The sequence below is a fragment of the Lathyrus oleraceus genome, chromosome 7, assembly GCF_024323335.1.
Source record: "Lathyrus oleraceus cultivar Zhongwan6 chromosome 7, CAAS_Psat_ZW6_1.0, whole genome shotgun sequence".
NCBI classification, from domain to species: domain Eukaryota; kingdom Viridiplantae; phylum Streptophyta; class Magnoliopsida; order Fabales; family Fabaceae; genus Lathyrus; species Lathyrus oleraceus.
In genome coordinates this window covers 236,119,755-236,191,843 of record NC_066585.1, presented here as the reverse complement: position 1 = coordinate 236,191,843, position 72,089 = coordinate 236,119,755, and the positions used below count along the sequence as shown (strand labels likewise).

At 38.6% G+C, this 72,089-nt stretch overlaps 1 protein-coding gene across 1 annotated transcript; it reads right to left on the bottom strand.

Moving 5' to 3' along the window:
• Nucleotides 1-38,108: 38,108 nt before the first annotated feature.
• Nucleotides 38,109-38,832, bottom strand: LOC127105843 (phosphatidylinositol/phosphatidylcholine transfer protein SFH8). The gene is made up of 3 exons (XM_051043053.1): nt 38,734-38,832; nt 38,499-38,612; nt 38,109-38,264 (listed from the first exon to the last, which is right to left on the bottom strand). The coding sequence occupies exons 1-3, from the start codon at nt 38,830-38,832 to the stop codon at nt 38,124-38,126; spliced, it is 354 nt and encodes a 117-aa protein (XP_050899010.1). The 3' UTR covers nt 38,109-38,123.
• Between the last annotated feature and the right edge of the window lie 33,257 nt (nt 38,833-72,089).

Below are 72,089 nucleotides of genomic sequence, written 5' to 3'. Positions count from 1 at the left end.
AACAAAAGAAGGATTTCAAAATTCATCATAAGGCTAGAATGATATTGCTTAATGTTATCTCTTATACTGAGTATGAGAATATAACTAACAAAGATTTTGCTAAGTCTATTTTTGATTCCTTGAGAATGACTAATGAAGGGAATGCTCAAGTTAAGGAGACAAAGGTTTTGGCCTTAATCCATAAATATGAATCATTCAAAATGGAAGACGATGAAACCGTTAAGACTATGATGTCAATATTTCAGATGCTTATCGCAGGGCTCAAGGTTCTAGACAAATGGTATTCTATGGCTGACCATGTCAAGAAAATCATCAAAAGTCTCCCCAAAAAATGGAGACATGTGGTAACTTCCTTAAAGTTGGAAAAAGACTTGAACAATATTAGTTTTGAAGAACTTGTTAGTTCTTTGAGAAGCCATGAGATAGAACTCAAAGAAGATGAACCTCAAAAGCGAAGTAAATCTGTTGCTTTGAAGTCTAAGCCTAAGAAGACAAGGGCTTATCAAGCTAAGGAAGAATCAGAAGATTTGGATGAAGACTCAGAAGATGATGATGAGTTGTCTTTGATTTCCAAGAGGGTCAACAAACTCTAGAGGCATAAGCAAAATGGACAAGGGAAGTTCCGAGGAGGTAGAAGGACTGTTGTTCATTTTGATTCTTCATTTGGACCAAATAAGCAAGGTTCTGGTAAATAGGTTATCTTCTTAGAGTGCAAGGAGCCAGAACACTATAATAATGAGTGTCTTAAGCTTAAGAAGGACAAAAAGCCCAAGAAAAAAGTTTTCTAAAGGAAAGAAGGGGCTTATGGCTACATGGGATGACTCAGAATTAGAAGAAGAAGATTTTGATGAGGAACATGCCAATGTTGCATTGTTGGAAACTATAACTGACTTTGAAGGTTCTGAAGAACTAGAAGACAAACTGTTGTCGGGGTTAGAATTAGAGTCTATTTCTGAAGAGGTGTTTTCTAAACTATATCGGTCTGATTTAGAGTCATGTCTTCCTGAAATACTGGAAAAGTATCAAAGTCTTCAAAGTAGGTACAAGAACCTTAAACAAGTCCAAGTAGTTTCTTTTGAAACTCGTGGTGATCTTGAGAAGGATTTCTCAACTAAATATGCTTGAATTAGTCAGAGGCTTACCCAACCTGAAGTTTTCTTCAGATGCTCTTTGTGAATCATGTCAAAACGGAATGTTTTCTAAAACTTCTTTCAAAGCAAAAACTGTTGTTTCTACCTCTATATCATTAGAACTTCTACACATTGATTTGTTTGGGCCAGTGAAAACTGCCTCTATCAGTGGTAAGAAGTATATATTGGTCATCGTTGATGACTATAGTCGTTGGACATGGGTAAAGTCCTTGAAACACAAGGATGAGTCACATTCTGTGTTCTCTACCTTCTACTCACAAGTGCAAACAGCGATGGATTTCAAAATAGTCAGAGTCAGAAGTGATCATGGTGGTGATTTGAAAATAAGAATTTTGAAAATCTTTTTGATATAAATGGTATTTCCCATGATTTCTCCTGTCCTATAACTCCACAGCAAAATGGGGTTGTAGAAAGGAATAATAGGATTTTACAAGAAATGGCTCGCACCATGATGCAAGAAACTGATATGGCTAAGCATTTATGGGCAGAAGCAGTTAACACAACATGTTATATTAGAACAATATTTTTATTAGAACTATTATGGGGAAGACACCTTATGAATTGTGGAAGAGAAAGCCCAACATTTCTTATTTCCATCCTTTTGGTTGTGACAGTTTTATGTTGAACACTAAAGAGAATCTTGGCAAGTTTGACTCTATGGCACAAAAGTTATTATTGTTAGGATATTATGAACACTCAAAATGCTATCGAGTATTTAACACTGAGACACGAATTGTCAAGGAATCAATTCATGTTATATTCAATGATAAGCTTGACCCTGAAAAGTCAACGTTCATTGAGAAATTTGCAGATATGAAGTTCAATTTTTCATAATCCAAGGATAAAAATTCTGGAGATAAAGACTCAGAAGGCAAAGCTAAGGATGTTGAAGCAAAAGATTCGGAAGCGACTCAACTAGAAGTTGTCGTTGGTCCTACTCATCAGAAGAAGAGTAAATCAAGAACTTCTCATTCCGAAGAATTGATTATGGGAGATAAAGATGCATCAGTCAGAACTCGACCTATATTCAAACCTTCTAAAGAATGTATTATGGGTTTGTAATCTTTGATAGAGCCCATATTGATGAAGCACTTCTGGATAATGAATGGATTCTGGCTATACAAGAGGAACTAAATCAGTTCACCGGAAATGATGTTTGGGATCTTGTTCAGAAACCAAAGGGTTTCCATGTCATTAGAACTAGATGAGTGTTCAAAAGCAAGCTCAATGATAAAGGTGAAGTCGTCAGAAACAAGGCTCGACTGGTAGCACAAGGTTATAGTCAGCAAGAAGGTATAGACTATACAAAAACCTTTGCACCAATTTCCAGGTTAGAGTCTATTTGTTATTTAGTTTCCTTTGCAGTAAATCATAACATCATTTTGCATCAGATGGATGTTAAGAGTGGATTCTTAAATGGCTATATTTCTGAAGAAGTGTATGTGCACCAATCCCCTGTTTTTGAAAGTTCTCAAAACCCATATTTTATTTTCAAACTAAAAAAGTCATTATATGGTCTGAAACAAGCTCCCAGAGCTTGGTATGAAAGACTAAGTAACTTCCTTTTGGAAATGATTTTACTAGAGGGAAAGTAGACACAACGCTCTTTTGCAAAACCTGTAAGAATGATGTTCTGGTTGTGCAAATTTATGTTAATGATATTATATTTGGTTCTTCTAATACTTTATTGGACAAAAAGTTTGCTAAGTTAATGCAGGCAGAATTTGAAATGAGTCTGATGGGAGAACTTAGGTTCTTTCTAGGGATTCAGATAGATCAACATTCAGAAGGAACGTACATCCATCAAAGAAAGTATACAAGAGAACTTATGAATAAGTTTAACTTGTTAGAATGCAAGCTAGCAAAAACTCTAATGCATGCTACATGAATTCTGAAAAAGGAAGAGGTAAGTAGTAAGGTAGATCAGAAGCTATTCAAAGGTATGAGAGGCTCTCTCCTTTATCTAACTTCTTTTAGACTTGATATTTTATGCAGTGTCTATTTGTGTGCTCACTTCCAATCAGATCCTAGGGAGATTCACTTAACTGTTGTTAAGAGAATCTTTAGGTATCTGAAAGGTACTATTAATCTTGGTTTGTTTTTATAAAAAATCAAGTGAATACAAGTTAGTAGGTTATTGTGACGCTAAATATGCTAGACACACAATAGAGAGAGAAAGTACTTTTGGAAGTTGTCAATTTATGGGAGACAATATGATATCATGGTCTAGTAAAAGGCAATCAAAAATTGTGCTTTCAACAAAAATTCTGAGTATATCGCAGCTTCTGGATGCAGCACTCAGATACTTTGGATGAAGAGTCAGTTGGAAGATTATCATATTTTTGAGAGTAACATTCCTATTCTTTGTGATAATACTTCTGTTATTTGTTTATCCAAGAATCATATCTTGCATTCTAGGGATGAACATATTGAAATTAAACATCATTTTTTACGCGAGTATGTTCAGAAGGGTATTTTTCATTTAAAATTTATTGAAACAGACCATCAATGGGCTAATATCTTTACCAAACCCCTTGTTGAGGATAAATTCGTTTTCATTCTAAAAATTTTATTTCTGGACTCTTGTCCAGAATGAAAAGATGTTTTTCATAACGTTAAGCTTCCAAAACTCTTGGTTAGGTTCTAAGGATTTATTGTTGTTGTTTGATTCAGAGACATGAGCTTTCGGAGGTGGGGAAGTTTCATGAATCAAAAAGGTTCTTATCAGAAGCAATCTTATCAATTTATCTTCTTGATTCTGAACAGTTATTGCATTTAATGATTATCATTTTGTTTTATATCATGTGGTTCTTAGTGGTGACAGTTGTCCCACTTTCTGAGCATGCGTGATGTTGGGGTGACACATTGGGTTTCTTTTTCTTGGGATTAGATTAAAACTTTTACCCTTCCCTCTATGACGGCATATCTTTTGTTTTTCATTATTACTAAAATTTCTAAATAAACCCACTTCACTCACATTTCACATTACACTCACATTACTCTTACACTTTTTCTCTTTCAAACCTCCAAACTCTCTCTGCAACTGTTCATCATTCTTCAACATTCGCCAATGGCTGATCTTCAACAACAACAATCTTCTCTTCACTCTATCGCTGAAGAAATTAACCCAGTTATGGAAGGTATTCCTGAAATAACTTTCAACACTCATGTTGATGAACTGATGGTTCTTTGTGAAACCATAGTCAACTTCAAAAACCTAAAGGATAACAATTTTGATTTTTCTGAGACTTTAGATTTCTAAGGATAGAATGCATTCTTCAAAATAATTATTGATCCAATATATTCAGTTCTTGTGAAGAAATTATAGATTCACGTTGTTGCTACAAAGGACACAATCACTTCCTTCGCCGTGAACAGGAAGATTGTGGTTATGGAGAAATCTATTGCAGATTTAATTTCTCACAACGGTTATGGGAAAAGGGTATATAATGTCAAGACTAATGCAAGGAGAGAGGCCATGATAGCATCAGTAATCTTCAAGGAAGGAACAAAGTTCTATGATGGAAAAGGTCCAAGCGCCAAAGACTTAATTGATAAGTTGAGGGTATGGTTCCAGATCATCCTGGGCTGCATTCATCACATACCTAATACCAACTCTTCTGACTATATCAACACTATTCAGAAGTATATGCTACTTTTATGGAGAAAGGCTTCAAGCCGACGCTTCTAGCAATCTTGTTTAAGTTTCTCGTGGATATAATAAGAGAAATTAGAATTGGAAGTTCTTCCAACAAGGGAAAGGTCATCTCAAATGGAAGATTAATTTTAGACATTCTGGTGGAGAATGGTCTGGTTGAAGACCTTCTGATTAGTGGATTAACTATTGAGTTAGTCAAGGATGCCGGAAAAGTATTATGGGGGAAAAGTATTAAAAGCATGGGTCTTATCTCCAAGATTGTTAGGCCAGATTACCTTCCTACCAAGGAAGATATCTGCGGAACAAGAATTCATTTTGATAATTTCCCAATATTCACTAAGATTGATCCTCTAGATGCTCTGGCATACTACCTTGAGAGTTGTGTTAAGGAAGGAATTGACCCTTTGGTTGACCCATTCAACCTTCCAGAAACTTTCCCAGATGCATATGGGAAGAGCAAGAAAGACGCTCGACAAGAGGGATCTTATGGACCATAGAAGAAGAATAAGAAGGTAGCTATGTTTTTGGATGAAGATGAGGTGACCCTCAGTGAGCTCCCAAAAGTAATGATTCTGAAGGATACTTCTGGTGTTGTCTAACATTCATCCAAGGCTTCAGACGCACTTATCCCTGGTGAGTCTTCTACGGCCATAACATTTTTCGCTTCTGATTCTAATGTTTCTAAAAGTGTCTTACCAACACAACCATCCCCATATCATAACATCATCACTATTCCACAACCACCTCCCACAAATTTAACTCTTTTAGAACCTATTACATAAACTCCTATAGTTTCTGAAACTCAGTTACAACAACAACAACAACAACAATAGATTCCATAAACACCGCCTCATCCATAATTTTTATCATCACCCATTCCACCACCATTTATTGATGTTTCTTCTCCCCAACCAAATAATCCAATTGAGCCACCCAGAATATCTCCTTTTGAGAGATTCCAGTGACCAAGAGTATGGGGGTACTCCCCAAGGCTTGTTCAAAATTGAACCAAAACACATTGTGTCTGATTCTGATGCTGAACAATTTCCTGACCCTCCCTCTCTTATTGTTCCTAATATCTGTGACCCTGGTCCTAACCCCAACATCATTGATTTTTCTATCAGATATCCTAGCCAACCAAAACCTAAAGTGTTGATTCTAAGTGTTGGCAGCAATTTTGGTAAAACAAAGAATGTTCACAAGATGTTATGTGTGATGTCTTAACATGAGATATCCTATGTACCTGCTGAAGTTCAAGAACATGTTCATACAAGATTGTTTCAGAATGCCACATACAATTCCATGGCTTCTGATATTGGATGTACCTGATGGAGCTTAAATGAAATACATATTCATGCAAGATTGTTTCATATGACATACACAAGGTCATGGCATCTGATATGGTTGTATCTGCTGGAAGTTATAAAATGAATTATTGGATTATGCAGGATTTTTCCAGGATGTCAGACCCGATGTCATGACATCCTGTACACAGAACATTCAGTGTGAATGTCTGATGTTTTGTGATTGTACAATTAATGGTAATCTTTGTATGATTGAAGATCTGATTAGCTGGCGCATTCAATCATGGATTACAACCAGATTTACTTATTTTCCAAGGAGATCTAACCAACTGTTATAAAAAGATTTGATTGGAAAATAGATTTAGGGTTTTCAAGATGTCCAAGCCCAGCTGAATGCTTCTATAAAAAGGGACTTAGAAAACCCGTTTGAACACACAACCAATACTGAGCGGAATATAGAGAGAGAGCTAGGGTTTGTGTCTGTTTAGTCGTGAGACTTGTATGTCATTCAAGTCATCCATTGATGATTGAATTGGACTGATTTGTGGTTGTAATTTGTCACTCTAAAGCTGTTAAGCAAGAGTGTGTGTCTTCTTGATCAAAGTTGTGAAGCAAGATAAAGAGTGTGTCTTCTTGATTGAAACTGTGAAGTAAAATCAAGAGTGTGGAATTGAAAAGTATTTTCTTTTCTCAAGGGATTGTTGTTTAAAATCACTGGTGTGTGATTGTAGGGAAGTGAGTGGGTTCTCATATCTAAGAGTGCTTAGGTAGAAATTGCATGGGTAGAGATTAGGTGAGAAAGACTATAACTTGTTGAAGTGTACGGAGAGTCTTTGAACTAATTCTATTTTAGTGAATTTCCTTCCTGGCTTGGTAGCCCCCAGACGTAGGTGAGTTGCACCGAACTGGGTTAACAATTGCTTGTGTTATTTGCTTTACCATTCTATATCTTTATCCATTGTGTGTTAACAGATATTAGTGTCGTGACATTACATTCGATATTTTATATCTGATACCAGAATTTCATAAAGAACCTAATGTTGGTAATATTCTGAAGAAATTTGAATCAGATTAGCAAAGGTTCCTTCATGCTGCTATGTAGATTAATGTTATTTCCACTAATCCAACAGAAAGTGATGTGGCCTGGGAAGCTTATAGGAGATGGGTTCACTCCAAAATTTCTAAGCTGAAGAAGTTTGGATACAAATTTTCTGAAAGGAACTTCTGTTTAAGGTTTGTACATGCAATGGAAGCCTTACAGTTACAACATACTCCATTATGTCTTCCTGCTCCTGAAATTGAGGAAGAAACAAAGGAGGCTGAGGAAGCTTTTGGACGTACAAATGTTATCATGCAAGAAACTTCTTCTCAGCTGGACCAAGGCAAGCAAGTTGCTTCTGAAGAATAACAGTTAGACTGTGAGCTAGAACAATACATTGTTGCTTATGAGAATCAGAATGCTGTTGGAACTTCTTCTAGAATGATTCCTGAAGTGATTATGAAGACTCTCACTGAGATGAAAGAAGAAAGTGCTTTGGTCAGACAATACTTTGATAGGCAAGATCTTCTGTTCAAGATTTTTTCTCTCCAGAATTTCGCCTCCTCCTCCGTTACAGAATCCTAACCCCTTAGTTTTCAAAATAGTTTATGCACTTTTGTGTTTTTTATTTTGTCTAAGTGATTTTTTTTGTTTTTTTTTGTTGCAAACTTTTGTACTTTTGTACTTCTAGCAATATCAATGAAATCTTTTCATTTCCTTTTTCTACTTATGTCTTTTTAATGTATGACAAAGGGGGGATAAACATAATTGATTTTGATATACCTATGTTCGTGAATCAGAACCCAAATATTTCCAAACGTTTCTGCTAACAACTACTTCGAAGAATATTTTGTTAATTGTTTTTCAGGGAAAGTCAAGAACATTTGAAGATCTTGAAGTTTTTCAGATCAGAAATCAAGTCACCATTTTCTGAAGAAATGGTTTACTCTCTGAGTCTTAAGTGTTAACTTCATCGTTTAAGAAAGACTTCCAACCAGACATAACCAGACATCAAGTACTGAGGAATTGTGAATTCTATGTTAATCAGAATTGATTCAACCAGGTCTTAAGGTCTTAAACAGGTTCTGAAGCTCTTTAAGAAGGGTTCATAACCAGGATCTAAAGCTCTTTCAAAGAGAACAAGGCTCAGAAGTTCCTTCAAAAGATTTCAACCAAGCTTTTGAAGTGAAGTTCATCAGAATGATGACTTTGACAACCAGCATTCTGGATAAGTTCAAGCAACTTCTGATGAAAAGTCAGATTCTGATAGAAGATCATTCTGGTTCTGCAAAAAGGTTAATCAGGAAAGTGTTCTTTTTTTCAGATTTTATCTTTCTAGGATTGTACATCTCAGGGGGAACTTTATGCTTCTTTGCGATGTATCATTTTATGATTACCTTGTATAAAACTATTCATCAAAATACATGGTTTTGTCATCATCAAAAAGGGGGAGATTGTTAGAACAAGACTTGGTTCTACATCTATACCTTTGAGTTTTGATGATAACAATGTAGTGTTTGTGTGAGACCAATTTTGGTACTTTAGTGGTTTGTTATTGTGTGGCTTTAACAACCAGTTATGATTCTGAGTTTATGACGTGCAACGACATCCGTTTCTCAACATTTGTTCCGAATTCCTCTTCTGCATTAAATCACTCATGAGAAGTTCTAAGAGATTCTATGTTATTGCTAAAATATTCTTTTTGCTTCTGCACTGATTCACTTTTAAGAAATTTTGAAACGCACCATATTTCTACTGCAATGTTCTTTCTTCTTCTGCGCTGGTTCACTCCTGAGAAGTTCTGGAAAGAGGCTATGCTATTGCTGCAATGTTCTTTCCACTTCTGCTTCTGGATGTGACTCTGGTTATCAAGCTTCTGAAGAATAACAAGATTCTGAAGTTGTGTTACTTAGTTGAAGACTCTGAAGATTTCAAGCCAGATGCTGACGTGATCAAGGTGCTGATTGAAGATTATGAAGATTCTAATTTCAGCTTTGTGTTTCTTATTTTCATGCTTCATCAACTGTTTGTTAGAAGCCAATCAATTTGAAGATAAGATCAAAAGATACGCGATCAAATAATACAGGGTATGAATCAAAAATATTCTTTCCACTACCTGAAAACATAGGCGAAGGACAATACAATTCTTCAAACTTGTCACAAATCCATTGCTGGGCAGCTTCTCTTTTGGTATTCCCAAAATTCCCTCCAATGTCCCTTTCTTATGCTATATAAGTAGAACTTGGAGAAATGTTGTTGCTACAACAATTTTTACAAGACTATTTTCTACATGAAAAAGCTCTCAAAATTGTGCATTCTTTTCTTTAAGTGTTTGTATTTCATTTGTGTAAAATCTACTTGTGTAGAAGCAACTTGTAACACAAAAACCTTATTAAAACTATTTGTTTGTATTTCCTTAAGGAGACTAGGTTTTAGTCGGATCCTTGAGAAGACAAAGAAAATTATTATGTGTGATTTTTCTGTAATCTATTTGGTTATAATGGATTAAGACCTTGTGTATAAGGAGAAATCACCTTGGCGGGTGGACTGGAGCAACTTTGATTTCAAGCGAACCAGGATAAAAATCCTTGTGTCTTTCTCTCATTGCTCTTGTTGTTGTGTGGAGTTTTTGAGTTGGTAAAAATATTTTTTTTAAAAACCCAATTCACCCCCCCCCCCCTTTCTTGTGTTTTTCACACCTTCAATCTTGTCGCGCCTCAATCTGTTATCTCTATCAGCCATAATGTATGTAAGTAAACCATACAACTGTCACACAATTACTAAGCAAGAAAAGAAAAAAAATACAAACTGATAAAATACGGAGATGCATCTTCGATTTTTAGGAATCCAAATGTTAAAAAAATACGAAGATTGCAACTTTCATTTTTATCAATGAAGCTAATGAAGACCACCAAGACCCCAAAAACAATGCATTAATCATTACTTTTAAGTATGAAACACATTTCTCATAATGTACCAACTATCAAACATGCATAAACTATGTATTTCAATACCTAATTATCAATTTCTACAAATTTATAGAAAAACTCAAAAAAGTTTAGAATAATAAAAAACTTATAAGAAGTGAGGAATCTTTGAAGTTTGTGTAGTTGAATGAGCTTTATGATGTCTTCAAGTGATGATTGAATAAGCTTTGATGTTTCTTGATTAATTTTGAGACAACGTAATTTTGAGAGAGTTTTAGAGAAAAAATTATTTTTTAAACAAGTGAGGAAGAAGAAGGGTTCTGGTACGTTATGTACTAGCAGTACCCAGAGAAGCAACTTCATAAGCATTACAGAGATGCATCTCCATAATGTTTATTAAGATACTTATCCATAGTTTTTTTCACATTAATTCATACTTCTATTGGCTTAGGGTGCACCCGGAGATGTATCTCCAAAATTTGGGTGCATTTTTGTATTTTCAAGTGGTGCCCTAGTAATACATAGGGTACATTAAGAAATTCCCTTAAATAATAACTGTTATGGGGCATTTGTTCGGCCAAAGATGGAACGTTCAAAAACAATGGTATGGAAAGATGTCCAGAATAAATAGGACTCATCTAAGGATAGGTGATTCTGACCTACAACACATCTCTCACACAATTGAATTTGATCCAACGACAATCCGCATGAGAGGCCGTATCCCATGAGGGAAGTTTTAGCCGTCCATACTAAATAAAGTCCAACACACGTCATTTGGGGTATTTTTTCATTCATACATTCATACTTCTTTATCACTCATTCATTCACTTGAACGTTAGAAATCTAACCTTGTTAACCCACTATTGCTCTGTCGTACCAGAAGCTCAATCCACCGTGCCAGAACTCCGCTACATTCTATTTCTATCAATTTGTTCTTCCAGTTTGGAACAGTGGCGCTATATATGGGAATCGACTTTTGATTCTTGCAAATTTCCACGAAGAACTACCATATCTTCACCATGATTCTCGATCATCGATCTCTTTAATTCTGGGTCCTTCTTCTTCATCTCTTGCACGAGTGGGTACATTATCTAATCTAGTAAGTGATAGTACGACGGAAGTCTCCACATCAGTCTCTTTTTCTCTTAGCATACCATTCGCCTTTGTTAACTCCTCCAGATATCGATCTCGTTCAATAATAAGAGCAATGATATGTTACCTGAGCACATCTTTCTTTTCCGAAAGATGCTTAGGAAGAAATATATCTCCTTTTCTAGCAGCACCAAATGCTAAGTTAGGCACACCATGTGGGCTTGGTAGGCCATTTCCCCCATTTCCTATTGATGAATATCCTCTGCCTTTCTAGGGAGATATGTGTATCTAAAGGGAAATGATGATTAAAATATGTTGCAGAACACAAATATTTTCCTTAAGTTGAACATTATTAATAAACATAATCAACAATAGGATGGTTCCTTTTGTGGTAGTTAATCATTAATGTAGAATCTAGAGAATGATCACGGGCTTGGGATGAACAACATCACCTATATTAGTCCACACGATAGGAAAAGCAAATAAAAGAAAAGAAAATATTTTTCGTATTTTTTTTTTTAAATCTTGCACCTCCTGCCTCGGGGTCTTGGCTCCGCCTCTAGTTCTGTTTATAAAACTGCTTATATGGTTTGCAAACTGAACAATCCAATTTAAACACATCGTATGTTATGGTGTATTGTATTTCATTTAAGTATATCATACCTTACAATGTTCTATATTGAACTTAAGTAAACCGTACCTTAGGGTGTTACATATTACACTTAAGTATATTATACTTTACGGTGTACCCCGTTTCTCTAACTAACACTGGTGCATTTCATATGTGCTTAAATCAAATAAGCTTAATTTATTTATCTTATGCCATTAATCTCTTCTGATGTGTGTGTCCATATAGGTTCTCGCGATGTTGACAATTATACTAAATCACACATTTAATATAATAAATAGTGAGCAACATCTAGCAATAAATTATTGCTACACAAATCACGAAAATGTCATGTAATCCAACAAAAAAAATTGTGATAATTTTCATATGTATTATTACCCTTTTACCCTTATATATATATATATATATATATATATATATATATATATATATATATATATATATATATATATATATATATATATATATATATATATAACATAAGAAATAGACTGTGTCACCCTTCTCCAATTTAATATTGGGCTCTTGGTTATTTATTCAGTTTCGCATGATGGGAAATATTCATCTAAGTTTCTCATGTCCCTCAGCATGATTTATGGAGTACCTATTAACCATCTTTATAGTCATCCTTTTACATATAATGTTTGATCAATAATAAAGTACTCGACTTCATATCAAGGGTCCATAGTGGTTTCAGGTCGAAAGACGTTTATACACTACTATCACATTGAGAATAACTTATGAAAATTTCATAATATTCTATGTAGTATGCTCATGGTTATTCAATCCAATATAAATATTAAATCGAATATAAATATTACTCATAATATACATACCTATGCGAATAATTGATAACTCTCTATCCATGATTTGTAAGATGTGATCATATGTCTATCCACATAATTGTCTCAATGCTTTAATGTTATTCCACTTCACAATTAAGATTGACTATGGATATTTTAAGAATAATGTGATTATGTTTAATAAGATCTCATTATTAAGTCCCACTTTTGGGTGGGAATAGGCCAGGTTAACTAACAGGGCACAAGGCATAGCCTAAACAGGCTCAGGCAATGCCAAACTTTTCTTTTTTTAAATAGAAAAGGCATAAGCATTTTTATAACCATATTTAGTTTAAAAGGATAGGCCTCAGGCCATAAAAAAACCTTTTAGGCCTATCAAGGCAGACTATTTAAATAAATATGAATACTTTTAAATATTATTGTACTGTATATTGTACTTTTAAAATACAAAAATAAAACTTTGTTATCTTGAAGAAACTATTAAAATAGGCTGAAGTAAGTAAATACAAACAAACTTCCAGTAAAATTGATTTTTTAGTTTTTAAGTCTATATAAATATTAATGGAATTGCTTATTTACATATGTTCAAATAAAATAAGATTTTAAGTAGGCTAACAGGCCAGTCAACCATTTAAAAATGCCAAAATTAGGCCTAAAAATAAGCCTATGACAAACTACATGCCATGCTTAGGCTTTGATATTTTTAGCAGGTCATGTTTAGGCTTCATCAAACGGACTACCTATTATTTGGACTTTATTACTTTGGAAAAAAAACATAATAAAGAAATATCTTATTATTATTAATAGATAATTCGATATAAGTACCAAAATCTAATAAAAATATTTACCTCTAGGGATTACACCAATATAATCTTCTTTAGACAACAAAACACTATAACTTCCTAGTCGACCGAGGACCAATGTCAACCAGAATTTTAGGAGATGGGGTTGCTAAAATCAAAGTTGAACCTCCACCAGAACCGGTCCATCCATGGTCTGTCTAGCTCTCTGAGGCCTTCTTTTGGATGGTCCATGAGTGAGAGTCATCTTAACAAAAGTACTTGTGGAAGGAATTCCTCCAACCACATGCATAAAACACCCTCAGCCGCGAGCTGGCCAGAAGAACCACAAACCTCCGTTAGAACCAAGATTGGAATGTCGAGAGAGAATGGGTCGATAGAGGATCCCACAATTGGAAATCCCATAGTGATCGTAATACTAATGACTCTCGCAAGTGAAGAGATAACCCTATAAGTCCTCTTTATTTGCAGTATCATTTTGTGGCATTTCGTGTTCTCTACAAGTCAGAAAATAAGCAAGTTGAGAGAATAGTCATCAAGAAAGTATTAAAGTCAAGAATAAAATTTATACATCACTCACCAAATGTGATGTGTCTATCGTGTTTAGTAGCAGATTCTACCAACAAACTCCTTTTTATTAACTATTTATTTTGTTTCTGTGACGATGCCCTTGATGGAGTAACACTGCCAACAAAACCCATATCCTCAAAGAAGGATGTCAAATTCCTAATTAAGTAGGTCTCTTCTTTGGACAAGTCATATGGACTTTAGACATAATATTCAGCATCCTCCAGCAAATGGCTCTGACACCAAAACTTGGAGAATTGATCCGAACATTGAAAAGGCAACTCAAGTTCTATGTCACATATGTTAGCATGAGCCACTTTGGTAAGAGGTTAATTAGATGATACTGGACCTTAAAGTTCTCCACACTATCATAATATACCTCAAACATATTTCTATTCTGACTTATAAAAATCATACCTTGACCCTGCACCGAATCAGAAAAATTATGTTGGGCTTTAAAAAGATGAAAAAAGTGACAAAGTCAGCACACTTCTCTTGTATTTGCACTAATACCAGAAGACTTTGACGTAATCTCAACTATCTGGGTGGAGTTGTGAAGGATCAATTTCGAGATGATTTATAACACCCACCTCGAAGTCATTAAAAGGGAGGCGCAAACCATTCAAGGAAAACAAACATTCGTGAAGGTAAAATCACCTTCCTAATGCAAATAAGGACCCATTTTGGGTGAAGGAATGATCCAAACCACCCTTACCGATGAAGGAAAAAATAATGTCTAATCTATCTTGATCCACCCATTCGTCTGAGTTACCTCCTTGCATGTTTTGGTCTCAGAGGAGAGAGTTGTCCATTTTAAAGAGGGTTACCAACATATAAAAAATATACAACTGGCAGTAGAAACATAGGATCAATGTAAATTTAAGCTTCACATCCCTGTTGAAAGTCATCTATTGTGGGGGATTTTCCAAAACACAAGATAGGAGATACCAAAGCCCTCAACCTATTTTCAAAGTAGACATTTCTACCCAACGTTCCACCATTGATGTAGATTTTAACCTTTAAAACCTTCAATAAGTTTGTTCTCCATAAAACTCAATAACACATACAAATATAGAAAAAAAATAAAGATTTTTGAAGTGTTACCTTGAAGTAGACGAACTAACTGATTCACATATTGTATGCTCCAATAGAGGGAGGGCACAAATGTATATGAATGATGGACAACCATAAGGTGTTGACAAATATGAAAGAAATAAAAAACATAATAAAAGAGTTCTCAAGACTCACGAAAGATGAAAAAGGGATATTGAAACCTCACAACCCCTCATATATACTATTGAAATCTATAGTGGTAGACATTAGTCTTGGGTGAGAATATGTACGATAAACAGTCTATAGGCGGGGGGGGGGGGGGGGGGGGGGGGGGGGGGGGGGGGGGGGGGGATAGACCTCCCAAATAAAATTTCTTTGAAAAATAGTTTCAAATTTTCTATTAGAGTTTGTAAAACAAAAGTGATTTTGGGTGGCGGAATCAAATTTTACCTTAAAGGAGATTATGCTTATTGATTGAAGTTGTTATATGTCAACTCAAATTGTTCAAGGTCAAATAAGGCTGATAAAAAATTATGACCAAAATGTACAAACTAACAATGTACTGATCAATTGTTAAATTACATGAGAACTGTAATTTAACAACAATTATACACAATGAAATCTACAACCACATTTTCAGGTTAAATCGTCAACAAGATCAAATTGAATTACCAATTCTAATAAAACCTACACCTTTACGATTAATCGCTACCAATAGAAATCGTAATGGCATGCAATTTCTATAAAAAATAAAAAATAAACTAATCATGCAATTAACTATAAAATTAAAATGAGAGAGAGAGGTTTGGCATGTATGTCCTCACTTTATGCTTAATTCACTCTCCAATGGTTTCCCATTTAAAATTAGTTGGTCTTCGAATATGATTTGTAACAAAATTACTAGAGTTCATACAATTACAATGTCCAAACTATTTTTCTTTCTGGATCATTGATTTGTACACAATCTACGAATTGAACTCTATGCGAAATCATTATTCGAATTCGCATCTTGAATCTTCCAGCCCCATCAACCTGCTCCTTAGTATTTGCGGAAATCTTTACTCGACTCCACTAGTATCTTTAGTGTTGGTTTGTCAGAAGATTGAGAAGAACTACTACCCTGTTTGTAAGCTTCTACAAAGCACTACCAAGGTCAACTTGGAGAGAATAACCTCCTTATTTTCCATCGAAATTATCAGAACCAATCACAACATCACACACCCTTCCAAACATCTTAAATCTTAGAAAAATATTCAAAGAAACGTTAAATTAAAAAAAGACTCTCCTCAATCACGAATCTTTAAAGATAAGATTTAGATCCATGCAACAATGGAATAAGAATGAGGTAGAAGATGATAGAGATCGTTTGCAAGTGTTCATAAAAGTTCCAAAACTCTTTTGAAAAATGAAAGAACAAGTGGTTTGTAGGATTTTTCTAACAATGGAAGTATGTGTTTTCTAACATTATGAAATATTTGAGTGAGAAAATGATTTATAGTTGCTGGAGATAAAACACAAAAGATAGTGAAAAATCATGCTTGATTCGAGTCATGAGCACTTGTGTGATTTGAGTCAAGTGGGAAAGTAGTTTGGAACAAGATCTCCACTTATGAGAAACCCATGTTTGCAATAATTTGAGGAAAGAAAATGATGTGATTTGAGTCACGTATGGCTTGATTCGAGTCAAGGACAAGCTATAATTCGACTCAAACAAGACAGGGGTATGCCAACATTTCATGATTCAACTCATGAACAATTTGTTATTCGAGTCACATGGTTCATGATTTGATTCATTCACAAACTGTGATTCAACTCACAGACTCACAAAATTTATTGATTTCCCTATGTTTGCTTTGATTCGACTCAGAGGGTGTGCGATTTAAATCACATGCCTAAAATATCAAATTTGTTTTGCAATTTGAAGATGTTTTGAGATTTTACTGATGTCTTAACTTGAATCAATCTCAAATATGGTTCTTGATCAAAAAACTCGACTAATTGAACTAAATCATAACTATCATATTGAAACACAAATAATTTGAATTATGCATGCTAAAACATGAATCTGAAACTTGATCCAATGAATGTGCAATTGAAGAGGACAATAAATTACATCAAAATAAAACCAAAAATAAAGCTTAAAAGACAAGCAACAAAACCATATAGCAGAGACATGCAAGTTTCCCCATTAATGTAGTAGAGACATGCAACTCCAGTCTCTCCCTTTTTTATACTTGGCAAGCTTTCACTTGTAATTCATTCGACTTCAAGCAAAAGAAAAACATATTAGTATTTTCCTTCAATTGCTTCTTCTCCCCCTGAAACATTGCACAATACACAACATCATAAAACAGATATAACTCACATTACAACTTCTCCCCGTTTGACAAGATAAAAAATAGATAGATGTGAATGAGCCTAAACGCAAACAAAACCAGTAACACAAATGATATTCCGGGGAAACTCATGAGCTAAAAATAGCTATGAAGAATGTACAACAACAAAGACCGAATACATAGTACAAAGATTAAATGCTAAATGCAAAAAAATAAGCAAATAAACATGTAACTATATAACAAAAATACGACATTTGATCAAAACTTATATATATGGAAGATTTAAATAATGCATGACCAACATAATAATGCTCAAATGCACTTAATTAACAACACACATTTAAAAATACATTTAATGCAATATATGAACAATCATACAACAACTTAAGAATGAATGAATTAAGGAATGTAAAAAGTAAAGTGTGATAAACGATTTCCTTCAATTGCTTGTGATTCCCTTGAAACGTTGCACAATACACAACATCATAAAACACATAAAACTGAAGGTGAGAAAAACAGAAGAAGAGAGGTTGAATTGTGTTAGCTTTCTTTTTCTTATATGAAAATATCTTATCAGATCATGAATACAAGGTCTAGAATATGAGTCAGAGTAAAGTTTTTAGCAGCGAAATAAAGTAGTTCAGAGGTAGAAAGGAAAGCAAGAGAGACACAAGCAATTATCCTAGTTCCTCCATAAATCAAGAGTAGTCCAGTCCCCTTTCACTTCTAAGGAATTTTCACTATAACCAAAACTAATTACATTTTCTCAAGCACAAAGAAAGAGACTTCAAATTCTTAAACATACAAGTAAGATACTTTTATGCTAAAGAATACAAGCAAGAGACTTACAATGCTAAAGCACGCAGGAAAAAGACTTCCAATGCTCAAGCACGCAAACAAGAGACTTCAAATGCTCAAGCATTTGGAAAGAACTTCTTAAACTCTAACTTATAGTTAAGAGATTGTGAAAAACTACACTTGATATACAATCAGAGGTGTAGACAACATACAACACAGAAAGACTCTTAGAGACTTAAGAATTTCTATAATATACAAGTGTTAAGAAATTCTAAGTTCAACATGTGCTTTTTGTTTGAAAGAGTAACAACTCTTTAATATCAATAGCTTGTTATTTTTCTTAAAGTCTTCAGCTCCTTATATAGAGATAAAGAAAAGAGTCATTAAAGAGTTTGCACAAGAGATTCTTTGAGATGTTTGATTCAAATACGTTAATATGTTTCTTGATATGGTTAATACCGTCGAAATCTCATTTGAATTCCCTTTGATACAAAAGGAACTATATGTTACATCTTTGTTGTCTTCTGCAAAGTTTTGCTTAAGTCTTCATGTGATCAAAAGAAGACAAAATATCCTTAGAGTCTGATAGAGACCTATCAGAATCTCCTCGATTCTTGCATTAACGAGATCTTTAGAGTCTGAATCTCCAAAAGCTAACGCTTTAGAGTCTGGACCTTTAGAGCCAGGATCTTCAAAGGCTGACGTTATTCAAAGGCTGAAGTCATTCAGAGTCTGTTCCTTAGCTTTTGATCTTCCAGAATCCAGATCTTTAGCTTCTCTTTAAATGTCCATTCTCAGTACTAGTTCTAGGTTTTCTTCATAAATTTTAGTCTATGGTCACGCGCACTTGAACATTTGTTAGTATATTTGATTGTTCTTTAAATACTTTGTTATCATAAAAACTTTAGAAATATGGTACAAACTTATTTTGTTCTAAAAATCTCCCCCTTTTTGATGATGACAAACACAAGTATTTAAGAACAATGGTTGTTAATTTAATTAACAAGTTGAATTCAGGGTGTGATGTTTGTAAGCCCCCCTGAGTCTAATAGTCCACAAGGTGAGGTTCATAAGGTCCCCCTAAGTTCTATCCAAGTTAATTAATTTTTATCATTAAACTACAAAAAATTAATCTTTAGAATTTAAGCAAAAATAGTTCTTAACTATCAAATTCAGGCGCTTAAATAGTTATATATTTACTCCCTATTTTTATCATCAACAAAAAGAATAAAGAATAAGGAAGCAGAAAAAGATACTGAAGAAAAAATAATTTTAAACCAAACAAAAAAGTTATCATATTGCATAAAAAATTTCAAGGAAGTTCGAAATAAAGGACAACAAGTGGTACTAAGCCTAAAGTCTAGGGTAGTTTCTTCAAAATCTCCAAGATGGATTTGATGTCAGACCCTATAGAATTTTGATTGGAAATCATAAATTGTAGTTGAGTATCCATATTGTCTTACTTATCTGCTACTGCAACTAGTTTCTCCTATAATTCATTCTGCCTCTAACTGGTAGAAGCAAAAGTCTCAAAAGTGAAGGACTTCAGGTTTTACAGAAATGAGTCCATAGAGGTTATGAAAGAATCTCACTTAGCAGCATAATGAACTGGGTCAGATGCAATGAGTGTATCTGCAACCAATTCATGTATCCTATCATAGAAAATAGTTCTAAACTCTTCCATGTGGGTTTGGATATTTGGTGGAGGGTTTAGATTGAAGGTTTGAGGAAGGGGTGAAGGGATATGTGAGGTTATTTCTTATGAGAAGGAAACTAGTATTGTGCTAGAATCTGACACATTATCTCCATATGATGGTTGATGTTAAGTTTGTGTTTCTAGTACAGTTTTGTCTAGTACGACTTCTGGTTGAGGCGATTTTGGTTCAGAGATTTCTTGTTGAGGATGGGGTTCATATTGAGTTTCAACTTCTGATTGTTTTTGAACAAGGTTTGGTTGAGGTTCATAGTCAAATTTGAATTGGTCTTCTGATTATGGGTCAGAAGGTATGGTTTTAAGGGGTATGGCTTGAATTGGTGTAACATCTGTAGGGTTGAAGTCTGATTCATTAGGATTAGAGCTTGAACTTGAGATAGATGATGGGAAAGATTTTTTTTCTTCTGAATCTTCTAATATGTTTATAAGTTGACCAATTTCAGTGATGGTGTTTAGGGGGTAGGTTGTTCAGATTCATAGATACACATTAGATGGTTATTTTCAGATGGGTGTTCTGAAGAGAACTCACCATATAGGTGCCTTTACAATATATCTATAATAAATTATTTCTAGAAAGAGCGTAACATCTGAGCAATTGTGTGAGAATCAGAATCATCAGAAGGTTTTGGGGAAGACATTACAAATTCTAAAGGTAGAACCTGACCATGTTTTAGTGAGGAAGTGTGTTCCGAGGATTGGGTTGGTGAGTTATAAGGGGTTGGTGTTTTGGTTTTAGGTTGATGAATGGAAGAATTTAAAAATGACTCAGAGATAGAATCGGAAATCATACTTATGGTTGCAGTTTCTACAGCATCTGAAGCTTCTACACCAACTGTAGCTTTAACATGGATGTCTTCTTCCATAGAAACTTCAAGAGCCTAAGATTTTGAAGCACCATCAACTCCCTCTAAATCCTTCAAAATAGAGTCTACATTATACTCTACTTGTAGAGCTTACTCCATCAAAACATCATATTCAAAAGGATTTTCCAAAGCTTTTTCCCACAAAGTAGATGTTATCATTTTTGCTCATTCTATAGCAGATTCCTTCAATACGTCCTAAGCCAACTTTTTTATTTCCTTTTTATTTCTAACCAAATGAGAATTATCTTTCCCTTTCTCCTCTTTTTCTTCTTCGTCTACATGAAGTATCATATTCCTTACTCTCTTTGTAGGTGCTGGTTTGATAGAAGAAGAAATTGTCTTATGAGGAGTCTTTTTCTAGTGGCTCCACTTCTGGTCTTGGTAGGCATCAAGACAGTATAAGAGACTATTTCCATTATCTCCTTTTGAATGGATCCAAACACCTTTTTCTTTTGTGGCTTTTGAATCTCCTTCTGAGTTTCAGAAGCAGCCTGCTTCCTCTTCCTTGAAGGCTTGTAAGCATTTTCAAGAGCATATAGAATGACATCCAAAGTCAGAGTGATTTCAGTATCTTCTCTTATTATTTTTATAAATTCCTGAATCATTTCAAGGTTATCTAGCTTGGAAATGAATGGAAAATTCTCAAATGTAGGCAGCCTTCCCACTTCTGATGTTAAGCTTGCTTCAGGATTCACCACATCCTTCTTCATAACATTAATCAGTCTGCTTTGATGGAGCAGTTTAGATAACAGTCTAGCATAAGAAACATTTTTCTTGTTATGATTTTGGCTTTCCTTGATAACATCACATAGATGATTGAAGATGTAGGCAACCAATTTTATCCTCTCGTGATTCAACGGGAACTAGATGAAATGCTTGTGATCCCAGAAGATCTGATAAGAACTCCATTCTCTTAGGATCAGGCAACCAATGAGAATCTTGAACAGAAATTTCTAGGGAATCTTCATGTTTTTCACTTTTCCAAAGTAATCAGATTTACTAAATAAGTCTGACTTGATCATATTTAAATATTTACTTCCATCTTTAGTGTTCATGATGCATATTCCTTCATTAGATACACATATCAGCTTAGTAATATCCCTTTGAGTGATGGTAACATCAACATCCATCACAGTTGATCTGATTTCAACTTCTTTAAACTCTTTCATACCCATCTCACTTTTTGACTTCCCTTTATTCGCTTCATCTTCAGCAATCTTCCCTCTTTCTTCAAAATATGCAGCCACTTTATCATAGACTTTAGCCATAAACTAGAAATATTTAACCAAGTAGGGATCGGTTGGACCATTAAGTATGTTAAAAAAGTGAGTCCAACTATGAACTTCGAAGTTTTCTTTCAGAGGATACTCATTTACCTCAAAACATTTGAAATTAACAATTTCTTCCGTAATCAACTTGAGATCGTTCTCTCTGATCTTCATAGTTCTAGGCTTAACATGGAATCCCTTTCCTGATTCGATAGTCAATGGGGGTTTTTTGAGAATATGATGTAGATGCCATTTCATTGGAGATTTTAGGGTTCTAAAGGAGTTTTGTAAAAAAATGGGTTGTTTTTCAGAGAAGGCTTTAGAACGAAAAGGTGAGTTGTAGAATGTGAGAAGTGTGTGAAAGCTGAAATGATTAAGTGTTTTGAGTGAAAAGATGTTTTGTTTTGTTTTGATTTAAACAAAAACTAATGACAAATGGGCGTGAGACATGGTATTCAAAATAGTTTCATAATTACCCAACATTTATAACCCATTAGCTAATATCCACTTTAGAAAACTTTTAAAATATGTGTCATTTAAATGGGACAAATGTCACTAGGAAGATAAAAAAAAATTCCATTTAAATGTTATTAGAGGCAAATAATCAGATTCTGAGCATCAGAGAAGGGGATGCTTCAGAGGATACTATTTATTAGAGATTGAAACATGCTCTGATCATAGTGACTTCTAATCATCATCAAACTATGATCTCTCATTCATAAGAACGCACTATTCTTTTACAAAATGCATGTTCATATTCTTTTTCATAAAATCAAATCTTTCAATAGCTAGATGTTTAATAAATATATCACCTCATTGATTGCCAGTATTGATGAATTATATATCTATTATACCTCTCTAAACATAATCTCTAATAAAATGATGTTTAATTTCAATGTGCTTGGTTCTTGAATGTTGAATAGGATTTTTTGTCAAACAAATAACAATAGTATTATCGCAGAAAATCGGAATAATGCTTCCACTTATTTGATAATCTTCTAACCAATATATCATATAGAGAAGTTGTGTGCAAAACTTAGCAGTTGAGATGTATTCTGCTTCTACTGTAGACAAAGAAATAGTTACTTGTCTTTTACTAGTCCAAGATATTAGGTTTTCACCTATGAATTGACAGTTTCCACTAGTGGATTTTCTCTCAATTTTATCCCAAGCATAGTTAGCATCACAAAGTCCAACTAGCTTGTAATCTAGGGATTTTTTTATAAAGAAGTCCTATTTTATTAGTTCCCTTCATATACCTAAAAACTCTCTTAACAACAGTTAAATGAGTCTCTCTAGGATCTAACTGGAATCTTCCACACATACATACACTGAACAAAATATCTAGCCTAGAAGTTGTTAGTTTAAGTAAAGAACTAATCATATCTTTGTACAGTTTCTAACACACTTTGGTGCTACTTTCCTCTTTGCTCAGATTGCAGGTTGGATGCATTGGAGTAGTTATGATCTTATAGTCATCTAGCTTAAATTTCTTCAGAAGCTCCTTTGTGTATTTTGACTGATGAACATAGACTTCATCCTTGCATTTGTTTATTTTAATTCCAATGAAAAACTCTAGCTCTCCCATCATGCTCATTTAAAACTCATCCTACATTGACTCAGAAAATTCTTTGCAAAGAGTAGTGTTATTGGAAATAAAAGTAATATCATGAACATACACTTGGAAAATTAAGATATCATTTTTCAAAGTCTTTTTGAATAATGTAGTGTCAACTTTCCCTTTTTGAAAACCATTTTCTAATATGAAATGGTGCAATCTCTCATATTAAGATCTAGAAGCTTGCTTGAGTCCAACTTCTGAGGTGTCTTTAGACACGTGAAAATATGAAAAACTTTCAACTAGCTCTGACATTATATTGACAGGCTCTTTATCATCAAATTTGATGTGTATTGACTCTTCAAATATTTTGGTTTTAGATTTGTACACCTTATATGACTTTGAGCATTCAGATTATCCTAAGAAGAAACCCTTATGACTTTTGGCATCAAATTTCTTTAGATAGAGTTTATTTTTCAAGATGTAACATGTACATCCAAATTGATGAAAATACGAAATGCTTGGGTTTATTCCTTTAAAATTCTCATTTGAAGTTTTGTTCAGAATGGGTCTAGTATAGATTCTATTCTAAACATAACATGTTGTGTTTACAACTTCTGCCCACAAGTACTTAGGTAAATTATATTCATGGATCATGGATCTAGCCATTTCTTGTAAATATATGTTCTTTATCTCTAAAAATCCATTTTTCTATGGGGTTATATGATCAGAGAACTCATGGATAATTCCATGTTTTTCACAAAATATTTCAAATGACTCATTTTCAAATTCTCCTCCATGATCACTTATGACTTTTAAAATCGTTTATTCTTTTTCAGTTGTATGCAAAAAATGCTTATACACATCATATGGTTCATCTTTAGTTCAGAGGAAACTTACCCAAGCACATCTATTATAGTCATAAACTATGACCAAACCATATTTCTTCCCATTAACTAATGTAGTACTGTAGCGGTAAATTCATGATCATCAATCTATATATAAGCTAGACATCAAATAACAAGAGTCGCCACCGCGCTTTTATTGTTTCCAAGGGAAAAGGGAAAAGTAAGAAGTTTTCAAATCAAAACTAATAAAATGTCAGAGATTACAGGTAAGGGGTTGGTTACACAGAGGGAAGGTGTTAGCATCCAAAGTGTCCTAGGTACTCCTAGGGAGCCCTTTTTTGTGTGCATATATATTTTGTAGAAAATGATGTTTACAAATAAATAGAATGGGGGGATGAGAAAATAATTCATTTATTATATTTTTGTGTTTGACAAGACCTTCGGACTTGTGCCTACGTACCATAATAAAAATGAGGGATCAAAACCTCGTAGTTCGTGGTATAAATTTCAAAGTGGATGCATTGCTTTTAACAAAAATTAGGTTTGAAAGGCACAAAGGCCTAAAAATGGTTTGAATGAGTTAATTCTTTTTGGCTTTCTGAAAATTTTAAGTCAAGTATAGTTAAGTATATTTAAAAGTTTGATTAAGAAATGAAGTTTGAAAATGCAATGGCTTAAGGCCAAAGTTTCTAGTTTGCAAAATGGTCTAAGTTTAGAAAACAAGCACAAAGAAAGAAGTTTTTTAAAAGTGTTGATTCTTAGTGTTGGCAGCAATTTTGGTAAAACAAAGAGTGTTCACAAGATGTTATGTGTGATTTCTTAACATAAGATATCCTATGTACCTGCTGGAGCTTAAGGAACATGATCATGCAGGATTGTTTCAGAATGTCATACACAAGGTCATGGCATCTGTTATGAATGTACCTGCTGGAGCTTAAATGAAAGACATGTTCATGCAAGATTGTTTCAAGATGTCATACACAAGGTCATGGCATCTGATATGGTTGTACCTGCTGGAAGTTATAAAAGGAATTATTGAATTATGCAGGATTTTTCCAGGATGTCAGACCCGATGTCATGACATCTTGTACACAGAACATTCAGTGTGAATGTCTGGTGTTTTTGTGATTGCACAATTAATGGCAATCTTTGTATGATTGAAGATCTGATTAGCTGGCTCATTCAATCATGGATTACAACCTGTTTTACTTATTTTCCAAGGAGATCTAACCAACTGTTATAAAAAGATTTGATTGGAAAATAGATTTAGGGTTTTCAAGATGTCCAAGCCCAGCTGAAAGCTTATATAAAAAGGGACTTAGAAAACTTGTTTTAACACACAACAAATACTGAGCGAAATATAGTGAGAGAGCTAGGGTTTGTGTCTGTTTAGTCGTAAGACTTGTAAGCCATTCAAGTCATCTTTTGATGATTGAATTGGACTGATTTATGGTTGTAATTTGTCACTCTAAAGCTGTTAAGCAAGAGTGTGTGTCTACTTGATCAAAGCTGTGAAGCAAGATCAAGTGTGTGTCTTCTTGATCAAAGTTGTGAAGCAAGATCAAGAGTGTGTCTTCTTGATTGAAACTGTGAAGTAAAATCAAGAGTGTGTTATTGAAAAGTGTTTTCTTTTCTCAAAGGATTGTTGTTTAAGATCACAGGTGTGATTGTAGGGAAGTGAGTGGGTTCTCATATCTAAGATTGCTTAGGTAGAAATTGCACGGGTAGAGATTAGGTGAGAAAGACTGTAACTTGTTGAAGTGTACGGAGAGTCTTTGAACTGATTCTATTTTAGTGAATTTCCTTCTTGGCTTGGTAGCCCCCAGATGTAGGTGAGTTGGACTGAACCGGGTTAACAATTGCTTGTGTATCTTGCATTACTATTCTCTATCTTTATTATGTTTGCATTACTCAGATATTAGTGTCGTGACATTATCTTCGACATCTCATATCTGATACCAGAATTTCAATTGGTATCAGAGCGGGCATCCTGCTCTGGTTCTGAGTGAGATCTAGCGATAATAATTTCTGGTACAATGGAGAGAGATGGAGGATCTGTTCATAGACCACCAATCTTGGATGGTTCAAACTATGACTATTGGAAACCTCGAATGGTAGCCTTTCTAAAAACTCTTGATAACAAGGCTTAGAAAGTTGTGTTAACAGGCTGGGTGCACCCTGTAGTTACTAAAGAAGGAGAAGCCACTGCTGAGAAAAAACCTGAAGAACAATGGTCCAAGGAGGAGGATGACCTAGCTCTTGTAAATTCTAAAGCATTGAATGCCATCTTCAATGGAGTGGATAAAAACATCTTCAGATTAATAAACAACTGTGAAGTAGCTAAAGATGCTTAGGACATTCTTAAAACCACTCATGAAGGCACCTCTAGAGTGAAAATGTCCAGACTACAGCTGCTCACCACCAAGTTTGAAAATTTAAGGATGAAAGAAGATGAAAATATTCATGAATTTTACATGAGTATCCTTGAAATTGCCAATGCCTCTGGAGCTTTGGGAGAGAAAATGTCAGATGAAAAGTTAGTAAGAAAAATACTCAGATCACTCCCTAATAGATTTGCAATGAAAGTAACAGCCATAGAAGAATCTCAAGACATCTCAAATATGAGAGTTGATAAGCTAATTGGATACCTCCAAACATTTGAGATGGGAATATGTGATGGAGCTGAAAAGAAAGCCAAGAGCATAGAATTCATGTCAAACACTGAAGAGGCAGATGAGGAAGGTGGTCAAGATATTGATGAAGATCTGGAAAATGAGATAGCAATGCTGGGAAGACAGTTCAACAGACTGGTGAAAAAGGTAGATGTCAGAGCAAAGGGCAATGTCAAGAACATCGCATCTGACATCAGTAAATCCAACAGCTTTGGTAAGAAAACAAAGTCTGAAGAAAAGCCCAAAGAAGTTCAGTGCTATGAGTGTAATGGGTATGGTCATATTAAAACTCCATGTGACTGCACTGACAGGAAGATGGGGGTCTGAGGAAGAGTCAATTGATGATGAAAGAACCTTTGAAGAGTTGCCCACTACCTACAAAGAGTTGTGCCACAGAAGTACAAGAGTGTGCAGACAAGTTGAAAGCCAGAAGAAAGTGATAGCTCAGCTGGAAAATGAAAAGGAAGAGTATGTGGAAACCATCTCAAAATTAAAGACTGAAGCTATATTCTTAAACTCCAAACTGGATGAGATGACTAAGTTTGTAAGAATGCTTAACAATGGATTTGTCATCTTAGACAAGATTCTCCAGACTGGCCAAATAACAGGGAACAAATCTGGCATTGGATTCAAGACTGAGTGCAATTACATTGGTTGCAAACCAAAATCCAAACCTAAGTGCAGCCATATTAAAAGCAGACCTGAGATGTCACATCAGATGTCACAATAGCAGAAAGGGAAACATCAAAGATGGAGATGCCAATACTGTGGAAAATTTGGCCACCTGAAGCCCTTCTGCTATAAGCTATATGGTATCCTAGCCCTGTTCAGTCTCAATACCAATCAAGATCCAAGAATCACAGGACTTTCAACAAAAAGCAATGGGTTCCTAAGACAAAGGTTACAAGTCTAATAGCTCATACTTCCCTCAGAGTTTCAGCCAAAGAAGATTGGTACTTTGACAGTGGTTGCTCCAGACATATGACTGGGAACAAAAATCTGTTAACTGAACTTCACCCTCATGCCATGAGTTATGTTACCTTTGGTGATGGTGCAAAGGGTGAAATTAAGGGAATGGGTAGGCTAGATTTCCCTGGAGTTCCTGATCTTGACAATGTCCTACTTGTTAAGGGATTAACTGCTAATCTTATAAGCATCAGTCAACTGTGTGATCAAGGTCTGAATGTAAACTTCACCAGAACTGAATGTCTGATTACTAGCTGTCGCAACCTGAAAAATACAGTGCGCAAAAAAACAACTGGCGAAAGAAAAAGACAGGAGAGTCGCCACCGTGCGTTATTCATCCCAAAGGAGGGAAAGGAAACGCTCGAAGTAAACCTGAAAAAGGAAAGGACAAGACGGGGTCTCGCAACCAAATCTTGGGTTCGGGAGTCGATTATGCGAAGGGAAGGTATTAGCACCCCTACGCATCCGTAGTACTCTACGGGATCCACTTTTGTAGTTCTTGTCTAAAGGGTGTGAGTTTATCTTGTGCTGTTTACAAAAAAAAAGGGTTAAATGAAAATGACTCGCGCGGATGTCGCATCCACTGCATACGTATCTCATCTGAATATGAGAATCAGAGTCTTCGTAGCTCGGCTGACCTATGGGTTGGGGGATGTGTGCTCGCTAAGACATCACGTCTTATGCCTACGTATCTCATCTGGAATGAGAATCAGAGCAAGCCGTAGTTCGGCTAACTACGGGGTTGTGGATTGGGTTTTGGACAAACGACGTCACTACGCAATCTATCGGATGCTCGACCTTTGGAGACTTACTCGCCTGTAGTAGAAGGAGTAAACGTGTGTTATGGAGAAGAAAAATCAATGAAGGGCTTGTTTGCATTGTAGGAACGCGCATGCAAAAGGGTAATGAGGATAAGACCTCATAGCTCTTAACCCTGGACAAAGGAACCTGCATAAAGTAAACACAAAAACATTGCCTCCTATCGAGGTCTTCCAGCTAGGAAAGCAGTAAAATGCGGGAAAAATGTAAAAGTACCACGCGGATAAAGATCCGAAGTAACAGCAATTAGAGGAATGGGAAACCCTGAGATCCTTCCAAGCTAACATCATCAAAGAAAGTGGGTCAGTACAGGTAATCGGAATGAACCTCCAGGGGTTATCCCACAAATAAAGTGGGAAACCATGCAAGTTATCCCTGCAAAAGTCATGTGCCTTCACGAAAACTCAACAAAAGGGTTAGTGAAACAAGATAGGGTAACCAAGAGTTGCCCCCAAATCAAAATGTAACCACATGAATAATTCCATCAAAATTCACAAAAAGCTCACAAAAAACAACCAAGGGTAGGAGGCCTAAACCTCTTGTCAAACACATGCATCAAAAGGGTATCAAATTCACCCATAATACCTCATACATTTAGAGCATTCAAATTAAAGGCATAAAGATGATGGATATAGGGCAAACCTGATTGGAGAGCTTGATTGAAATTGAGTTGCACCCGTGAGGTTTACAAAACAATCTTTAGGATTTATGTGAGGCAGAGGTGATTCTGTGCAGTTGAGTTCCCTTCAGGGTTTGGAGGCTGCTCTGGACTCTGTTAGTTCTTCTCTCACTATCTTTTTCCTCAGGGTTTTATTCCAAGGAAACCTTAGAGTATTTTGCCTCCCTTCCTTTTTCTCAAGTGAAGCCTTGGTATTTATAGACTGAATTTCATGGCTTTGTGGGCTCAAATGAGAGAGACCCAAGTCCAAATTTTTTTTTTGTTATATTTTATTTATTTATTTAATTAATTTTATTTATTTATTTATTTTTAACCTTTTTTTTTTCTTTTTTTTTTCTTGGATCTAATTCTGATTGACATGATGAAATGCAATGTATCTAATGTTAAATGACCTAAAAATGAATGCATGCATGAGGTGTAAAGCGTATGCTTCCAGGAAAAATGAAGGGTAAATTTTGGGGTATTACAGCTGCCCCTATTCAATCAACTGGAGACCCGGAAAGAAGATGGCAGCTGCTTTCGTACTTTCGAGGTATCAAGGGATTGAATACAATAAAAGCCCAAAAATTTGCAATGAAGTGAGGTGAAGTAACAATGTCTGTCAGAATCAGCCAAGAGGTGGTCTTGAAAGCAGAATCCGTCTGGTACGGTGAGAGTCAGTCTGAATACCGAAAAAGAATGTTAACTTGGATACCAACATAAACGGTAACACCGAAATAACCATGGCCTGAATTCCGCTCATCAGTCTGAATACTGGAAATGACTTCGATCTGAACATCGGAAAATTGGCCTGAATGCCACAAGTCGCATCGACCTGAGCGTCGGAAACTTCTTCGATCTGAACATCGGAAAGACTTGGCCTGAATTCCACTTTGATCTGAATATCGGGAAAACTAGCCTGAATGCCACTTCGATCTGAATATCGGAACACTGGCCTGAATGCCACAAGTCGCATCGACCTGAACGTCGGAAACTTATTCGATCTGAACATCGGAAAGACTTGGCCTGAATGCCACTTCGGTCTGGATACCGGAAAACTGGCCTGAATGCCACTTCGGTGTGGATACCGGAAAACTTCATGCCTGTCAGCATCGGCAGAAATATGGAAAGATAATAGAGGCGGCGCATGGGCCAATGACACTTGCTGGGGATAACCAAGGTGGGTAATGAACAATCTTCAGTCTGAGTACTGGAAACAACTTCTAGCTTATCACTTGGGATACCGAGAATGTTTTATGCTTACATGCGTATGTTTGAATCTTTCAATGGCGTAATGCTCCATGAAAATGGAAATGCTACGCGATTTGCGAGGATGCAATGCAATATGATTCTACATGCAGGGATGCGAAATGCTGGGTAGAATGTCAAGCTGAGGCAAAGGGATCTATTAGGGAAATGATCACCATCTTCTGGACTCTGGCAAGGCTGTTGGAGATGCACAGCGCAAAGAATTATGTGGGGAAATGACCCGCCACACGGTGTTCTAGCAATGACGAAATGCCGAGATTCAGACTGGGGAGAGAACGACACTGAAAACCTGCCGTTGGGGAAAGCGATAGTGGTTCTGGCAACCACGATTTGCGAGAGATGACTCAGCAAGGGAAGCAAACACCGATACGGTACCGAGGTTCTGCTTCAAGGAAAGAAACTATGGATCTGGCATTGGGGTTATCAATCTGGCCTCGAACTCTAAGGAGCAACCACTTCTGTTGGGAAGATACAGTCTGGCACTGTCAACTCCGCTGGGGGTATACAATCTGGCACTGTCAACTCTACTGGGGAGTGTATATTCTAAAACAATCGCTTGGGGAAGTACGGTGGTGAGAACCTGCTGGGGATTGAAGAATCCAACACTCTGATCAGCTCTGCAGGGATAAGACACCGAATTCGTCTGTTGGCGACCTCACTAGGGAAGATATTCACGATCATTTGCAGGGGATTTTAAGGAAATGCCCCGAGGGTATCTGTTCTGAATAGACGATCCAAAGCACTTAAAATTTACAGCAATTTTAAATGTTTATTGAGCATGTACCTGTAAAGCCCTTATGTGTCATGATGCAATGTTTATCAAAAATTCGGACGTCATTTTTGCAAACAAAACAGTAAAATGAAAATGAAAACAGAGATATACTGAATAACATGATTTTATTGATTGAATGGCCTTTGAATAGGCATTTACATCAGGAAGCAATCCCTGGAAAGAGGTAATCTCACAAAAGATAAAAACAGGAATTAATCTAATGGCAATGTGAAATGGATTTCTATTGGGTTCCAATTCTGCTATGACTTGCCCGTCTTCAAGATCCTCCAGATGATCAGCCTTCTGAAAAGGTGATTGGACTGTTTCCTACCTTTCGAAAATTTCCAGTCATCGACATGAGATGAGATTCAGAACTAACTCAAAACGCAGTCATTCGCTTAATCCCTAACTTTTGCCTGGATCGCCCTTTTCGGGTTTTCATTCCACCGGGATACCCATTTTTGCCTAAGTTGCCTTTTCAGGTTTTTATTTTTAATCCCTAATTTTTGCCCGAACCTTTTCATTTTCTTGGTTCGTCGGGATGCCCATTTTTGCCTGGACTATTCTTTTTACTGTCCAGCGGGTCTATTTTATGCGAAGTATTTTTTAACTGTGTCTGAGTTCACAGGGGAAGTGAAGTTTTCACCATCCATAGTTGCAAGCATTAAGGCCCCACCATCAAAAACCTTGATGACAATATACGGTTCATCATAGTTAGGAGTCCACTTGCCCCTGTGATCTGTCTGAGGAGGAAGGATCCTTTTCAACACTAAATCTCCGACTTGGAAACAATGAAGACGCACTTTCTGATCAAAGGCTCTCTTCATCCGACTCTGATACAACTGCCCATGACAAATGGCTGCCATTCGCTTCTCTTCGATAAGACTCAACTCATTGAACCTTGTCCGAATCCATTCGGCTTCGTCTAACTTGACATCCAACAGGACTCTTAGAGAAGGAATCTCCACTTCAACAAGTAGGACTGCTTCCATACCATACACCAGGGAGTAAGGGGTTGCCCCAATCGACGTACGTACTGAAGTACGGTACCCATGCAAGGCGAAGGGTAGCATCTCATGCCAATCTCTGTACGTGACGATCATCTTCTGCACAATCTTCTTTATGTTCTTATTTGCCGCCTCAACAGCGCCGTTCATCTCAGGGCGGTAAGGAGAAGAATTGTGATGCTGAATGTTGAAGTTCTGACACAACTCCTTCATCATTTTGTTGTTGAGATTAGAACCATTATCAGTAATGATTCTTTCGGGAATCCCATAGCGACAAATGATTTCTTTCTTGATGAAACGGGCAACCACATGTCTGGTGACATTCGCGAACGACGCTGCCTCGACCCACTTGGTGAAATAGTCGATGGCAACAAGGATGAAGCGATGCCCATTGGAAGCAGTCGGCTCAATCTTTCCAATCATGTCAATGCCCCACATAGAAAACGGCCACGGCGAAGACATCACATTCAGAGGATTTGGCGGTACATGCACCTTATCAGCATAAATCTGGCATTTATGACACTTCCGAGCATATTTGAAGCAATCTGACTCCATGGTCATCCAATAATAACCCGCTCTCAACAATTTCTTAGCCATTGCATGTCCGCCGGCATGAGTACCGAAGGAACCTTCATGAACTTCCTGCATTAACATGTCTGCCTTGTGTCTGTCCACGCATCTGAGCAAAACCATGTCGAAGTTCCTCTTATACAGCACATCGTCTTTGTTCAAGAAGAAACTGCCTGCCAATCTTCTCAAAGTCTTTCTGTCATTGTTGGATGCCCCTGCAGGGTACTCTTGATTCTTCAGAAAGCACTTGATATCGTGATACCAGGGCTTGTCATCGACTACCAGTTCAGCAGCAAACACATATGCTGCCCTGTCAAGGCGCATCACATCGATCCTGGGAGCATGGTTCCAGCGAATTACCTTGATCATGGAGGATAGAGTAGCAAGTGCGTCTGCCATCTGGTTCTCATCACGAGGTATATGATACAATTTTACTGTTGTGAAGAAAGTCAACAGTCTTCTCGTGTAGTCTCTGTAGGGGACCAGAGTGGGTTGGAGAGTATTCCAATCACCATTCACTTGATTGATCACCAGAGCTGAATCTCCGAAGATGTCCAAAGTCTTGATTCTCAAATCAATGGCTTGCTCAATACCCAAGATACAGGCCTCGTACTCAGCTTCATTATTTGTGCACTCAAAATTCAAACGAGCGGTGAAAGGTATGTGGGCACCTTTCGGAGTTGTAATGACAGCACCAATTCCACTTCCTCTAGCATTGACAGCCCCATCAAACAACAAAGTCCACTTTTCGTTTGGATCAGGTTCCTCCTCAACAACTGGCTCTTCACAGTCTTTCATCTTGAGGAACATGATGCCTTCATCAGGGAATTCAAACTTCATCGGCTCATAATCATCAATCGGCTGCTCGGCAAGGTAGTCTGACAGAATACTACCTTTGATGGCCTTCTATGACGTGTACTGAATATCATACTCTGTTAAAATCATTTGCCAACGAGCGACCCTTCCGGTGAGAGCTGGCTTCTCGAATATGTATTTCACTGGATCCATCTTAGAAATCAACAAGGTAGTATGGTTCAACATATACTGCCTCAGTCGGCAAGCAGCCCAGGCCAAAGCACAGCAAGTTTTCTCAAGCTGCGAATATTTGACTTCACAGTCTGTAAACTTTTTGCTAAGGTAGTATATGGCATGCTCTTTTCGACCAGACTCGTCATGCTGTCCCAATACACACCCCATCGAGTTCTCAGTCACTGATAGGTACATTATCAGAGGTCTTCCAGGAACTGGAGGTATAAGGATCGGAGGTTTCTGTAGATACTCTTTTATCTTCTCGAAAGCCCTTTGACAATCTTCATTCCACCTGATAGCCTGATCTTTCTTCAGCAATTTGAAAATTGGCTCACACGTGGTTGTTAGGTGAGAGATGAACCTTGCAATGTAGTTCAACCTCCCTAAGAAACTACGGACTTGCTTCTCTGTTCTTGGCTCTGGCATTTCCTGTATCGCTTTTACTTTGTGGGGATCCACCTCAATCCCTTTTCCGCTAACGATAAAACCCAGCAATTTTCCCGATCTCACCCCGAAAGTGCACTTGTTCGGGTTAAGTCTCAGTTTGAATTTCCTCAAACGCTCAAACAGTTTCTGCAAATTCACCAAATGTTCTTCTTCTGTCTGAGATTTGGCAATCATATCGTCCACATAAACCTCGATTTCATGATGAATCATATCATGGAACAGAGTTACCATAGCTCGTTGATATGTTGCTCCGGCATTTTTCAGACCAAACGGCATCACCTTGTAGCAGAAGGTGCCCCATGGGGTTATGAATGTTGTCTTCTCCATGTCTTCTGGTGCCATCTTGATTTGGTTATAGCCAGAAAAGCCATCCATGAAGGAGAATACCGAGAACTGAGCTGTATTATCCACCAAAACATCGATGTGAGGTAATGGGAAATCATCTTTAGGGCTAGCTCTATTCAGATCCCGGTAGTCGACACACATCCGTACCTTTCCATCCTTCTTAGGTACTGGGACGATGTTTGCAACCCATGGCGGATAATTGGTGACTGCTAGAAACCCTGCATCCAACTGCTTTTGCACTTCCTCCTTTATCTTGACAGCCATCTCTGGTCTTGTTCTTCTGAGCTTCTGCTTGACCGGAGGACAACCTTCTTTTAGAGGCAAGCGGTGTACCACGATGTCTGTGTCCAGCCCAGGCATGTCCTGATAAGACCAGGCGAAGATGTCAACGTATTCTTGCAGCAATTCAATCAGCCCTTTCTTCACATTGTCTTCTAAAGCAGCCCCTATCTTGATTTCTCTCTTGGCGTCCTCGGTGCCGAGATTAATCACTTCAACAGACTCTTGATGCGGTTGAATAACCCTTTCCTCTTGTTTTAATAACCTGGTAAGCTCTTCAGGGAGTTCAGAGTCTTCATCATCCTCTTCTTCAGCTTGAAAGATTGGATTTTCAAAGTCGAAGCAAGCCGTAGCAGAAACGTATCAATAGGATCCGGTGATGTGCATCTGCATGAGTGATGGTATGTGCTTATGAGTGTGAACAAGAAGTGAAAACTAAACAAAACATTGCCATTTTTTTATTTTGAAAAACTGCAAAAATAGAAAGACAGGGAACGAAATATTTGAATGCAAAAATACGTCCTTTATTTATGATAAAAATGCAAGTGTCACATAGACGGGCCCCACAATGAGTCATTACGCCCTGGGCAGAACGTAAGACTTGGATATGCATGAATAAACAAAGAAAATTACTCTTCAAGAAGAGTGACTTGGATAATCTCTTCAGAAGACCAATTGTTGATGACTTCACCCGGGATCCTCGGACGCACCCAGTTGTCAATGTCACAATCACTATCCCCATCTTCTTCGTTGACTGCAGAGACTTGACCATACTGAATGATGCCAGCACTGGAGAAAGTGATCGTCCCCTGAAGTGTTGTAGAAGTCAAAACTGGCTGATACCCAATCCCGAACTTATCTTCTTTCACTGGTAATTCCAACAGACGCCCCCAACCGGGAGCAACACCTGAATCCACCACGGCCCGTGCCTGCTTAAAGGATGAGATAGAGGCACCCGCTTTAACCTCTTCCACAGACTCTTGGACAGACAAATCTTCAACCTGGAGAATACCTTTGTCGAGCAAGGCCTGGATACCCTGCTGTAGCTTCAAACAACCTCCACTCTGAGTGGCACAATCCAAACAACCCTTCCCACAACCGGGGAAAACATCGGCCTTCAGCAAGCATCCTTTGATATCCAACAATGGAGTCTTCAACTTCAACACATCCTTAATGGACTTGGCTTTTCCCTCTATCATGTTAACGTTCGCACCACCATGCTGGGGCATGGGATTGTTAACGACATTCAGAGCCGGTGCAAGGTCGATGGCCTTTGAATCTATGAGGTCTTGAACTACGTGCTTAAAAGCTTTGCAGTTCTCAATATTGTGGCCAGGTGCCCCAAAGTGGAAGCTACACCTAGCGTTGGCGTCGTAACCCACCGGAAGTCTACCAATAGGAGGGGCCAGAGTGCGCAACTGCACAAGTTGTAGTTGTTGAAGACTAGAAAGCAACTGAGCGTACGACATTGGAAGGGTGTCGAAACGTCGGTCCATCATCCTTTGCCTCTGTTGATAGGCGGGTCTGTTACCCGGTTGCTGCTGCTGTTGATACTGAGCTGGTTGACGTTGTGATTGTTGTTGTTGTAGTGGTGCTGCAGCTGGAATGGTCATAGCCGCAACATACGGTTGTTGATGATAATTTTGGAAATTGTTCCTTCTAACACCTCTGTTCCGATAGGAAGTCAAAGAATTCACTCCCCCCTCTCTCTGCTTATGCCCTCCAATGAATGACTTTTTTACCCCTGATGAAGATCCAACTCCATTTTGGATCTTGCAGGTCTTCAGGTAATTCTCTACCCTCTCTCCGGTAGAGACCACATCAGCAAAGTTGGAGGAATTGCACCCCACCAGACGCTCCAGATAAGGTCCAGGCAGCGTATTCATGAACATGTTGGCCATTTCCTTTTCCAACATAGGAGGCTGAACACGGGAAGCTATCTCCGTCCAGCGTTGAGCGTATTCCCTGAAGCACTCATTGCTTTTAAGAGACAGATTCTGAAGTTGAGTCACTACAACAAACAAGACCTTAGACAGCGCTTTTTTTAGCCTTAGACAGCGCTTTAAAGCGCTGTCTAAACCTCCGCTGCTAAAGGTTTAGACAGCGCTTTTTTAAATCTTAAAAGCGCTGTCTAAGCCCCCCCCCCCCCCTTAGACAGCGCTTTGGCCAAAAGCGCTTTATAAGACCCTCTTATTTTAAATTTTTTAGGTATACCTTAGACAGCGCTTTTGAAAAGCGCTGTCTAAGCCCCACCCCCTTAGACATCGCTTTGGCCAAAAGCGCTTTCTAAGACCCTCCTATTTTAATTTTTTTAGGTATACCTTAGACACCGCTTTTCAAAAAGCTCTGTCTAAGCCCCCCCCCCCCCTTAGACAGCGCTTTTGCCTAAAGCTCTTTCTAATCCCCCCCTTAGACAGCGCTTTTTACAAAAGCGCTGTCTAAGGTATACCATCAAGAAAAAGGCAGTTAGTGCTACCCAAATCTGAGCTTTAACCCCTTCTGGAGTATTCTGAATGTCAGGAAGAGGACGTGTTCCTGTATTGAAAATCATTGTTAATCTTTGCTGGACAAAATCATATTAAATACTAACTCACATCAAGAAACTAAGCAATGCCTACAATCCCCAACTCTCCAAAAATCTAGAACTCTTGGAATATAAGTCGACGAATGGTTTAGATCTTAAACAGACACTATCATCAAAAGTCTTTTTGAAATTTAAGTGCAATATAAATAATCTTTACAACCATGAACGCTAAACCTAAGTTATAGTGGCATAGTCCAGAAACAGTCATCATAGACCTATTTGTGCAATTGGGTGAAAGTTTAGTGAATAAGAAAAATAAGAAGATAGATCAAAAGGGTGCATCAATAAATGCCAAGAAGTCACCAACCTTTAAAGGTATAAGTCCTCTGTAGAGATACCTGCCTCTTCCATTCAGCATCAACAGGTTTGTCTAACATTGGAACGTATTCATCATACCCGGACAAGTTATTAGCAAAGCTTGTCTTTCCTACCACCTTAGCCTGACAAAAACACAAAGTGAATGAGAATCTTAATGTTATACTTTGATTACATCATCGTCGTCTCACAATATCTTTAAATATTGTGGACTGCAACAAACAACAACAACAGCCAAAGCCTTTTTCCACAATATGGAGTCAGCTACGTAGATCAAACAACACCACAATATCCTGTCAAATTAGTTATTCTTATATATCTAAAGCAAATAGAAATTTGTATAACAGATCAAGACTCACTTCCTCACGAACAGGGGTCAACCTAAGGTTCGAATAGCTCTTCCTTGCTTTTGGAGAAGCTATATCTTCAGCTTCTGACCCTGATTCAGCAGTAGATGTATCGCTTCCTTTTACCTGTAGGTGGGAGTAGCATAAGTGAGAGTGATATATGACAAATAGACCATTGAGAAAAATGTGTGAAGCACCAAATTGGCTCCACTTGATCAAGGTAACAATCGGCCATGCAAAGAGTTACCATTGGGTATCGAGGCTTTACATATGCAATAACCTTCCCATCGCTGTTGAGAACCTTTACTACTTGCCTTGCCCGGCGTGGTTCACCATTGAGAACCATCTACAAAATTTTGCAAACACAATCAACTGTCAGCATAATACAAGTCAGACTGGTATATAGTATAACATCCGCATCTTTATTGTCCATGAGGATCCGAAGAACGTACTCCGTCACGGTATCCGGTCTACTTAAGATTAAACCTAAGTTGACGGTCGCGGGTGCTAAGAATCCGAATGACACGTCCAAACCATTGGGGCGCATCAATTTGTCATACAAAAACCTAATATAAAAACATCATTAACAATCAAAATAACATCTTCACAATCAAAATAACATCTTCATTGTATATATCTTAATGTCAATTATCATTTATAATCAAAATAACATCTTTAAAATGACCATCATCTATTAAAAAAATTTAAAAATTTAATCTCTTCATCTTCAATGGATTGAAAATCTTCATCAATATCATCATTCATAATCTGCAAAATAAAAGTAATATAATTGAAATAATATTATTATTTGAAGACTATAAAATAATTAGAATGTAAAGCATAAAACAATTCAACCTTACATGATTATTATTTGGAGCATATATTGATGATTCTCTCTTTCATGACCAATACTTGTAGCGAAATGTAGAAAGATCTTCAATACTACATAGCCATCACAGGAGCAACATATCTCATATTTTCCTTCTCCAATCCAACATTTATCTTCAATGAGAAATTGGTTAGGAGCTTCTGCACTTGTAAAAACAAAGTAGATGAAGTGTCATCTAAGTATAAAAACAGAGTGTTCTGAAACACTTAACAAGCAGAATACTTAAGTAAGTAAATTTGTCCCATTTAGGTTTGAATTCAATTTGATTCCAATACTTCCTTCAATTTGATTTCAATTTTAATAGATACTTACCTCTTGGAGACAAATCCAATTGGCATCAATACAAAGAATTTAGTGCCCTTGTAAGTTGTGAAGGCACTTGAGTAGTTCCACCTCACTAGTTCTTGCTTGATGTCTCGTCATTCATCAATAGTCTTATGGGTGGCTGATTTGCATAGCAGCAAGAAAATAAAGAATTAGAGATATACCCACGACAGTGGTCATGAAAAGTTCAAAAAGTCCTACGAAATTATAACATTATTTTTCAAGTTCTGCTTACGTAATTGTGGACCAAGTTAATAGGTATGAAAGTGTCTTTTTGACAAAGTCCTACGAAATTTTAACATATCTATATGAGAACTAGCACCATAGGATATTTCTTACTTAGTTCTTTTGAGCTTTCTAATAGAATAATATACTAGAGTTGAAGTTGAATATGTCTTCCAATACAACAGGCATAACGGTTACCAAATACATACTAAGAACATTCATCCATATAAGAGTAACACATTGCATCAAAAGGAATTTAGCTAGTTGAAAAGCAAATTATCATTCCCTACAGACTAGTGACCAACCATCAAGTAAATAGTGAATTGGATTATAGGATCATATACCTTAAGTTGCTTCCTTATGACATAAGCATTCTCCTCCTCAGCATCATTGTTGTACCGTAATTTCTTTGTGAAGAAATGAAAAGTTGCAGTGTTGCTCTTGGGGACATGCACTGCCATGTACTCAAAATTAAACTCTTCCGACTAACACAATAAAAATACACATAATTAGAATAGAATAGTAAACCCAAGAACATGTGATCAATAAATAGAATCTAAAAAATGAACTACCATGTACTTAGTACCAAAGACCTCTTATGGGTATCAACCACGCTGAGGGAAGTGATAGTAGCATGACACTTACACAATAAAACTAGAGCAGTCCCAAATTTATTTATTCCTATAAGACCAAGGGCAAGCATTCAGCCGTTATTGACATTAAAAGTCAAAATTTAATTATACACAATATTTGAAACACATTATTTTAAAAACAAATAAGCCATCATGACTCTAACGAACTCCTCATAGTTGATCTGACCATCACCGTCAACATCAACTTCGCGAATCATCTCGTCAACCTCTTCATATTTCAGCTTTTAGCTAAGATTTGTCATAACATGACAGAGCTCAGCTGCAGTGATGAAACCATTTTGATCCTTGTCGAACACACAGATTAGTATCATGTCATAAGAAATACCAAAAGCTTCTCATCTTGGCATTCTATATAATGAAAACCTCTAACCACCCAAATTTAAAACCAATTTAACACTCATTTTATGTTTCATCCCCTGCATTCAAAACGAAAATATCATGGAAAGAATAGGGAAAGTAGTACCAATTAGCAAGGTAGAGCAAAATTTAAAATAGAAGAAGAAAAATTTATTAAATAAGAAACTAGAGTAGAAATAACCATTTTTTGTTAGGAATAACATTACCGAATGGAAAAAAATAACTTACTAGTAATGAAAGGTTCAAAAATTCTTTGAGGTTTGAGAAATTTTGAACAAACAAAGTCTTTAATAGTTAGGGTTTAAGACCTGCGAAAAAGAAAGGGTTAGATTCATACAGAGAGAACAAATAAAGTTGAAGGAGAGTTTTTACAAGTTGAAGGAAGCTCGTCCGGGGAAGGAGAGCTCGTAATAGAAGGAAGCATGTTTATGAAGCGAGCCTGCACGGATCCAATCAGTAGTGAAAAACCACACAGGATAAGAATCATACATATAATGGGGGAAAGGGTTAGGGTTTAGGGGAAGAATCTTTCACACAGGATAAACAAGCTCTGATTGAGGGTTGGAAGAAGGGGGAGTGGATTTGGGAGAAAGAGAAGCAAGCTCTGATTGAGGGTTTGGGAGAAGAATGTAGGATTTTTAGGATTTGGGAGGGAATAACTTTTTTTTCGTGACATGGAGGGAATAAAGACTTTAGACAGCGCTTTGTAATACCCCAAAATTTACCCTTCATTTTTCCTAAAAAAAAAAAAAAAAAAAAAAAAACGAAAACGAAAACGAAAACGAAAATAAAAAAAATAAAAAAAAATAATTAATTAATTAATTAATTAATTAATTAAATAATTAAAATAAATAAATAAAATATAACAAATTATTTTGGACTTGGGTCTCCCTCATTTGAGCCCATTACCCACGAAAATCAGTCTATAAATACTGAGGTTTCAGTAGAGGAAAAGACACTTGGAGTTACACTGGGAGATTCACTTGAGGAAAAGGGAGAGAAGCAAAATACTCTGAGGTTTCCTTGGAACAAAACACTGGACAAAACATGAAGGGAAACCTACAAGCTACTCTGCAGCAACCTCCAGGCAACTCTGAAAGGTTCATTCTGACTCACAGACTTTCAGCTCAAGCAAACCCTGCCATTTGATTTTTCTTCTCCAATCAGGTTTGCCCTATATCCATCATCTTTATGCCTTTAATTTGAATGCTCTAAATATATGAGGTATTATGGGTGAATTTGATACCCTTTTGATGCATGTGTTTGACAAGAGGTTTAGGCCTCCTACCTTTGGTTGCTTTTTATGAGCTTTTAGTGAATTGAAAGGGCATGATTTATGTGATTACATTTTGATTTGAGGGCAACTCTTGGTTACCCTATTTTGCTTCACTAACCCTTTTGTTGAGTTTTTGTGAAGGCACCTAACTTTTGCAGGGATAACTTGCGTGGTTTCCCACTTTATTTGTGGGATACCCCCTGGAGGTTTCATTCCGATTACCTGTACTGACTCACTTTCTTTAATGGTGTTTAGCTTGGAAGGATCCCTGGGTTTCCCATTCCTTTAATTGCTGTAACTTCGGATCTTTATCCGTGTGGTAATTTTTTCCCTCTCTCATACTTTATCGCTTTCTTAGCTGGAAGACCTCGATAGGAGGCAATGTTTGAGCCCCTTGGTGGCATTTTACTTTGAGATACATGTTTTGTGTTTTGTATTCATATCCCCACATGTAGCGCGGTTCCTTCGTCAAGGACTGCCTTTTGCCCTCGAGCATCCCAAACCCTAAAACCCAAAGCAACACGTTTACATCTTCTACTACAGGCGAGTAAGTCTCCAAAGGTCGAGCATCCGGTAGATTGCGTAGTAACGTTGTTCGTCCAAAACCCAATCCATAACCCCGTAGTTAGCCGAACTACGGCTTGCTCTGATTCTCATTCCAGATGAGATACGTAGGCATAAGACGCGATGTCTTAGCGAGCACACATCCCCCAACCCATAGGTCAGCCGAGCTACGAAGACTCTGATTCTCATATTCAGATGAGATACGTATGCAGTGGATGCGACATCCGCGCGAGTCATTTTCATTTAACCCTCTTTTTTTTGGGTAAACAGCACAAGATAAACTCACACCCTTTAGACAAAAACTACAAAAGTGGATCCCGTAGAGTACTATGGATGCGTAGGGGTGCTAATACCTTCCTTTCGCATAACCGACTCCCGAACCCAAGATTTGGTTGCGAGACCCCGTCTTGTCCTTTCCTTTTTTCAGGTTTACTTCGAGTGTTTCCTTTCCCTCCCTTGGGATGAATAACGCACGGTGGCGACTCTTCTGTTTTTTCTTTCGCCGGTTGTTTTTTTTTTCGCACTGTATTTTTTCAGGTTGCGACAGCTGGCGACTCTGCTGGGGACCCTAAGAAGTTGACCTCTTGCTGGTCCATCTTCCCTAAGCGAGTCCCTCCTAGCTTTTGTAGTTTGTTTGTTTATTGGGTGTTCATGCTTTTGTACAGTTATTTATTTACCTGCTTTACCTTATTACATTGTGTACATATCATTGTTGTATCTGTTGGTTGGCTATGGCTGCTTGGTGATTTTTGTGAGATGAGTTCTATACCCGAACTCGAGTGCACTTAAGATAGGAGAATGGCATAGTCCTGTCAACTTGTGTGGAGTATTCCTTAGCGAGTTGACTTGCAAGCCCATTCACTTGGTGGAGGTCATGTTGAGATCAATAATGTCACATAAGTAAGTTGTGGTTAGACATTACTTGTTCCAATATAGACCTAAGAAGCCAAGGACCTTAGTTTACCTAACCCATCTTGGCCTATTCGTAGGACGTAGTGCGAAAGTCGTTCAAATGTAAGATTTGATACGATTGTTACGCGATACTACACTCATAAGAGTCTCTCTTGAGAATATTGTTGGAATACGAGTAGTCGTTCCTCTGATAATATCCGAAAGATGGGATTATGACTATGGGAACCTTTTGTAGAACATGTTTGGCAGGTTTAAACCTTAGTACACTCCTTTTGGGTGGTTCTTAACCTAAACTCCATGCTCGTGACTTGCAACAAACCCTTGATTCATGGTTAATCCGATCAGGTATCCTTAATATCAATGAAACTCGGGTGTTGATAAGGTGTAAACCATAATCCACCAAAATGGGTGGTTGATATTAAGGATAACATGATCCATCCCATGACCTTTGTTTGGTGTACTCTTAATTTCTCTCCAGACAGTGCAACCTGACAGATGTTCAAGCAGATACAGCAATCCTGATTGACATGCCACTGCACTGCATTCACATCATTTTGCATCACATCATTTTGCATTCATAATCATTCACACATGTTTATCCATTTCTGTGGGGTTTATATCTTCCACTTGATTCTAGTCGGAATTTTCTTGGTTCTCATCAACGGCTTAGTCTTCTTTTTACACTGTTTATCAAATGTGAGACTGGAATCAAGGGGGTAGAATACTTTTGGAATTGATAAACATGTCATTGCATTTGCATAGTCATCCGCATGTCTTGCATAACAGGTACTGCCGCAGGGGTGACCATTCCAGCTGCAGCACCACTACAACAACAACAATCACAACGTCAACTAGCTCAGTATCAACAGCAGCAACAACCGGGTAACAGACCCGCTTATCAACAGAGGCAAAGGACGATGGACCGGCGTTTCGACACCCTTCCAATGTCGTACGCCCAGTTGCTTTCTAGTCTTCAACAACTACAACTTGTGCAATTGCGCACTCTGGCTCCTCCTGTTGGTAGACTTCCGGCGGGTTACGACGCCAACGCTAGGTGTAGCTTCCACTCTGGGGCACCTGGCCATGACATTGAGAACTGCAAAGCTTTTAAGCACGTAGTTCAGGACCTCATAGATTCAAAGGCCATCGACCTTGCACCGGCTCCGAATGTCGTCAACAATCCCATGCCCCAGCATGGTGGTGCAAATGTTAATTTGGTAGAGGGAGAAGCCAAGTCCATTAAGGATGTGTTGAAGTTGAAGACTCCATTGTTGGATATCAAAGGATGCTTGTTGAAGGCTGACGTTTTCCCCGGTTGTGGGAAGGGTTGTTTGGATTGTGCCACTCAGAGTGGAGGTTGTTTGAAGCTACAACAAGGTATCCAGGCCTTGCTCGACAAAGGTATCCTCCAGGTTGAAGATTTGTCTGTCCAAGAGTCTGTGAAAGAGGTTAAAGCGAGTGCCTCTATCTCATCCTTTAAGCAGGCACTGGCCGTGGTGGATTCAGGTGTTGCTCCCGGTTGGGGGCGTCTGTTGGAATTACCAGTGAAAGAAGATAAGTTCGGGATTGGGTATTGTCGCATTACGCGAAAAACCGGCGGGAAAAGAAAGAACAACAGAGCCGCCACCGTGCGTTATTTATCCCAAAAGAGGGAAAGGAAACGCTCAGAGTAAACCTAGGAAAAAGCATGGTCTCGCGACCAAAGAGTATGGGTTCGGGAGTCGGTTATGCGAAGGGAAGGTATTAGCACCCCTACGCATCCGTAGTACTCTACGGGATCCACGCACAATAGGAAGGGAAATGGTTGCTAAAACACTGCTCAAACACACACACACTGGCTGAAAGAGACAAAAGAAACTGACTGAAACTGACTCGGCAGGATGTCGCATCCTGGGCCTACTTAGTCTATCAGGCATAGACATCAGAGTCGAAGTAGTTCGGACTGGGGAAACGACACATGCTCGCTAGGATATCGCATCCTATGCATACGTATCTTCTCGGACGAGAGAAGAATCAGAGCATTCGTAGCTCGGCTGAAACGCACACAAACAAAAGCAGGCAAAGGCAAACGTGGAGCCCGACTGCCAATCGCTGGACTTACATCAGCATCCGAACCAAAACACACACACACTGGAACCCAAATGCCACTCGATGGACTTATATCGGCTTCCAAGCACACAACAACACAACAAGTTGATAGGGAGTCGGGGACTCGAGCCTATAACTGTCAAACAACACACACAAAAGAAAAGAAAAGGCGCCCGGAGAGATCAGCTCAATCTCCTGCCTACATACTTCATCTGGTATGAAGATCAGGGCGATGTAGTTCCCCTACGCAGGGACAAAAGACTTGGCCTAACCAGATAACAGAGGGAGACACAACTCTAGGGAGACTACGACTCGAGCCTAGATGTTGTCATGCAAAATCAACCCTAAGTTAAGGTTTCTAGCTAAATGGCACAAGGGCCAACCTATCCTAGACATGACTTGCACAGGAAGCAAGCCACACCTAACCTAACTTGCACAGGAAGCAAAGGTCTCGATTGCAACTAGGGCAAGAGAAAGGGGAGGTCTCAATCGCAACGAGGGCGAGAGAAAAGGATTAGTGTTAGTTGTTAGTCAAACTCGACAAGACATCGCATCTCGTGCCTACGTATCTCATCTGGACATGAGAATCAGAGTTGCCGTAGTTCGGCCAAACTATTACTGTTGGTTTGTGTTTTTTAAGTGGACAACGTCACTACACAATCTACCTGATGCTCGACCTTTGGAGACTTACTCATCTGTAGTAGAAGGAGTTAACGTATCCTTAAGAGGGGATGATGTTTGTTTGTGTTTTTAAAAAAGCTCAAGCAAGAAAGGAAGTCCTATACGAAGGAACCGTGCTACCTTAATTGACATGCAAACGAGACTACGCGGAGTCTAACAACCTAGGGGATACAGTCACATCACACAAGCATACACAAGCACATCCAGCATAAAATAAACACACCAACAAGGGGGCTCAAGCATGGGTTAGGTTTTAGTCGAGGGGTCATATCAACCTCAACAAACAAACCTCTGGAATGGGGTGAGTGGTGCTCTTAACCTTGCCATTGAGGGGCTAAGGTGAAGCAGATGAAAGGTGAGTGAAGATGAGACCTCACAGCTTCTATCCCTGGCCTGGGAGAGCTTAAGACAAGAATGTGTGGGTTCAGAAGGTGGGAACCCTTCTACACATTTGAAACTGACTCAACTGTGCAATTGCACAAGATCTTGAGTTTTTATCTGTAATGCATCAACACAGTGGTGTGAGCAAAACAGAAGACACACTGAATAGCAGGGGATAGGTTGCTTATCCCTTGGTTCTGCCAATTGCCTCTTCACTTAGGAGGTCTTTGACTCTGTACAAGGACAATTTAACCATACACAAACATTGCCTCTTAAGGAGGACTTCAGACAGTTGCCTGGCCAAGTAACAGGCCAGGTCTTCCAAACTACATGAAGAAAAAGGAATTATACCTCAAGCAAGTTGCTAAATAGCAAAGCAAAGCAAGTTCAAAGAACTTAAGCAACTAATGGTACCTGAAATAGTCAAACTAATCAGTACACATTTCAACAGCTAAAGCAAAAGGAATTGAGAAACAACAGACAAATCAGGTAATCAGATGTGCAATGCACAAGACTCAAATCACATGAGTCAAGCCACCTACAAAACAAAGGTTAGCTCACAATAAGCAGTCAAGCTTGATCAAAAGAAATTGATCTCATTAGTCACTTGGTGTTCAACCTGAAAACATAAGCTCAACAGTGAGTAACTGGACCACTAGGACAAGCCTAGGGTCAAAAAGGAATGAGAAAGTCAAAACAGCAAATGAAAGTCAAACAAAATCAAGTTCAAACATTTAAGAAGCAAGCTCAATTGGTCTCAAGTTTATATCATGCATCATCATCAATTCACAAGCAAAAGAAGTCAAAGCATGGCAAGGGAGGGCTCAAAGAAGTCAACAGAATGACTTGCATCAAAAGTCAACTCAAACATTTTCAAAAAAACATCAAATAATTCATACTCAATCCTAACACCTAGCATGGTAAGCATGTCAAATTTCATCACATTTGGACAAGTGGAAGGCAGTCAATGAAAATCATGAAGTCAAAGCAAATTTGAACATGCTCAATGAAGTCAACAGCAAGACTTAGCTCAAAAGTGAACATAATCAATTCCAAAAATCACCAAATAATTCATGCTCAATCACAATTCATAACATGACATGCATATAAAATTTCAGCTCAATTGGATCATGCGAAGATGGTCAATAAAAATCAGAAAGTCAAAACCCATTCAAGCATGTACAAAGAAGTCAAACAAACATGTGTCAATCTTCAAAAAATCATAACTAAATGAAAACAGATGAGAAATGAATGGGATTAACACCAATGCAAAGCTCAAGATGTCTAGTATGCACATGTAAAATTTCATGATCAACCAATAAGATATGAGAATTTCCCAAATGAAATGGCAAGATGTATCACACAAAGTCAACAATTGACTAGGCAGGGAAGACAAATCTCAAACAATTAAAAAATGGCATAATTAAATCCAGGAAAAATCACAAGTCAACTAGACATATAAGAGAGGGATCATGTAAAATTTCACATTAATTGAAGGCCAGGAAGCATGTCAACAAAAATCATGAAATTACATATCATTGGTGTGACACAAGTTGTCACACCCTACTTCAAAAATTCATATCTCACAAACCACATATGATAAAATCATGATCTTTACACCAAAATAAACATGAATGAGTGTAGATTAAGCACAAAAAATTTCAGATCAAATGGATGCATCCTCCTTATTTCACAAGAGATTTGGCAACATGTATCATTTTTGGTCACATTATACAAACCCTAAGGCCATTTAAAAACCAATGATCAGAAAATTCATTAAAAATCATGACAAAAAACTAGACATCAAACAGGACATGATGCAAAAATTCCCACTGAATTTGGAATTAAAATGAGCAAGTTATGAATTTTTCAAAATTGATGATCAAATGAAATAATATATGAAATAAATGAATTAATATGGATTTAAAATAACCGAGAATGGTAATGCTGTAATTTTGGGACTCCACTAAATGGGACGGCGTCGTTTTTCTCGCTGAAATGAAATGTTTTAATTGGTGCATGAAGCTACAGTGGCATGCAGACGAATAAGACAAAAACAGCTGGCAAGGCTTATGAACATTAGGGTTTATGGAACAGTGATGCATCTTCATCACCTTCAAATCGAATTTCAGAAAAAATCCCAGAAATACAAATTGAAAACATAGAAACGTTCAGCAAGGCAAGACAAGCAACAATCCATCATCAGTTTTCATTAAAACATGCTGTGCATCATGAATCGAACCAAAGAACATTCAACACCAAAACTTGCTCATGAACAAAAATTTCCAGAAATGAATAATGAGTACATCAATATGTTCATCCAAGCATAGTAAAGACAAATCCAACATCAATTTTCATGGAAACGCACTATTGAAAGAGAATCGAGCAAAAAAAGCATATGACCATCAATCTTCATTTTCAGATTTCTTGCAAACTACTTAACCATTTCACATGAGACAAAGTTCACAGCAATCAGCATACCAAGACCTACACTAAGCATGGCAAAGATTTGAGAAACAAAAGATTCGAAAACCAACCCCTGTTGAAGAGCAGATGAAGATTCAGGTGTTGTTTGGTCTTTAATGCCTGCAACAGTTGCCCTTTAAGGTCCCAAATGAAGAATGTGTGAAGAACTTTGGCTTGAAACACACCAATTTAGCTCTGAATCCGATCTGCCATGGTAGAGTGCCTTTGAAAACAGTTGGGAAAGTGAGCTTCCAGATGTAGAATGATGGCTGAAAAATGCTCACTATGTTGCTTGAATGGTGAATCGAGCAAGGCAAGGCTTGGTTCTTTTGAGAATTTGGCAGATTTTTGGAAAAGGCAAGAAAGATGAATTTTGAGAGAGAGTGAATTTCTGAGTGTTTTCAGCTGCTAGGGTTGCTTCAAATGACAGAAAATGTCTTAAATATGGACTGTTTAAGCAATGCTAATCATGTGTTAATCAAACTTTGCTTAAATGAATCAAATTGCAAAATTGCTAATTTTGCACCAAAGGCAAATGGAGTGTGCAAGTCTGCCCGAGTTTGGGCTTTAGACAAGTCTCAAATATCACCTTAATCAAATCCCAAATGGCCAAAAGTGTTAAAAATTGCTAAATCAAAAAGTCGACTTTGGTCCACACTTGAATTTCACATGTGCTAGGTTCAAAAATGCCATTTTGATTGGCAATGTTTTGGCTCATGAAGTTTATATTTTTGGAAAGAGGAGATGAAATGTGGTTTGTAGGAAAAAACCCCACCAAAATTGGCCAAATGGTTTGAGAGATATGGCCTTTTGAAGTTCAAGATTTTGTGAAAATGATTTGATCATATCTTGACAACCATACATGGGGATTGAGAGTTCTTGGACTTTTTGGAAATGGGAGAACAAGATCTTCAACTTTCATGTTGGGCAAAAATTCATTTGAAGCTTGTATCATGATGCAAGTTTGGGATCAAGAAGTTTCCATTTTTGGCAGTTAAAATTACAGGTCCAGTTTCTATTTTTGGAAATTTTCTGATTGGCTTCAAATTCTTCAATGATGTTGTTTGCCATGATATATGAGGCCTATTGGGACATGAATAAGCTCTTTCAGACCATTTCCATCCATCAAAACCATAAAATCAACCACAGTTGACCAACTTTGAATTTCTAGGGTTTCTGACTGACTGTGCGTGAATTGATGACTTCTGAACATCCAACCCTTGACTTAAACACTTCAAATGGACCTCCAAGTCATGTGAACTTGTTGGACAAACCCTAGGGCCTTGGCTCCTTGAGAAACACCCTTGCTTGCTTGGTTGACTGATCTCCTGATCAGTTTGACCTAATTCTTGACTTGCTTGCACTTGAGGCAACTGGGACAATGCAATGCTATGCAATGGACCATGTTATGTTATGACCTAATATGAGAATGTATGTACAATGATAGGTGCAAATTTGAGGTGCTACAGGTATCAGCCAGTTTTGACTTCTACAACACTTCAGGGGCCGATCACTTTCTCCAGTGTTGGCATCATTCAGTATGGTCAAGTCTCTGCGGTCAACAATGAAGATGGGGATAGTGATTGCGACATCGACAACTGGGTGCATCCGAGGATCCCGGGTGAAGTCATCAACAATTGGTCTTCTGAAGAGATTATCCAAGTCACTCTTCTTGAAGAGTAATTTTCTTTGTTTATTCATGCATATCCAAGTCTTACGTCCTGCCCAGGGCGTAATGACTCATTGTAGGGCCCATCTATGTGACACTTGCATTTTTTATCATAAATAAAGGACGTCTTTTTGCATTCAAATATTTCGTTCCTTGTCTTTCTATTTTTGCAGTTTTTCAAAATAAAAAAAATGGCAATGTTTTGTTTAGTTTCCACTTTTTTTCTTTCACACTCATAAGCACATGCCATCACTCATGCAGATGCACATCACCGGATCCTATTGATAACGTTTCTGCTACGGCTCGCTTCGACTTTGAAAATCCAATCTTTCAAGCTGAAGAAGAGGATGATGAAGACTGTGAACTCCCTGAAGAACTTACTAGGTTATTAAAACAAGAGGAAAGGGTCATTCAACCGCATCAAGAGTTTGTTGAAGTGATTAATCTCGGCACCGAGGACGCCAAGAGAAAAATCAAGATAGGGGCTGTTTTGAGAGATGATGTGAAGAAAGGGCTGATTGAATTGCTGCAAGAATACGTTGACATCTTCGCCTGGTCTTATCAGGACATGCCTGAGCTGGACACAGACATCGTGGTACACCGCTTGCCTCTCAAAGAAGGTTGTCCTTCGGTCAAGCAGAAACTCAGAAGAACAAGACCAGAGATGGCTGTCAAGATAAAGGAAGAAGTACAAAAGCAGTTGGATGCAGGGTTTCTAGCAGTCACCAATTATCCACCATGGGTTGCAAACATCGTCCCAGTACCTAAGAAGGATGGAAAGGTACGGATGTGTGTCGACTACCGGGATCTGAACAGAGCTAGCCCTAAAGATGATTTCCCATTACCTCACATCGACGTTTTGGTGGATAATACAGTTCAGTTCTCGGTATTCTCCTTCATGGATGGCTTTTCTTGCTATAACCAAATCAAGATGGCACCAGAGGACATGGAAAAGACAACTTTCATAACCCCATGGGGCACCTTCTGCTACAAGGTGATGCCGTTTGGTCTGAAAAATGCCGGAGCAACATATCAACGAGCTATGGTAACTCTGTTCCATGATATGATTCATCATGAAATCGAGGTTTATGTGGATGATATGATTGCCAAATCTCAGACAGAAGAAGAACATTTGGTGAATTTGCAGAAACTGTTTGAGCATTTGAGGAAATTCAAACTGAGACTTAATCCGAACAAGTGCACTTTCGGGGTGGGATCGGGAAAATTGCTGGGTTTTATTGTTAGCGGAAAAGGGATTGAGGTGGATCCCGACAAAGTAAAAGCGATACAGGAAATGCCTGAGCCAAGAACAGAGAAGCAAGTTCGTAGTTTCTTAGGGAGGTTGAACTACATTGCAAGGTTCATCTCTCACCTAACAACCACGTGTGAGCCAATTTTCAAATTGCTGAGGAAAGATCAGGCTATCAGGTGGAATGAAGATTGTCAAAGGGCTTTCGAGAAGATAAAAGAGTATCTACAGAAACCTCCGATCCTTATACCTCCAGTTCCTGGGAGACCTCTGATAATGTACCTATCAGTGACTGAGAACTCGATGGGGTGTGTATTGGGACAGCATGACGAGTCTGGTCGAAAAGAGCATGCCATATACTACCTTAGCAAAAAGTTTACCGACTGTGAAGTCAAATATTCGCAGCTTGAGAAAACTTGCTGTGCTTTGGCCTGGGCTGCTCGCCGACTGAGGCAGTATATGTTGAACCATACTACCTTGTTGATTTCTAAGATGGATCCAGTGAAATACATATTCGAGAAGCCAGCTCTCACCGGAAGGGTCGCTCGTTGGCAAATGATTTTAATAGAGTATGATATTCAGTACACGTCACAGAAGGCCATCAAAGGGAGTATCCTGTCAGACTATCTTGCTCAGCAGCCGATTGATGATTATGAGCCGATGAAGTTTGATTTTCCAGATGAAGACATCATGTTCCTCAAGATGAAAGACTGTGAAGAGCCAGTTGTTGAGGAGGGACCTGATCCAAACGAAAAGTGGACTTTGTTGTTTGATGGGGCTGTCAATGCTAGAGGAAGTGGAATTGGTGCTGTCATTACAACTCCGAAAGGTGCCCACATGCCTTTCACCGCTCCTCTGACTTTCGAGTGCACCAATAATGAAGCTGAGTACGAGGCCTGTATCTTGGGCATTGAGCAAGCCATTGATCTGAGAATCAAGACTCTGGACATCTTCGGAGATTCAGCTCTGGTGATCAATCAAGTGAATGGTGATTGGAATACTCTCCAGCCCACTCTGGTCCCCTACAGAGATTACACGAGAAGACTTTTGACTTTCTTCACAACGGTAAAATTGTATCATATACCTCGTGATGAGAACCAGATGGCAGACGCACTTGCTACTCTATCCTCCATGATCAAGGTAATTCGTTGGAACCATGCTCCCAGGATCGATGTGATGCGCCTTGACAGGGCCGCGTATGTGTTTGCTGCTGAACTGGTAGTCGATGACAAGCCTTGGTATCACGATATCAAGTGCTTTCTGAACAATCAAGAGTACCCTGCAGAGGCATCCAACAATGACAGAAAGACTTTGAGAAGATTGGCAGGCAGCTTCTTCTTGAACAAAGACGATGTGCTGTATAAGAGGAACTTCGACATGGTTTTGCTCAGATGCGTGGACAGACACGAAGCAGACATGTTGACGCAAGAAGTTCATGAGGGCTCCTTCGGTACTCATGCCGGCGGACATGCAATGGCTAAGAAATTATTGAGAGCGGGTTATTATTGGATGACCATGGAATCAGATTGTTTCAAGTATGCTCGGAAGTGTCATAAATGCCAGGTTTATGCTGATAAGGTGCATGTACCGCCGAATCCTCTGAATGTGATGTCTTCGCCGTGGCCGTTTGCCATGTGGGGCATTGATATGATTGGAAAGATTGAGCCGACTGCTTCCAATGGGCATCGCTTCATCCTTGTTGCCATCGACTATTTCACCAAGTGGGTCGAAGCAGCGTCGTTCGTGAATGTCACCAGGCATGTGGTTGCCCGTTTCATCAAGAAAGAAATCATTTGTCGCTATGGGATTCCCGAAAGAATCATTACTGATAATGGTTCTAATCTCAACAACAAAATGATGAAGGAGTTGTGTCAGAACTTCAACATTCAGCATCACAATTCTTCCCCCTATCGTCCTAAGATGAACGGCGCTGTTGAGGCGGCAAATAAAAACATAAAGAAGATTATGCAGAAGATGGTCGTCACGTACAGAGATTGGCATGAGATGCTACCCTTCGCCTTGCATGGGTACCGCACTTCAGTACGTACATCGACCGGGGCAACCCCTTACTCCCTGGTGTATGGTATGGAAGCGGTCCTACCTGTTGAAGTGGAGATTCCTTCTCTAAGAGTCCTGTTGGATGTCAAGTTAGATGAAGCTGAATGGATTCGGACAAGGTTCAATGAGTTAAGTCTTATCGAAGAGAAGCGAATGGCAGCCAGTTGTCATGGGCAGTTGTATCAGAGTCGGATGAAGAGAGCTTTTGATCAGAAGGTGCGTCCTCGTTGTTTCCAAGTCGGAGATTTAGTGTTGAAAAGGATCCTTCCTCCTCAGACAGATCACAGGGGCAAGTGGACTCCTAACTATGATGGACCGTATATTGTCACCAAGGTTTTTGATGGTGGGGCCTTAATGCTTGCAACTATGGATGGTGAAAACTTCACTTCCCCTGTGAACTCAGACGCAGTTAAAAAATACTTCGCATAAAATAGACCCGCTGGACAGTAAAAAAGAGTAGTCCGTGCAAAAATGGGCATCCCGACGAACCAAGAAAATGAAAAGGTTCGGGCAAAAATTAGGGACAAAAATAAAAAAAAGATTGTACACCCGGTAAGTTGAAAACCTGAAAAGGCAACTTAGGCAAAAATGGGTATCCCGGTGGATTGAAAACCCGAAAAGGGCGATCCAGGCAAAAGTTAGGGATTAAGCGAATGACTGCGTTCTGAGTAGTTCTGAATCTCATCTCGTGCCAATGACTGGAAATTTTTGAAGGATAGGAAACAGTCCAATCACTCTTTCAGAAAGCTGATCATCTAGAGGATCTTGAAGACGGGCAAGTCATAGCAGAATTGGAACCCAATAGAAATCCATTTCACATTGCCATTAGATTAATTTTTGTTTTTATCTTTTGTGCGATTACCTCTTTCTAGGGATTGCTTCCTGATGTAAATGCCTATTCAGGCTGTTCAATCAATAAAATCATGTTATTCAGTATATCTCTGTTTTCATTTTCATTTTACTGTTTTGTTTGCAAAAATGACGTCCGAATTTTTGATAAACATTGCATCATGACACATAAGGGCTTTACAGGTACATGCTTAATAAACATTTAAAATTGCTGTAAATTTTAAGTGCTTTGGATCGTCTATTCAAAACAGATACCCTCGGGGCATTTCCTTAAAATTCCCTGCAGATGATCGTAAATATCTTCCCCAGTGAAGTCACCAACAGACAAATTCGGTGTCTTATCCCTGCAGAGCTGATCAGAGCGTTGGATTCTTCAATCCCCAGCTGTTTCTCACCACCGTACTTCCCCAAGCGGTTGTTTCAGAATATACACTCCCCAGTAGAGTTGACAGTGCCAGATCATACACTCCCCAGCGGAGTTGACAGTGCCAGACTGTATCTTCCCAACAGAAGTGGCTGCTCCTTAGAGTTCGATGCCAGATCGATAATCCCAATGCCAGATCCATGGTTTCTTTTCTTGAAGCAGAACCTCGGTACCGTATCAGTGTTTGCTCCCCCTCCTGAGTCATCTCTCGCAAACCGTGGTTGCCAGAATCATTGTAGCTCTCCTCAGCAGCAGGCTTCCAATGTCATTCTTTCCCCGATCAGAGTCTCGGTATGGCCAGAACACCGCATGGCTAGTCATCTCCCCACAGAGTTCATTATGGTGTGTATCTCCAGCAGCCTGGCCAGAGCCCAGAGGATGGTAATCATTTCCCCAGCAGATCCCCTTGCCCCGGCTTGGCATTCTACCCAGCATTTCGCATCCCTGCATGTAGAATCATATTGCATTGCATCCTTCCAAATCGCGTAGCATTTCCATTTTCATGGAGCATTACGCCATTGAAAAATTCAAACATACGCATGTAAGCATAAAACATTCTCGGTATCCCAAGTGATAAGCTAGAAGTTGTTTCCAGTACTCAGACTGAAGATTGTTCATGACTTACCTTTGTTATCCCCAGCAAGTGTCATTGGCCCATGCGCCGCCTCTATTATCATTCCCTATTTCTGCCAATGCTGACAGGCATGAAGTTTTCCGGTATCCAGACCGAAGTGGCATTCAGGCCAATTTTCCGATATTCAGATCGAAGTGGCATTCAGGCCAATTTTCCGATATTCAGATCGAGGTGGCATTCAGGCCAATTTTCCGATATTCAGATCGAAGTGGCATTCAGGCCAGTTTTCCGGTATCCAGACCGAAGTGGCATTCAGGCCAATTTTCCGATATTCAGATCGAAGTGGCATTCAGGCCAATGTTCCGATATTCAGATCGAAGTGGCATTCAGGCCAATTTTCCGATATTCAGATCGAAGAAGTTTCCGACGTTCAGGTCGATGCGCCAAGTGGCATTCAGGCCGATTTTCCGGTATCCAGACCGAAGTGGCATTCAGGCCAAGTTTTTCCGATGTTCAGATCGAAGAAGTTTCCGACGTTCAGGTCGATGCGACTTGTGGCATTCAGGCCAATTTTCCGATGTTCAGATCGAAATCCTTTCCAGTATTCAGACTGTTGAGCGGCATTCAGGCCATGGTTATTTCTGTGTTACCATTTATTTTGGTATCCAGTTTAACATTCTTTTTTCGATATTCAGACTGACTTTCACCGTACCAAACGGATTCTTCTTTCAAGACCACCTCTTTGCCGATTCTGACAGACATTGTTACTTCACTTCACTTCAGTGCAAATTTTTGGGCTTTTATTGTATTCAATCCCTTGATACCTCGAAAGCACGAAAGCAGCTGTCATCTTCCTTCCGGGTCTCCAGTTGATTGAATAGGGGCAGCTGTAATACCCCAAAATTTACCCTTCATTTTTCCTAAAAAAAAAAAAAAAAAAAAAAAAAAAAAACGAAAACGAAAAAAAAAAAAACGAAAACGAAAACGAAAAAAAAAAAATAATAAAATAATTAATTAATTAATTAATTGATTAAATAATTAAAATAAATAAATAAAATATAACAAATTATTTTGGACTTGGGTCTCCCTCATTTGAGCCCATTACCCACGAAAATCAGTCTATAAATACTGAGGTTTCAGTAGAGGAAAAGACACTTGGAGTTACACTGGGAGATTCACTTGAGGAAAAGGGAGAGAAGCAAAATACTCTGAGGTTTCCTTGGAACAAAACACTGGACAAAACCTGAAGGGAAACCTACAAGCTACTCTGCAGCAACCTCCAGGCAACTCTGAAAGGTTCATTCTGACTCACAGACTTTCAGCTCAAGCAAACCCTGCCATTTGATTTTTCTTCTCCAATCAGGTTTGCCCTATATCCATCATCTTTATGCCTTTAATTTGAATGCTCTAAATATATGAGGTATTATGGGTGAATTTGATACCCTTTTGATGCATGTGTTTGACAAGAGGTTTAGGCCTCCTACCTTTGGTTGCTTTTTATGAGCTTTTAGTGAATTGAAAGGGCATGATTTATGTGATTACATTTTGATTTGAGGGCAACTCTTGGTTACCCTATTTTGCTTCACTAACCCTTTTGTTGAGTTTTTGTGAAGGCACCTAACTTTTGCAGGGATAACTTGCGTGGTTTCCCACTTTATTTGTGGGATACCCCCTGGAGGTTTCATTCCGATTACCTGTACTGACTCACTTTCTTTAATGGTGTTTAGCTTGGAAGGATCCCTGGGTTTCCCATTCCTTTAATTGCTGTAACTTCGGATCTTTATCCGTGTGGTAATTTTTTCCCTCTCTCATACTTTATCGCTTTCTTAGCTGGAAGACCTCGATAGGAGGCAATGTTTGAGCCCCTTGGTGGCATTTTACTTTGAGATACATGTTTTGTGTTTTGTATTCATATCCCCACATGTAGCGCGGTTCCTTCGTCAAGGACTGCCTTTTGCCCTCGAGCATCCCAAACCCTAAAACCCAAAGCAACACGTTTACTCTTTCTACTACTGGCGAGTAAGTCTCCAAAGGTCGAGCATCTGGTAGATTGCGTAGTAACGTTGTTCGTCCAAAACCCAATCCATAACCCCGTAGTTAGCCGAACTACGGCTTGCTCTGATTCTCATTCCAGATGAGATACGTAGGCATAAGACGCGATGTCTTAGCGAGCACACATCCCCCAACCCATAGGTCAGCCGAGCTACGAAGACTCTGATTCTCATATTCAGATGAGATACGTATGCAGTGGATGCGACATCCGCGCGAGTCATTTTCATTTAACCCTTTTTTTTTTGGGTAAACAGCACAAGATAAACTCACACCCTTTAGACAAAAACTACAAAAGTGGATCCCGTAGAGTACTATGGATGCGTAGGGGTGCTAATACCTTCCCTTCTCATAACCGACTCCCGAACCCAAGATTTGGTTGCGAGACCCCGTCTTGTCCTTTCCTTTTTTCAGGTTTACTTCGAGCGTTTCCTTTCCCTCCCTTGGGATGAATAACGCACGGTGGCGACTCTTCTGTTTTTTCTTTCGCCGGTTGTTTTTTTTTCGCACTGTATTTTTTCAGGTTGCGACACGCTTTTGGTTTTAATTTTTTTTTTAATTTAAAGACTTTAGACAGCGCTTTATCAAAAGCACTGACTAAGGTCTATATTTAAAAGCGCTTTCTAAAAGCGCTGTCTAAGGGGGGGTCTTAGACAGCGGTTTTAGAAAGCGCTGTCTAAGACCCCCCCTTAGACAGCGCTTTCATTATTTTTTTGGAACATTTTCCGTGTTTTATTTTAATTTTAACCTTAGACAGCGCTTTCTTTTAAAAGCGCTGTCTAAGATGCGCTGTTAAAAGTCATTTTTGGCGTAGTGAGTTCTGTCCGGAGCCATGTCTGCATTATACTGATACTGCTTCACGAAAGCCTCTGCCAAATCCCTCCAGCAACGGATGTGGGCTCTGTCCAGCCTCATATACCATTCCAAGGATGCCCCAGCTAGGCTATCCTGGAAGAAGTACATAAGTAGCTTCTCGTCATCAGAGTATGCAACCATTTTACGGAAATAGGCTTGCACGTGAGTTTTGGGGCAAGAGCTGCCATGGTATTTGTCAAATATCGGGACCTTGAATTTTGGTGGCACTCTCACACCTAGGACCAGCCCCAAGTCAGCAACATCTACTCCCAGAAGATTCTGTCCTTCCACAGCTTTCAGCCTCTCCTCTAATCTTCTAAACATGGGGTCCATGCCAAAGTCTTCCTGAAGCAAGGGGAACTGATCATCCTGACCATCCTGAATGGGTTGTTGATCTAGGTTGACATGCGGGATCGGGATAGGCCCCGGTCCATTGGGACCATTAGCCTCTCCAGCTGGAGGATCAGCCAACATCTCCGGTTGAGTAATAGGGGGATCCCTCTGTACCAACAATCTAAGCTTCTATTGTCCTTGAGCCACCCCTTGAACCAAATCCATGAATTGATTCATGCGAATCTTCATCTCGGCGAGCTCTGCTTGTAGGCTCTCCATCGCTCTCTGTTGATTCCTTCGGGTACCGTATCGGTGAATGCCTGAGTCAGCTATCCTGCTAGTGGGACACCAAACAAACTGAGAACACTGTGGCGGTACCTGTTATGCAAGACATGCGGATGACTATGCAAATGCAATGACATGTTTATCAATTCCAAAAGGCATTCTACCCCCTTGATTCCAGTCTCACATTTGATAAACAGTGTAAGAAGAAAACCCCGACTAGAATCAAGAAGAAGATTTAAACCCCCTTGAAAAGGATAAACATGTGTTAAATGATATGAATGCAAATGATGTGATGATGTGAATGCAATGCAGTGGTATGTCAATCAGGATTGCTGTATCTGCTTGAACATCTGTCGGGTTACACTGTCTGAAGAGAAAACCACTGAGGAATATAATACAAGATCAAAGCTCTGCTCCAGAAAACCGGGTTGGTTGGAGGTTAAGGTTTCCTGAATTTAGCCCGCCCCTCACTGGTAGGTTCTAAGAACAGAAGTTCGTCAACTTCAGCCCTTCAGTCGCGAATAATACGTTTACCACTGAAGGTTTGGCATTATTACGGGATAAAAGACCTCCACTAACTCCCCTCAACAAGACATCCTAAAGCAAGTTCCCAGTCTCGGGGTCCTCGGATTGATCAGCGAGAATGCGCCCACCAGAGCTAACATAATCACGTCTCGGAGGAGAGGCCTCGACTGAGTTCTCGGGAAATGGTCACCAGAGTCGACGATTTCTAAAGGAACATCATGTCGTTACGGAACATCCGTAGGACATAATATATCCAAGAGAAACCTCGTCTGGGTGTGGTTCTTCACGAACGACTTAACGTAGCAACATGCCACGCAAGCCTCATGATCATCCACTCTAAAACCTGTGTGTGCACTCAAGCCTGGGTAATGGGCTTATCTCTCGTAGAACATCCCATCCCAACAAACAAACAAACAACAGCTCCAACAGATACAGCAGACGAATGCAAGCAAGTAATTAAATAAATGTACAAAAGCATGAACACCCAATGAACAAGAAATCACACGAGCTAGGAGGGACTCGCTTAGGGAAGATGGACCAGCAAGAGGTCAACTTCTTAGTGTCCCCAGTGGAGTCCCCAGCAGAGTCGCCAGCTGTCGCAACCTGAAAAATACAGTGCGCGAAAAAACAACCGGCGAAAGAAAAAGACAGGAGAGTCGCCACCGTGCGTTATTCATCCCAAAGGAGGGAAAGGAAACGCTCGAAGTAAACTTGAAAAAGGAAAGGACAAGACGGGGTCTCGCAACCAAATCTTGGGTTCGGGAGTCGATTATGCGAAGGGAAGGTATTAGCACCCCTACGCATCCGTAGTACTCTACGGGATCCACTTTTGTAGTTCTTGTCTAAAGGGTGTGAGTTTATCTTGTGCTGTTTACAACAAAAAAAAGGGTTAAATGAAAATGACTCGCGCGGATGTCGCATCCACTGCATACGTATCTCATCTGAATATGAGAATCAGAGTCTTCGTAGCTCGGCTGACCTATGGGTTGGGGGATGTGTGCTCGCTAAGACATCGCGTCTTATGCCTACGTATCTCATCTGGAATGAGAATCAGAGCAAGCCGTAGTTCGGCTAACTATGGGGTTGTGGATTGGGTTTTGGACGAACGACGTCACTACGCAATCTACCGGATGCTCGACCTTTGGAGACTTACTCGCCTGTAGTAGAAGGAGTAAACGTGTGTTATGGAGAAGAAAAATCAATGAAGGGCTTGTTTGCATTGTAGGAACGCGCATGCAAAAGGGTAATGAGGATAAGACCTCATAGCTCTTAACCCTGGACAAAGGAACCTGCATAAAGTAAACACAAAAACATTGCCTCCTATCGAGGTCTTCCAGCTAGGAAAGCAGTAAAATGCGGGAAAAATGTAAAAGTACCACGCGGATAAAGATCCGAAGTAACAACAATTAGAGGAATGGGAAACCCTGAGATCCTTCCAAGCTAACATCATCAAAGAAAGTGGGTCAGTAAAGGTAATCGGAATGAACCTCCAGGGGTTATCCCACAAATAAAGTGGGAAACCACGCAAGTTATCCCTGCAAAAGTCATGTGCCTTCATAAAAACTCAACAAAAGGGTTAGTGAAACAAGATAGGGTAACCAAGAGTTGCCCCCAAATCAAAATGTAACCACATGAATAATTCCATCAAAATTCACAAAAAGCTCACAAAAAACAACCAAGGGTAGGAGGCCTAAACCTCTTGTCAAACACATGCATCAAAAGGGTATCAAATTCACCCATAATACCTCATACATTTAGAGCATTCAAATTAAAGGCATAAAGATGATGGATATAGGGCAAACCTGATTGGAGAGCTTGATTGAAATTGAGTTGTACCCATGAGGTTTATAAAACAATCTTTAGGGTTTATGTGAGGCAGAGGTGATTCTGTGCAGTTGAGTTCCCTTCAGGGTTTGGAGGCTACTCTGAACTCTGTTAGTTCTTCTCTCACTATCTTTTTCCTCAGGGTTTTGTTCCAAGGAAACCTCAGAGTATTTTGCCTCCCTTCCTTTTTCTCAAGTGAAGCCTTGGTATTTATAGACTGAATTTCATGGCTTTGTGGGCTCAAATGAGAGAGACCCAAGTCCAAAAAAAAAATTTGTTATATTTTATTTATTTATTTAATTAATTTTATTTATTTATTTATTTATTTATTTATTTATTTTTAACCTTTTTTTTTTCGTTTTTTTTTCTTGGATCTAATTCTGATTGACATGATGAAATGCAATGTATCTAATGTTAAATGACCTAAAAATGAATGCATGCATGAGGTGTAAAGCGTATGCTTCCAGGAAAAATGAAGGGTAAATTTTGGGGTATTACACTAACAAGTAAAATGAAGTAATCATGAAGGGAGTTAGGTCCAAAGACAACTGCTACATGTGGAGCTCTCAAGAAACTGGATACTCGTCAATGTGTACCTTAGCCAAAGAGGAAGAAGGGAAGATATGGCATCAAAGATTGGGCAACCTACACATTAAAGGTATGAAGAGGATCATATCAGTTGAAGTTGTTAGAGGAATTCCCAACTTAAAGATTGATGAGGTAAAAATCTGTGGAGAATGTCAGATTGGAAAACAAACAAGGATGTCACACCAGAGGCTCAGACATGACACCACTACCAAAGTCTTGGAACTCCTTCATATGGACTTGATGGGACCCATGCAAGTAGAAAGTCTTGGTGGGAAGAAGTATGCATATGTGGTGGGGGACGATTTCTCCAGATACACCTGGATGAATTTTATAAGAGAAAAATCTGATGTATTTGAAGTCTTTAAGGAGCTTTGTCTGAAACTTCAAAGGGAAAAAGAAAGTCCTGTTGTCAAAATTAGAAGTGATCATGGGAAGGAGTTTGAGAACAGCAAATTTGCTGAATTCTGCTCTTCAAAAGGAATTCATCATGAGTTCTCATCTCCCATCACTCCCCAGCAAAATGGTGCGGTGGAAAGAAAAAATAGAACTCTTCAAGAATCAGCCTGCTATGTTCACAACAGAGTGACATTAAAGAAAGGGACTCCCACAACCCTTTATGAAGTCTGGAAAGGAAGAAAACCTACAGTCAAATACTTCCATGTATTTGGTAGCAAATGCTATATCTTGGTTGATCGTGAGCAAAGAAGGAAGATGGATCCTGTAAGACCCCAATTTTTGCCCTAAGATCCCTCATGGCTCATATCATATCATATCATAGCCTCAAGGATCAGTGCATGCCCTAGCTTCCCTCCTAGTGGGTTGGGTGTCTTGTGAGTGTGATTTTTGATCACCAAGCATGTATTGCATTGTAGGTCATTGCTTTTCATATGTTATCTAACCAAAAGTACAAAAATATTGTCATCTAACCTTGTTTCTTGCAGCTGAAGCAATCATCAGTCAAACAGTCAAAAGCAAGCCATTGAGCTGGATGGTGACCATTCTTGAAGAATTTGGGCACCATGATCATTCATCAAGAGTTCATATAACTTGTGATATCATTTGGTATCAAGATCTCAATTGAAAGAAGCTTGGAATTCATCAGAACATGGCTCAGTCAACCAAAACCCTAGAAAAGTCAACTGTGGTCAATTGTGGTCAACTGTACATTTAATCAGGAATTGGAAGGTGTGAGATGGTTGGAAATGTCTCATACATGTCCATATGAGCCTCATTTGGCATTTCAAAGATCAAGGTTGAAGGATTTGATGTCAGACAAAAAGTTTCCCAAAATGGAAATGACCTGTAATTTTCACTTGCCAAAAATGGAAAGTTATGCTCCTCAAAATTACATCATGAACCAAGCTTCAAATCAAAATTTGTCCAACATGAAAGTTGAAGATCTTGTTCTTGCCTTTCCAAAAAGTCCAAGAACACTCATTTCCCATTTATGGTTGGCAAGTTATGGTCCAATCATTTTCAGAAAATGCCTAAATTCAAAGTGGCATAACTTTCACATGGAATGGCCAAATTGGATGGTTCTTCTTTGAGAAAATCCCATTTAACATGTACTTTCATAATCCATCATCACATTTTGCCAAAAGCCTTCACATAAAAAGGTCATTTTTCAAGTGTACTAATTAAAAAACCAAGGGCAAAATGGTCCAAAACTCAAATTACATGGAATTTTGACATGGGACCAATTCCAATAGCTTCCAAATGAGATTTGTGACTTGTTCAAATTGAAAAATCACTGTTACATTGGTTCTAGTCATCCAAGGGCAAAAAGGCCAAAATGCACTACAAGCTACATTTTGCTAATTACCATTTTTTGCTAATCATGATTAAAGATGGGATTAAGAGCACATATAAAAGCTTAATTCTAACAGAAACTCAGGGTCCATAATCACTTTTTCAGATTCATCACAAAAAATTCTAGAATTCTCTCAATTTTTTCCACTTTTCACACAAACTTTTTTTCATCAATTCATCAAGAATCCATCAATCTTTGTGCAATTTTTTGCTGTATTCATCATTTGCAGGTGCTTTTGGAGTTCTGTTTGTGGTAATCGGAGGAGAAAACCGTGCAAATACCAACTGTTGTAAAGCTTGTTCATCAATGGCAACTGGAAGAATCGTCATGATCGTGCACTCTTGAGCTTGCCAATCACCACCAGCCACCTCCTACAGCATATTACATCATCTGTTTCACACAAATCGGAGCTGAATCGCGTGAAATCCAACCGTTACCATCACTAAGGTCAAATCTCGATTTTCACCATACTTAAAATCGCGATATGGCTTTTGTAGAGCGTACAACGTAGAGTAGATTGCAATTCGAATCGTGCTAAATCATCGAGTATTCATGGAGAAATCTTGAATCAAAGTTTGCATGACAAAACTTCTTTCGATTGGATCTTTGTGTGTGATAACCTTTAGCCAAAATCATTGCCATATTCATGACCTACGTGGAAAGACGGAGAGATCGGTATGTCGTTTGCGTGTTTTGGTGAAGAAAAGCTCGTGACCAATTCTGCAGTTGATGAAGAACATGAACACGCGGATGAACGTGAAAAATCTGGAAAAACACCGTGCTGGATCCGCTGCAGCGCCTTGCCAATTTCAATTTCTGTTTACCGCCTGTTTGGTCCAATCGCGTGGCGCCAGCACATTAAAATGCTACTGTGTCGTTTTGGCCAAAACTGGATTATTACGGTTGTGCCATCCGTGTTATAATTAATCAATTAATTCACATTAATTCCTTAAATAATTATTTCACATATTAACAAATCTTTAAAAAATCATATAAAATCCAATTTTAGTCCAAATTAATTGGGAATTTTTTTGTTAGATCCCAATTTTTCTCTAGAATTTTTTAGGCATAATAGTTCATGTTGTGCCTGGTAGAATTTTGGAGTGGCTTATTGATTCTTGTAATGTGTGCTATTTTCATATGTTTTACCATTTTAATCACCAAATAATCATGCTAGCTCCAAATTTAATGAAATTTAATATGATGATTCTTGACTCATGCCTGGAGATTTTGGTATATAATTTGTAATTTTTGGATCTCTGGTTTGTTAGATATGATTTATTCATTTTGAGTGTGACAATATGTGTCACACTATACTATGCTGAGTTCATGATTTATTTTTCCATGCTTATACTAGGCCTATGGCTCTGATTTTTTGCATGAGGTGACTTTTATATGTTAAGTTTCACCATGATTTTTTGTGGATTTAATTGATCCATTTTCTAATTGATTTGGATTTTTGATTGCTGTTTAACATTTTTGGATTGTTTCTTGAGTAGCAAACTTACATGACTTGTTAAATACTCATCCCTTATCCTATGCATATGAAATTTGGTGGAGTGCTTCCTAACATGTTTAGCTATAATTTGGCTTTGGTCCCATTCATTTCCCATGTGATATCACTGTTTTACAATTGATTGGAGTTGACACTTGTTTTGTGACCTAGCTTAGGTTGATTTTTGCATGCCATGACATGTTGAATTTAATTTCCCTACTTCCATATGTCCAAATGCTATGAAAATTGACATGTAGCTCATTGAATATGTTCTGTTTAGAATAGAATTTTTGTGGGATTAATTGAGCTGTTCTGATATTTGTTTGGATGTAATCATTCTGTTTGCTCATTTATGATTCACATTTGCTTACTTTGAGTTAAATTGTGCATAAAATGAAATTAGTGCATAGTTTGGATGTGAGGCCAATTGGTCCTTCTTTTTAATTGATAAACCTTGGTTTTGATCATGTTTTACTTGCTGTTTTAAGATTTTTCCATCCTTTGGACCCTAGGCTTGTCCTAGTGGTCTTGTTACTCATGTTTGAGTTTGACTTTGACTTTTCAGGTTAAGAAGCAAAGTGCTTAAAAGGAATTAATGCAAGTTGAATTGTTTCATTTGACTATTGTGAACTAACTTGTTTGTGTTGTAGGGTGCTTGGTTCTCTTGAGATTTGTGCTATGCACATTATTGTTTGATTGTACATTGTTGTTGATCATTATATTGTTGTTTTGTTTATGCTGGGATGCTGATTATATTTGATTGATTTCAGGTACCCTTTAGTTGCTCAGTTCTCTTAAGAACTTGCATTGCTTTGCTTGTATAGCATTTGCATTGAGGTAGACTCTCTTGTCTCCATGTAGTCTGGAAGACCTGGCTTGTTATTTAGCCAGGCAACTGTCTGAAGTCCTCCTTAAGAGGCAATGTTTGTGATTGTTTATGTTTGTCCCAAGCAGGAAAAGTCCTCATTTTGAGGCAATTGGTGGATATAAGAGATATGTAGCCTATCTCCCACTATTCGGTGTGTCTTCTCCTTGCTCCCATTACATGGTTGTAGCATTGAGATCCAAACCCAAGATCCATCGAGTCTAATTTGTGGAGAGAGTTCCATCTTTCTGAACTCCCACACCTTCTTATATTCAATACTCTCTCTGACCAGAGATAAGAGTGATGAGGCACACCCCTCATATCCTTTTCATATGCTTCACCTTAGCCCCTCAATGGCAAGGTTAAGAGCGCCATTCACCTATTCCAGTGGACTTTTTAAGTCAAACCCTTTGATTGAGCCTCCTTGTTTGGTTATAGTGGTTGCTAAATGACTTTGTTTGCTTGATTGATTGTTGCATTTGTACATACTTGCTTGCCATTGTGCATTCATCATTATTGATTGTTAATTCTTGTATGATCATTATTGTATATCCTTGTGATCTATGTTGTTTGCCCATTGAGGACAATTGTAAGACCATGTTGATTGGCTTTTGCTCCCATGATATGGAAGGATAGAGTGTAAGACCTCATTGGTCACTCATATCTTCTTTGCTCTCGTTTGTTGTATGAGAGGATGCAATTGTAAGTCCCTGTGATGTGGCATTTGTATTCCCATGACCATACTTTGGAGGTTGGTATAAGTCCAGATAGATTGGCATCCGACTTCCAAGTTTTGTTTTACTTTAGGAGGTTGGTGTAAACCCATTTATTGGTATCCGACATCCGCTTTTTTGCTTTTGTGAGATTGGTATAAGACCATTGATGGCATCCGGTATCATTGTTTATTTTAGGAGGTTGGTGTAAACCCATTTATTGGTATCCGACATCCGCGTTTGTTTGTGAGATTGGTATAAGTCCATTGATGGCATCCGGTATCACCTTGCTTTTATTTGCTTATTTTGTTGCCTCATTCCTAAGGACACACTTGAATCATCTTCTATATGATTTCAAGAGGTGAACCTTTATAAGAAGTTTTACATTCCATCATCCATACCCTCTTTGTCCTAAACTTTTTCACACTTTGCTTTCAAAAACTTTGGCTTGTTGTGCAAACATTATCACACTCTTTTCAAATTAGAAACTTGGACCTTAAGTCCTTGACTTTTCAAACTTCACTTTTCATAACACTTCTTTGAATCAATACTAATCATACCTTGACCATATTTTGTGAATAATCATAATCAATTAACTTCACCCATACAATTGTTTTGGCTTTGTCCATTGTTAATATGCTTTCATACATTAGCCGTAGGTTTTAATTACCATAGTGGTTGATGTAATTCTTACCTTATCCTTAGTGAGTTGATTGTAAGTCTTCCATACTTATTATAGGGTTAACCCCTCACTAGTATGTTGAAGCCATCCTCGCATGGTGGATTGTTGATGTTGGTTGAGTTTTCTCCCATTGGTAATGAAAAGCCTTAGTGCTTGTGTTTTAAAATTGAACTCACTAATTTTTGGAAATCTTTTAGCCGAACTACGGCGTTTTGATCCTTACCTTTGATGGAAGGTACGTAGGCAACGGGTTCATCCGTTCGAACACAAAAATAATTAACTTGTACATTCTTTTCTCGTCATCCCACTCATGTTTGCACAATATGTCAAAACAAATAAATATTTCTTATACAACAAGTGTGAAAAGGGCTCCCTAGGAGTACCTAGGACGTGATGGGTGCCTAACACCTTCCCATTGCGTAATTTACCCCTTACCCAGATTCTCTGATCTTTTTATTAGTTTTCTACGTGTAAAACTCCTTAGGTTTTTGTTCGCTTTTTAACCAGTCCTTAGGATAAATAAAAGTGCGGTTGCGACTCGATTCATTGTATGCTTTGCTTTTGGTTTAATCAATAAATCATATAGCGACGATGTCATACGGTGAACTGACTTGGGGTATTTTGCTTTTTATCGCAATGTCGCGGATAGCAAGAGTCGCCACCGACTTTTCTTTTATCCAATAAGGAAAGGTGGAAAAGAACAGGAAAGACCTCAATAGATTTTGGGTTCGGGAGGTACATTATACAAAGGGAAGGTATTAGCACCCTTTGTATCCATGGTTATTCATGGGCTCTTAATTGCTGGATCACTTATATTTTTGTCTGAAAAGTGTTGGTGAATTGTTTAAAAATGTTTCGAAAGAGAGTTTAACTTTGTAATGATTCTCGTATGAATGTATACAAAGTATTTATCTCGTTTGATTTTGAAAAACAGTTTAGAAAAATATAACTTGATAATGATTCTAGTATGAATGTATACCAAGTGGTGATTTTCTAGGACTTGCAAAGTGTGAGGGGTGGAAAATGTTTTAGGTTATGATCCAGTAATTGAGAGTTATACCTTCCTAAGGTCGTTATGGGCATTTCCTATCCTTATGAGGGTAAAACTGTCCTTACTATTGAGAAGTAAGTAGTTTTATCCTTTGGATGTAAAAGGGTCATTGTAGGGTCATCGATAGGTCATTGAAGGCAACAGTTGTAAGGATACCTTAGCATTCGAAGGGACGATCATCATTTAACCGTAGGCTACACCGAAGGGTCATCGAGGGACAAAATCATATATTCGAAGGCAACATCCGAGGGACTATGATTTATTTTAAAGGGACATGATGATTTAATCGAAGGGTCTTTGCTAAGGGTATCCCCACATTCGCGGGACATGACCGTAATACCGTAACATCGTAAGGCAATAAAGAGAGTTCCAAGATCACACATTTAGAGGCCGTATTTTACAATCGATTAGGTAATTAGGATGAATCTCCACATTAAAATTAATACATTAAAATTAATACATTAAAATTAATACATTAAAATTAATTAGGTAATTTAGGGTGAAACTCCACAAGGGTATCCCACAAATAAAGTGGAAGACCTAGACAGCAATATTTTCCTGGGAAAGGTGAACCTTTACAAAATTCAGCAAACGGGTTAGAGTACCAAGTCAGGATGCAATCAAGGATTGCACCGCAAAAGAAACCAGAACAGCAGTAGGGTCAGATAAACAATGCATGGCTATGATAAAAACATGACAGGTTAGCAAAGGACAGAACAGAAAAATCAGCGACTGTCCCGGTCGCCGCTGCCTCGCCTAGCGAGGGCTTAGCGAATACTCGATGCATGCTCGCTTAGCGATGTGCTAGCGAGCGGCTGCGGATTCTGGTTTTGATAACAGCATAATGTCAGCAAGCTTCACACCTTATAGCATCCATTACAGAGATTATGTGGTTAGACATTCAGGTGTTCATGCATACTTAAATTCATATGTAAAACTTAAGATAGTTTCATAAATTCAATCATGATACCATATGCAAATTAAGAACATAAGGTAGTAATAGCAATGCCAACCTGTTTGTAATCGAATTGTAACCTTGAGTTGGCCGATCGGATCGAATTGAGCGGAAGTGACCTTGCTGCCGCCGGCTTTTCCTTCAGGGTTTCCTTTAGGGTTTTCCGTCTGTGAGCGCTAGGGTTTGCTTGCTAGGGTTCTCCTTTCGTCCTTTTTTCGTCCTCCCTTTTTCTGACTGGAGTTGTGGTATTTATAATGCCTTTTTTGTGACCTAATGGGCTCAGAGTGAAGCCCAGAATTTTCTGTTATCTGTCAGCTTCGCTAGGCGAGCGTGTAGCGAACGTGTAGCGAACGTTCGCTAGGTGAGCGTGTAGCGAACGTTCGCTAGGCGAGCGTGTAGCGAACGTGTAGCGAACAGGCTAGTTTGGGCCATTTTCTGGATTGGGCCATTCGTGAGCTGGGCCTTCGTTCCTTTAAGATCAGTGTCATAAAAATGAGTCGGAGTGCCCTGAAAAATGTCTTAAAATATTAATGGGCAAATTTTGTGGTATGACAGCTGCCCCTGTTCAATATTCTTGAACCGAGAGAGTCAGAATGGTATGTACGCCATTCGTGGTCTGGAGGTGGAAGATTATTGAACACTTAGAACGCCCCAAAAATTTGCACTTGTCAATTAGTTAGTCTTGATGGAGATGGGCTTAAAGATGCCATCTAGGAAGTTTGATGATGAGAGCTTCAGAGTGCGTCGTACGTTAGAAGATATCTGAAGTCATGGGTGTCACTGGGTCATACGCCAGACCGTATAGTGAGTCATTCATTAGGCCGTCGACTTCACTGGGGAGTTAGAATGGGTCATACGCCGCTAGGGATAAAGGATCAGAATGGATCATACGCTAGATCGTATATGAGTTGCGGAACGAGCCGTCCGTTAGGCTGTATCGTTACTGGGGGTGAAGGATCAGAATGGATCGTATGCTAGATCGTATCTGAGTTGTAGACTGAGCCGTCCGTTAGGCTGTACCTGATGATGAAGGGGGTAGTCATACGCCAGACTACACTTCAGAATGTACCGTACGCTAGGTAGCATTTGAGGGGATGAACCTCCAAGCGGGTCGTAAGCTAGACCGTCTCTGAGTAGCAGAACGAGCCATCCGTTAGGCTGCATCTGATAATAAAGGGGTAGTCATACGCCAGACTACACTTCAGAAGGTACCGTACGCTAGGTAGCACCCGAGGCCTTGAAGGTCCAAATGGGTCGTATGCTGGACCGTATTGGAGTTGTTGAAGGTCGGAATGGATCGTACGTTAGATCGCATCTGAGTTAAAGGAGTCATATGTTGAGATGAATCAGGATGGACCGTATGCTAGGCAGTACCTGAGAAATGAAGGTCCAACTGGGTCGTACATTAGACCGTGTTGGAGTAGTTGAAGATCAGAATGGATCGTCCGTTAGATCGTATCTGAGTGGAAGGAGTTATATGTTGGGCTGAATCAGAATGAACCGTACGTTAGACTGTATCTGATCGTATTTGTAGATGCTGTATTTGCAATGAATATCTGGGGTGGGCTTAAAGATGCCACCATTAGGAGGATATCAGAGTGCTTATCAGAATGAATGTATTTGAATCTTGAATGTAATCGATAAAGATGTCCGTCTGAATGGATCTTCATTTTGACTGTATCAGGAGGATAATTAACCTGAAAAATAAAGTTAGCTTCATGCCATGTCATGATGCATGAGATGTTTTATGCTTCTGAAATTAAATGCGAACAATGTATGCATGCGTATGTTGTGAAATGATGTAATGAATGAATTATGCATCGGAAAAGTTCTTCCAGGGGACTCTACTGGGGAAAATAAATCTCAATCTTCTGGTTGGGAGATACTGGTATCGATGACCCTTTCTTAGCCGGAGATGCTTGATTTCTGTCTGA

Bases quoted from the DNA above. Each gene is read 5' to 3' on its own strand.
- LOC127105843 (XM_051043053.1), bottom strand. From the start codon at position 38,832: ATGGTTCTCAATGGTGAACCACGCCGGGCAAGGCAAGTAGTAAAGGTT. The intron at 38,613-38,733 runs GTAACTCTTTGC...TCCCACCTACAG, and splicing joins TAAAGCCTCGATACCCAATG to GTAAAAGGAAGCGATACATC. The intron at 38,265-38,498 runs GTGAGTCTTGAT...TGTTTTTGTCAG, and splicing joins TGACCCCTGTTCGTGAGGAA to GCTAAGGTGGTAGGAAAGAC.